Source organism: Ochotona princeps, chromosome 9 (genome assembly GCF_030435755.1).
Source record: "Ochotona princeps isolate mOchPri1 chromosome 9, mOchPri1.hap1, whole genome shotgun sequence".
Classification (NCBI taxonomy): domain Eukaryota; kingdom Metazoa; phylum Chordata; class Mammalia; order Lagomorpha; family Ochotonidae; genus Ochotona; species Ochotona princeps.
In genome coordinates this window covers 78,387,762-78,459,850 of record NC_080840.1, presented here as the reverse complement: position 1 = coordinate 78,459,850, position 72,089 = coordinate 78,387,762, and the positions used below count along the sequence as shown (strand labels likewise).

The 72,089-nt window shown below is 45.5% G+C and overlaps 1 protein-coding gene and 1 long non-coding RNA gene across 2 annotated transcripts; one reads left to right on the top strand and one right to left on the bottom strand.

Annotated features, from left to right (window-relative positions):
- Window positions 1-4,806: 4,806 nt before the first annotated feature.
- Window positions 4,807-8,759, bottom strand: LOC101531944 (short stature homeobox protein 2-like). The gene is made up of 5 exons (XM_004599039.2): window positions 8,480-8,759; window positions 7,529-7,728; window positions 5,886-5,943; window positions 5,560-5,648; window positions 4,807-5,188 (listed from the first exon to the last, which is right to left on the bottom strand). The coding sequence occupies exons 1-5, from the start codon at window positions 8,757-8,759 to the stop codon at window positions 4,937-4,939; spliced, it is 879 nt and encodes a 292-aa protein (XP_004599096.1). The 3' UTR covers window positions 4,807-4,936.
- Window positions 8,760-21,688: 12,929 nt separating this feature from the next.
- Window positions 21,689-66,937, top strand: LOC131481172 (uncharacterized). The gene is made up of 3 exons (XR_009246113.1): window positions 21,689-21,744; window positions 64,887-65,033; window positions 66,585-66,937. It is a non-coding gene; the product is annotated as an uncharacterized LOC131481172 (long non-coding RNA).
- Window positions 66,938-72,089: the final 5,152 nt, after the last annotated feature.

Here is a 72,089-nt window from a genome sequence, read left to right as displayed (position 1 = left end):
TGCACGCGAGGGCTTAGGTCCTTGTGCACCTGCTGAATCCATGGATGTAGCAGGTGCCATTATTCCTGCTGCTGCTGCTGCTTTTCCCAAGGTGCACACATGACCAGGAAACTGGAGGCAGGGCATTCCAGGTACTGAGGGGGCGGGAAAATCAAAGCTGTCAGTCACGCTGCAGACCAGGCAGGCAGGCAGGCAAGCGCACTCACAAGACCCTCCCCATTCCCGCTGAAGAAAGAGGCCTCTCGGGATCCGTTGATGTGCCAACAACCAGACAGGGGAAAAAAAATTTAAATGAGCTGGAAATCACCCCAGGCTCGGTTTAATTGAATCAACAAGAGGCAGCTCCTGTCATTCACATATGCAACCAGGGATTCCCCCAGCCACGCCCCCCCACCCTGCCTGTCATTCAAAATCCAGCCCCTCTGCTTGCAAAAAAATTAGTCTGCAATATTCCCTCCCCCATGGTTAATGGGAAGATGGAGAAGAAGGGAGAGGTAGAGAAAGAGATTGAAATTCTACCCGCTAGGTCCTTGTGCCCAAATACAAGGGAAAACCAGGAACCAGGAACTCCCGCTGGGTCTCCCAAGTGGGTGCAGCAGATGCTAAGAATGCTGCCTCCTCAAGGATCCAACTCCTGGCAGGTAGCAGGGGAGGGGCAGGGCCTTGTGCACTTGCTGCTCCCAACTGGGAAACCCAGTGGGAGCTCCTGGCTGTCCTCTCCACTTGGGCAAGGATATGGCATAAAGAATCTCTCTCTGTGTGTTTCTCTCTCCAGACTAATTAACTTGCTCTCAGCTCATTAGCACTAATGAGTCCTCAAGATGAACAACAAGAAGACATTAACCTGAGCTCTGGTTAATTAACACATGCATGCTCAGTCTAAGTGGCTGGACCCTTCCTTCAAGAAAGTTCACTCGGACAGGCAGGATGGCTCAATTAGCTAATCCCCCCTTTGCAACTGCCGGGATCCCATATAGGTGCCACTTCTTGTCCAAGCTGCTCCACTTCCCCCATCCAGCTACTCACTTACAGCCTGGGAAAGCAGTAAAGGATGACCCAAAGCCTTGGCTGCCTGCACCCACATGGGAGATCTGGAAGAAGCTCCTAGTTCCTGGCTTCAAATCCGCTCAGCTCTCGTTATTGTGGCTCCTGCTATTGTGGCCATTTGGTGAACCAGTAGGTGGAAGATCTTTATGTCTCTCCTTCTCTCTATAAATCTGCCTTCCAATAAAAAGAAATACTCTTTAAAAAAGAAAAAAAAAAGAAAAGTTCTATCTTAGCCAGGCCAGGAAATGAGATTTTCAAGAAGCAAAATTGCAGCAGCAGGGGAGGGCTCAGGGCCTTATGAACCTACCGCATCCACTTGGGAGATCTAGATGGAGCTCCTGGCTCCTGTCCCCAGCTCCCTGCTCATGTACACACCACCAGATTGGATTCTTCCCAATTGCTTGCTCAAGGCACAATCTTGGACTGTGCACAAGTGATTGCCCACAGATCCATATTGGATTCAGTCTGATGGCTGAGAGCAGACTCCTGGGTTCTGAACTCTGCCCATGGTGCAGATTCCACACATCTGCTGGAAAGACTGGGTCAGGGAGACTCAGCAGCATAGAACAGACATGACACACAGAAGTGACCAGGGTAGAAAACAGGGCACCAACATGTAAGCAATGTGTCCTCCTTATTTGCTGAATATTTCTTAAAATCAACTATGTCTGCAGAAGCTGCTTCCATGGGCCTGATTTTGGGCACCCAGATCCCTCATTTCAGCTTACAGTAGCATGAGTAGGGACCTAGCGTCCGAAGGCAGGAGCTTCTTCTGGCACACAAAGACCTCATCCCCTGCGGCTGCAACCACCACCTTGTAGGCCTGCGGACATGAGCCCAGGAAGCTGAATGGCAAAACACAAAACAAAATACAGTTCTTTCTTGTGAGCTTCATGTTTTGCTCTGTCATTCCTGACTGGGAAGTCCTTCCACCTAGGAAGGAATTAGGGAAGGTAGGGGAGCCTATTCAATAGTATTTTGGGTGATTTATTCATTAAATAATTGGGGAGGGTTGGCGCCAACTCTGTGCTTAAAACAAAAAGCTATCAGCATCATAAAGATGCTTCCTGAGACCCACATGGTAGCTTAGGGACTCAAGTTCTCATCTTGCATGTCCCAAGATCTCATATGGGTGTTGGTTTTAATCCCAGCAGCCCTGCTTCTCATTTGACTCCCGGCTCACGGCCTGGAAAAGCAGTGGAGGATGGTCCAAAGCCTTGGGACCCTGCATCCGCTTGGGAGACCCAGGAAAAGCTTCTGGCTCCTGGCTTTGGATCTGCATAGCTCTGGCCATTGTGGCCACCTGGGGAGTGAATCAGCAGATGAAAGATATTCCTCTCTGTCTCTTCTCTTCTCTATATATCTGACTTTCAAGCAAACAAACAAATCTTTTTTTAAAACGTGCTTCCTGCTGCAGCCTTTTATTCTGGCATGTGCTTCTGCTGCCTCGGCCCTCAAAAATTAAACAAATAAATAAATAAATTAGCAACAGCATTCTAGGAATTAGCACCAAGCAACCACTATCAGCTGCAAATAAATAATCAGAATGAAATCTAGCACTCAGGGTTCTGGCTGCTGGGGTGGGGGAAGGACAGGAAAGAGATTTCAGGACTAGCTTGCTAGATACTGCCTCCCTGCTTTCCCTCCCAAGGTAGCTTATCAGGTATTCAGGGGACAGCTACTAAGGAACATAAGCCCACCTGCTGAGCATCAGGGTCACTTGATTTGGGTAAGGTGCAGTGGAGTTTGGTCTGGCCTTCAGGGACCCATTGAGGGGAGTGCATGCTGGCCTTTGCTGTTGGAGGGACACAGGGAAGGCAAGGAGGTGCAGATACTGTTGCCATGGCTGGGATTCCCTGCTCAGGTACACATTTTGTGTACCTGCTGCACTCCTCTGGGAGATACTGGCTGCAACTCTGACTTCCTGCCTCCAGTATGGACCAGCTCTGGCTGCTGAGGCCCTCTGGAGGTAGGAATGACCTCTCTCTCTGACCGTTTCTGGGAAACCCCTGAGAACAGCAAAAAGGACAGGATGTTCTGCTTCCAAGAATCTTCTGCAAATCATGGGACTCTAGAGGCCTGTGCCAGCATCCCATGAATGAATAAACTCATTTTTAAGAAAGGAAGAAGGAAAATAAAGCAAGCAAACAAACAAACAAAAAAATACCACTTAGTGGCTATTAAAAACTCAGGCTCCTGAGTGACAGCACTGTAAAAATTAAATAAAAATAAATCAGGGCTTAAAATGGTGCAAAAAAATTATGCCTGCCAAGGTTTGTGCCCTTAATGAGGCTATTACCATCCATCAGGGATGCATTCCCTGCAGCACTAAATAGATAGATAGATAGATAGATAGATAGATAAATAGATAGATAGATAGAATCTAAAACAAAATCACTCAGCCCAAGCTCCTACTTCTGCATTCCTGGCTGCCCACTCAGAGCTGCTGGAAGTCAATAAAATAAAATAAAGTAAAATAAAATAAGATAAAATGAAATAAAATTTTAAAAGCCACAAAGTTGCAAACATTTGCAAGAACCAGCTGGTTTTGCAAAGGGGCTCCAGCAGGGGCTGTGTGACGGCCAGCAGCCCTTGTCTCTAGGGATTTGGTTTACTGGCCACTTGGCTCCAACACAAAAAATAAATAAATAAAATAAAATTATAGTACTTCTACTGCCTCTTCAGGGTGTGTGCATGAACAGGGAGCTCGAGTCTTTTTTTTTTTGCAAATTTTTGTCTCCTCTTGCATGCAATTTTTTTCATGGCCTTTCTTTGTTGTTTACCTGAAAAATAACTTTCCCTTATTTGTTCACAGTGCAGATACCTGAAAACCTGACCTGTCATTACTCTGGATTGTATCCCCAAAACCTGCATAGTGAAAACAGTCTGCAAGCTATGGGAGGGGAAGTGGAAGCCACATTCTTAATCCTGCTTTCTGGATTCACCTTCTGTTTCCATCCTTCTAGGAGGTTCTAGAAAGTTCTCCATGTGCAGCTGGGAGGAAACAAAGATCCCATCATGGCTTCACTGCAGAGTCCTCCCAGGCAGCACAGAAGAAAGATTTGATCTTAATATTAAAAAGAAAAAAAGAAAAAAACAGAAAGCCAAGTCACACCGACCCTTAATATTCCTGCTTTGATGGATTTTAGTGGGGAAAAAAATAAATCCCTAAACTTCTGCCCAGGTTCATTATAGAAGAGAAGAAAGAGGAGGAGGAGGCCCTAAAAACAAACAAAAATCCCGCAAATTGAAAAGACCCTAAAAAAAAATCTAGACAACGAAATACAAAATAAAATTTAAAAAACAAAACAACATATGAAATAAAACGAAATAAAAATTAAAAGTGAAACAAAATATAATGGAAATAAAACTTAAAATAAGAATTAAATGAATTAAATTTTTTTTAAATGCCACTCACCGGCCCCTGCTCCAGCTCTTCTGCTTGGCCATTCAGGGAGCCCTCCAGGGGGTGGCCAACCCGGGTCCTCTGGGTCCCTGTGCAGCTACAACCTCCAGTGCCTCCTCCGCCCAAAGCCTCCCGCCCTTGCTTCCTTCCAGAGATCCCACCCAACCACTCAGGACCACCATATGGCTCTTCAATTTTTTTTAATGATCCTATGTACAGTATTGCACGTGGCTTCACGACTCTGTGGCATTGGAAGCCCCCTGCCCACACGCTCCCTTCCCACTCCACCAGCTCCCTCCCTCCCACGCCTGGGGGGCCTAACCCTCCCATTTTATTATTATAATTCTTTGTATTATTGCTGCCTTTTTTTTTTTTTAAACCTGGGGCCAGGTACCCAGCAGGTGCACAGTTGCTCCCACCTGAGGCCAGGTTAGAGGCCCAGTGGGGTTCCCAAGGGACGGTGGCGAAGCACCTTGAGCCAGGTCAGAGGCCCAGGGCCTCGGCATGCTTCCGGGCCTTGAGCCTGAGGTCAGCGATGCTGCAGCTCTTGCTGCTGCTCTTGGCGGCGGCAGCAGCCACCACTGCAGCTGCAGAAGCGGACTCAGCGGCTAGCGAGGCGATGGGCAGGCCGAAGGGCGGGGGCGGGAACATCAGGTAGGGCGCGTGGGCCGCCAGGTGCGGATGCAGGTGTGGGTGAGCGTGGGCCACGCCCTCCAGCTGTAGCTGAGCCTGGACCTGCAGCGCCGGAGAAGAAGAGGTCAGCTGAGAAGAGGGTGCCTTGCAGAATGAGGGGGCAGGAGTTCACCAGGGGATCCTAGGGCTCCCGGTGCAGTCTGCAGTCTCAAGGCGTTCCTGTCTCTGCTGCCTCCATTGGCAACACACTTGTCAATCATTCCAGAGCACACTTGCGAAAAAGATACATAGCTGCCTTAGGCGGCGGGTAGCTGATGGTATGGGAGAGGCCACCCTTGATACCTGAGGGGAATTTTATGATGACCAACACCACGTCGCTGCTGCTGCTGCTGGAAGATCTCCCTACCTCCTCGAAGCCCCCCTCCAAGAGGAAAAAAAAAATAAAAGACCCCGGGCACCACCAGGCTGTTTACCTGCTGGAAAGGCATGCGCAGGGCGCTCATGTTGACGTATGGTGCCACTCGGCAGGCATCCAGGGGGTTAGCTGTACCCAGAATCACTCCTGCTGGGACAGAATACACAAACAGCGGCACTGGGTTAGGGTCTCTCTCTCTCTCTCTTTCTCTCTCTCTCTCTGCCCCTTACTCCACCCTTTTCTCCCCCACCCTGAAGGGCACGGTTTCATCAGCTTTCTGGAAACTCTGCTTCTCAGCAGGTCCCCCACTCCAGGTGGTGTGGCCTTGTCAGTACGCGTGTACACACACACACACACACACACACACACTCCACAGAATCTGACCTTTGTGCAGTTGGTTCTCCTGTTTCCGGCACTTGGCTCTGCGGTTCTGGAACCAGACCTGTTTTTGCGCACATTGGGGAGGGACGGGTAAGGAGGAAACAGCCGTGGGTGGGCCGATCCAAGACAGAAATCACCACCCCCAACCCACCAGGGATGCTTCTGGGACTCTGGGTTTCTGGTACCCTGGTCTGTGTGTGTGTATTGGTACAGAGTAACGTCTAGAACTTTATGTAAGTTTCTTTCTGAAACTTCACAAAACTTTCTGGAATTTTCCATGTGCCCTGGGTAGTTTCCCACTTTGCGAGGGCACAGCTAGACTGGGAACACAGAACTGGGACGCCTCCTCCAGTTTCTGACTTGCTTCCCGCTACCAGCATCCTAGACAGAGTGGGGATTTCTGGGATGACACAGGAGGAGGTTTCTCCCTCCCTGTACCTTCTGCCAAAATTCATCCAGGTTGCCTTCTTACACAGCCACAACTCAGTCCAACTCACTGTAGTCTCTCCCCAGGAGCCTGAGCCTGTAGGAGGCACACACACACACTCACACACACACACACAATGTTTGATCCCTTCCAATTAGCCTCCAATGCGGTTAAGTGGATTGGTCTACACTTCGTAGCAGACACTCGTTTGTTCATTAACAGGGCCGCCGGGAGTTAATGCGATTTGCTGCGTGATGTCCATTAGTGAAAGTGAGCAGTGACATTTAATTCCAGCCACAGCAAACTTGTCGGGAAAATTCAATTACCGCCCCGAGGATTTTGGTTTTTTTTCCTCTTCTCATAACTTCCCATTAGCAGGGCCCCGCGGGATCAGGGAGGAGGAGGGAGAACTCCAACAAAATATAAAAACAAGAAACAAAATAAAATAATAATGAAAACCCAGGCAGGCTCGTGAAGGAACAATTCGTGCAGAGAGGGAAAGATAAGGCGGAACTTATTGAGGAGGAGGCATTTTTTTATGGCCCTCTTAAGTACATGAAAAATCTGCGGTATGAATAGCGATTACAGCATTTGCAGGAATGATACAAAGTATCCATTCTCCACCGAAATTGGGTCATCCTCAGCACATGTGAATGATACAAAGTATCCAATCTGTCCATTGCTCTCATTCTCGGGACCCAGGAATGATGCAAAGTATCCCTGCTCCAGGATTGTGTCATGCTGAGCACAGGCATCCGAGACAAGGCATGCTTCCCACCACGGCTGTCTCCTTTCCTCGCCAGAACGGCTGCCTCCTCCTCGCCCATTTCTCCGGAGCTGGGGAAGGGGAAGGGCCGTGAGGGTAGAGAGAAGGAAGCGGACCGCAGCACTTAGCACCGTCCTGCCTGGGTATCTCTTCCCTCCTCTATGGGTCCTGTGTCCTTTAGGGGATGTAGATTGATTTATTGGATTTTTTTTATTGTTGTCCTCTATTCTCCGCCTTCGCCTTTTCCTCATACCCTAGCTTGCTCTAGCGCTGTCAGGTGATAAGGACCCGTACTTCCACTGACTGTTAGCTTCCCCTAGGGGTCTTGAGTTACCTACCTACAGGACTGTGTACTTCCCTCCCCACCTGCCTACCACCTTCCCCGTCTCCCTCCCTCACCTGTTTCACCTTCACGCTTGATGCACCTGTCTCACCCATCCCTGGCTCGCACACCTGTACGCGGGCCTCTGAGAGCCCAAGGCGCTGGCTGAGCTCCTCGCGCATGAAGGCGTCGGGGTAGTGAGTCTCATCAAACAGGCGCTCCAGCTCTCCAAGCTGCTCCAGGGTGAAGTTGGTCCTGCTACGCCGCTGTTTCAGCCGCGCTGGACCCTCCTCAGCCTCCTCTGCCTTCGTCCCAGAGCGCGGCTGCCGGCCTGGGGAGGAAAGGCGGGGGGAGGCTGAACTGCATCTGAAAGACTTGCCATCCGCATACCTAAAGTGCGCTGTTAGGTCGCGGGAAGGAGGACAGGGGTGGGACTTGCTCCGGCCACTTCCAAACCTGTCTATCACATTAACTGATTGATTACTCCCTCCAACCAACCTGGATCGATTGTCTTACTTATGGCAAACGGAAATCCTGGGGAACCCCGCCCCTGCCCTGAGACTGCCCGCACCTCACGAAAATTATTTTTTAAAATAAGATATGATAAATTAAAAAGTTGGAACTCGATCCCGGAGAATGCTCTGGCTCAGGAGGCCGGTTTGACCGACGGCTGAGTGGGGTGTTGGGGGGCGGGCAGGGCTGTCCTGTCCTATCCGACAGGCAAGCGCGTGCGGGCACCTAGCCCACACTTGTCTGATGTTAGAGTTCTCCGACAGCATTACCAGCTGCCCAACACGGTTGAGTGTTTCCACATCCCCCCCCCCTCACCGCGGAACCCCCCTCAAGAGGGGTGGACGAGAGCCAGCAGAGAAGCCTTCGGATCCCCTCTCCTGCTTTTTTCACTTCTCCAGGTTGGTTCCCTAGGTGGTTGGATTGATAGCCTGGGGCAATTGATTGAAGGTTGATTGGGAGGTGGTGCGGTGGGTGAGTGGCTGGTCCCCCTAGGAACAGGCTAGCAGCGATGGGGGGGGCTGGCGACTTGGGCTGGGTCTCCCGGGTGAGGTGGGGAGGGGTACTCCTACCTTCAGCTGCGTCCTCCTCGTCATCGTCAGGGTGGTGATCTCCGGGGTCCTGGGCCGCATGGGGGGCGGGGCCGGAGTCTTCCACCTGTCTGGGGTCGGTGGTCGTAGTGGTTGCTGCGGCGGGCAGAAGAGTGCGGAAACAAGAGCCACTGCCGCCTTGGTGGTGGGTGCGTCCGCCCACGCCAGCTTTGCAACATTGCAGCGAGTTACTCTGGAATTGGCTGCAAGGTTGGGATTTGGCCTCGAAGGACTTAGAGACGAAGGCTCGCAGCTCCTCCATGGCCTCCCACAGCTCTCGGGGTACACAAAAATAGATAGGACACCCCCAAATGGCTCAATACACTCCCAAATTTGGGGGGGCTAAGGAGTCTCCAAGGAGGGGTTCTCAGGCTGCTGCAGCTGCTCCAGCCGTAACTCCTGAAGTTCAGGCTACCCCCAATTTTTTAGGGGCGCGCCGTCTCCCCCAGGAGCTGATGCTGGCGGTGGCTTTTTCAGGCAGTGCACAGGGGTGTTGAGACACGTTGCAGCTCTCGCTCAGCTGCATTTATACCGAGCGCGCCTCTCTCTCTCTCTCTCTCTCTCTCTCTCTCTCTCTCGCTTTCTCTCTCTCTCTCTCTCTCACGCTTACGCTCTGTCTGGAACAATTAAGGCGCTGGGCTCGTGGGCTGCAGGGGGAGGGGAAAGGGGGTCCTAGGAAAAAGGCGGATTTTTTTAAATGGGGGGCGGTTGGATGTGCAACAACTGGATAGGTGGAGGAAGACAGGGAGAAGGAAAAAGGAAGTGAAGAGGATGGCTGTCTTCAGTGGCGTCTACAGGAATTCACCAGAAGCCGCTCCGGGGCACCTGAGCCCTAGCAGAGATTCTCCCAGGCTTTTCTTTCATTTTGTTTGTAAACTTGGCTTTCTAGAGATTCCCTGGTCTCTGCAACAGAGATGGATACTTTATAGCAATTTTGCGTTGAAGAGATTGAAATTTTGTAGCCATTTGCACCAAAAAGAACTGATACTTTCCTTTAAATTGCGCAAAAAATGATACTTTGTAGCAATTTTGTAGAAACTAGATTGTTACTCTATAGCGATTTTACACAAGGAGAATCATAACAATTTCACATGAAAAAAAGCTCATGCCTTGTGATTCTGCTCGAGAGATTGAGACTTCGTAGGGATTTTTCCACGAAAGAGATCGATGTTTTGTGAGGAATTTATGAGAACAGATTGATATTCTGTAGCGATTTTTCATGAGGAGATTGATACTGAGCAACATTTGCACTAAAGAGACTGATGCATTATTGCAATTTTCATGGAAGCTATGGAAAGATTGTAAAAACTTGCCCAAAACGATTGATACGTGGTAGCAAGTTTGCATGCAAGATTGACAGTTTGTAGGGAATTACATGAAAGGGATTAATATTTTGTAGCAATTTTGCACGAGGACATTGACTATTACACTTTGTGTTAGATTGGTAATTTGTAGCCATTTTGCACAAAAAAAAAGATGAACACTGTTGTAATTTGCTCAAAAGAGATTGATACATCGTAGCTGTTCTTTTACCATGAGGAAATTTGTGCTTTGTAGCGGTTTTGCAAAACAGAGAGAGAGAGAGACTGACACCTTGTAGCAATTTTGCATGAAAGAAATTCATACTCTATAGCGAATTTCATGAGGATATTGAGGCTTTGTTACAATTTACAGGAAAAAGATGGAGAGTTTGTAAGACTGCATGAAAGAGATTAGTTCCTTGTAACAGTTTTGCAAAAAGATTTACTTGGAAGCAATCAATTAATTGCAGCAATTTTCATGAGGAGATTGAATGAAATTGATTATTTGCATGAGAGTAACGGACAATTTGCAAGAATTTGCACAAATGCAATTGATACTGTGTAGCAGTTTTACACGAACGAGATCCACCACTTGTAGCAATTTGCATGAAAGAGGTTGATATTTCTAACTATTTTGCATGAGGAGATTGATAGCTTGTACCAATTTTGTATGAAAGAGATTGACACTGTAGTGATTTCGCACAAGGGATTGATGCCTTTTACTGATTTTCTGCAGAAGAGGTTGATATTTTGCACCAATTTGCATGAGATTGATATTTTGTAGCAATTTCAATGCGAAAGAGATGCACAATTTAAAACTACTTGCATGAAAGCCATTGATACTTTGTGTGATTTTGCATAAGATTGAAACTGTGTATCCATTTGTATAAAATTTATTGATGCTTTGTGGCGATTTTGTGCAAAAAACCTGACACTTTGTAGTGATTTGCAGTAAAGACATTCATATATTGAGTTGATTTCCATAGGAGATTGATACTTTGTAGCATTTTACATGAACATGCTGCTTTGCTGCAAATTGCATAAAAGCAATGGACAATTTGTAAGTATTTGCACAAACGTAATTGATACTTTGTAGCAATTTTGCGTGAAAGAGATTGATCGTTTGTACAGATTCTGCACAAGGGGATTGGCACTTTGCTGCAATTTGCATGAGAACAATTGATACTTTGTGATGGTTTAAAAGAAAGAGATTAATACTTGGTAGCTATGTTTAACAGTAAGTTGATGCCTTGTAGCAATTTGCATTAAAGAGACTGATATTTCGTAGTGATTCTGCATAAGGAGACTGACACTTCATTGTATTTTGTATGAAAGCTGTTTGATTCTTTGTGGTGGATTGCATGGAGGAGATTGATACATTGTAGCAATATCCTGAGAGTGATACTTTTTTATTGCCTTCCAGGAAAGAGATTTTGTGCAAGATATTGATACTTTGTAGCGATTTACAAGGAGATTGATATATTGCTGCATTTTGCATGAAAATGATCAGTACTTTGTGGCGATTTGCACGAAAGAGACTGATACATTTTAGTGATACTGCGCTACAGTGATTGATACTTTTAGGCAATTTTGCACAAAAGAGATGGAAGTATTCTGGAGGCTTTTCATGAAAGATTGATTCTTTGTAGCTATTTGCACGACAGAGATTGACACTTTGTTCAATTTGCATGAAATGCATTGATAATTCTGGCAATTTTGCACGAAAGAGATTGACACTTTTTAGCCATTTGCATGAAGAGATTGACACATTGTAGCCATTTGCACCGAGAGAAATTGACAGTCTGTCGCCATTGGCACGAAGGAGATGGATCGTTTTTAGCCAGCGCTGGAGGAGACCCATGCCTCCCAGCCATGGCGGGAAGAGAGTGACACTTTGTAGCAATTTGCACGGGGGAGATTGATACTTTGTAGCAATTTGCACGGGGAGATTGACACTTTGTAGCGATTTGCACGAGAAGATTGATATTTTGTAGCGGTCGCCCCTGGAACCTGCTACTTTGTAGCAATTTGCATGACGAGATTAATGCTTTGTAGCGATCGCTATAAGAAACCTAATACTTTGTAGCGGTTGCTGCAGCTGACTAACACTTTGGAGCCGTTTGCCCTATGAGATTGATATGTTGCTGTGGTCACCAGAGGACACTAACACTTTGTAGCAATTTTCACTGGAGATTGATACTTTGTAGCAATCGCTCTGGGAGCCGGATACTTTGTAACAATCACTCCAGCTGACCAGTGATTTGTATCAGTCCCTCAAGGAGATCAATACTTTGTAGCAACATGCACAAACAACCTGATAGTCCATAGCAATCGCCTCTAAAGCCTGATACTTGGGAAAAAAATTGTTTGAGGAGCCCAACACTTTATAGCAATTGTGGAGCTGAGTGATAATTTGTAGCAATTTCCACAAAAAGCTTCATATTTTGTAGCAATCACTGGAGGACATAAATACTTTGTAGTGGTTTGCACCGGGATATTCTTACACAGCAATCTCTAGAGAACGTTATGTTGTAGCGAACCCCCTGGGAGCCTGATACTTTGTAGCAACTGTTCCAGTTGAATGATACTTTGTAGCAATTTGCACAGAACTGCCGGACGTTTTGTCGCTATCACCTGAATCCTGCTCAGGCCTCCCTCGGTCCAGCCCTGACCTGCCAGAGAGCGCTTGCGGGTCGAACCAAGCCTCCCAGACAGCTGGTGGGCTGGGAAAGGCTAGGGAGGAAACTGTCGTATTTATTTACTTACTTACTAAGTTATTTATCGCGGTTACCCGCGTGTGCCCAGCGCCCAGACACCCACGCTAAGTGAAAGACAAAAACAAAACAAAACAAAACAACAACAAAAATAAAGCGAGCAGGCAGGATCTAAACTCGAAAGGCGCCCGCCCGCCCGCCGGCCCACACACCTGTCAATCCCGGCGGGGATCCAAGTCAGCCGTGGCGGCTCTGCTACCTGGAGCGCAACCGGACAGGTGGACGCAGGCAGTTCGTTCTTGCTGCGTAGCTTGCTCCGCTCGGCCAGCGGCGCCAGCTCATGCATATGCACAAGGCCGCCGCCACAGCAGCTGCCCAATTTGTTTTTGCTGGGTCCCAGGAGGCAGGAAAAAATTTTAAAAATAAAAATAATAAAATAATTGTCTTTCTGGCAGGCCTTATAAAATCAAGTCGCTCCAGCCAAAATTACAGCTATTTTAAAAATAATTGAATAAATAAAATTGTTTTTCAAAAAATAGTGGCATTTCTGACTTCCCTAAAAAAATAACGATCGCTCAGTCCAAAAATAAATAAATAATATTCTGGCTTCCCTAAAATGTAACTCACTTCAGCCAATAAATAAATATATATATTTTTTAAAAATAATTGCATGTCTGGCTTGCCTTAAATACATACACAAAGCAATAAAACTTGTAGCTTTCCCATTTTGTCCGCGGCGCCCCCTCCACCCCGCGGCCGGGATTAGAAAAAAAAAAATGAGATGTTGTTAATGAATTAATTGAAAACACCAGCCAGAGCTCCACCTCCTGCCGGGCGCGCATGCAATATTCATCAGCCCAGAGCAGACATGGGATTTTTATTATTTTTTTTTGTTTGTTTGATCAAAACAGATGTCTCACTGCCGCTGCTGCTTTCAAATTCACAGAATTTCTCCCGAGGATTCCCCAGAGTGGGCACGTCCTCCGCCGTCAGAACATCCTTGCGTCTCTCCCTCCCTCCCCCCTCCAAAGCCCTGGGTTAATTGATTTTTATTATTATTATTTTTTTTTGAAATTTTAATTCACGGCAGCGGCTAATCCGGTCGCAAGAGAGGGCGGCTTCTGGGACGCTGCCAGGCGGATAATTTTTAATGATGGGGAAAGCTTGGGGCTTGAGCTGTCTCAGTTTGCAAACTGCCTGTGTGTCTGTTTTTGTGTGTGTACTTCTCCCTTTCGACCCTACAAGGCAAAAAGCAAAACAAAATAAAAACCAAAGCAAAACAAAACAAAACAAGGCAAGCATTTCTGTTGCGGGTGTGCTGCCCACCCTGCTTTCCATACACTATATTGCAATATCGTCTGGATTTATTTGTTGCAACGTTGTTGTGTTTGGATCCATTTGCTGCAATCCCACCTCTATACTTCTGTTGTAATCTTGAGTCTTGATACACTTGTAATTTTATGTTTGTTACATTTGTTGTAAGTTTGTGCTTGATAGAAATGTTACCATTCTTATCTCAACTGGTTTGTTTCCATTTTCTTATGTTTCATTTATTTTTAGGTTCATTTGTTGGTATTACTAAATACCAACTAGAAATATATAACATATCACAATAGAAAAGTGGGTGCAATTTTCTGTTATGATAATTTATTGATGTGAGTCTGGATACATTTGCTGTGTGTTTTAATACATTTGTTGCAATTTTGAGTTGGGATACATTTCTTGCGATCTTGGATACATTTGTTGCCGGGTGAAGTCTCAATATGTTTGGTGCAATATTGTGGTGGTTGTAGACATCTGTTGCCATTTCGAGCCTGGATACTTTTGTGGTAATTTTGTTTTGTTACACATTTGTTGCCATTTTGAGTTTTGATACATTGTTGCAGTCTTAGATACATTTCTTGCGATTTTAAGTCTAGATGCACATTTTAGTTATATGGGGTCTGGATGCATTTGCTGCCGTGTTTTGTGTATGTGCATGTGTTCTTTGCAAGATTGGATACACTTGTTGCGATGCTGTCTTCGCACTCCTGTCTTCCTAGGCACGTATCAGCCCTCCCTCCAGGAGGTTTCCTGCTGAGGGCAGTACCAGCACAAGAAAAAAAAAGAAAGTTTTATTTTATCTGTTTTGCTTTTTCCGTTTGCTTCTATCCAGCCGTGCCACTTGTCCCAACAGCATCTGGATTTTCTTTCTTTTTTTTTTTTTTTTTTAAGAAAACATTTTTTTCTTCCCGTTGAGTGTGTGGGTGGGTGTGTGCATTAGCACTCCCTAGAGATCTCGCCCGGTGAGTGCCCAGGTGTGGGAGGAGCGCAGGAAGTCAGGGAGAGCTTGGCCTTAATTGGGGTCACGCCTCAGGCAAAGCTCGGGGGCCAAGGAGGGAGAATCCTGCTGCCACCCGCCCGCTGCTGCTGGACTCCAAGGAGCCCGCCCCGCGCGCTGCCGCCGGCCTCCTCAGCTGCAGCGGGGCCGCGTGAGGGGGACTCTCGACAAGCAATTGGGCCACTGGGATTTGATAGACAGTTGGGATGGGCAGCCCTTGGACCTCATTCTCTTACTGTTTTGGGGGTATGTATCTGGAGAAGGTGAATGTAGGTAGAAGGTAGTGGTGTGGAAGGGGGGTGGATAGAAATCTTGCATGGTCCTCCTCTGCAGCAGCCAGAGCTGTAGCAGGTTACAGGCAGGTGCTGCATCTGGGTCTCCCACGTGGGTGCAGCAGGTGCACAGGAGACAAGCCCTACCTCAGATGTGTGCATGAATGGATAGGTAGCTAGATGGATGGATTGGTGGATGGAGGGAAGGATGTATACCTAAGTAGTTATGTAGGTAGGTAGACAATAGGAAGATATATAGATATGAAGATAGATATATGTATAGATATGCATTGAAAGATACAGAAAAATGAATGGATTGATATATATATTAATACATTGGTAAATTGATGATAGGTACATAAAGATGATAGATACACTGATAGGTAGGTGTACAAATACATATAGGCATATAGGTGAATAGTTAGATATGTAGATAGGCAGAAAAGTAGGTAGATAGATTTAGAGGTAGCTGGATATACAGATGTGTAGTTACATAGATAAATAGTAGATAAAGTATATTGATGACTAGCTAGGTGGTAGATGATTTGTGGGATACTATTTGTTTAGTTTTACCTATGTGGTTTGATCTGTTCAGTTTTACCTGATATTTTACGTGAGGGTTTTCCAGGGGTTTTACCTGTGAGGTTTCACCTGGAGGGATTACCCTGTGGGGTTTTACTTGAGGATTTGGAAAATACATACACCCTCTCCAAATTGGAAAAAATACTAAAGGGCAAGGAAAGCTTAATTGCAACTGGAAAAAAAAAAAAAAAAAAACCACAAACTCTGTAGTTGGGACAGAAAACTAAAGGCCAAGAAAGACTCATTGCCACAAAAAGGTAAAACTCATAGACCCTTCAGCTTGCGGAGGAAGAAAACCTAGATGCAAAGGAATGCAAAACAAGATTACACAGCAATGAAACATTAGAACTCACACAGTCTCTCCAATTGTAAAGAACTCAAGGCTAAAAACCTCACTGTACGGAAAAAATAAGACAGTCTCCAGATAGTAAAATAAATTAAATAAATAAATAGCAAAGCAGCATTGCATTCCAATTAAAAGTTAAAACTCACAAACCCACTCCAACTTAAAAATAATTCCATAACTGCAAAGTCAAACTTCCTTGCAAGCAGCCCCCAAAACTTGCTTTTCCATCTGCCCTGTGCTCAGGCTGCAGCTGGTGGGCAGGTTACCAGGGCAACAACTTGGCCTCCCTTCCTCTCTCCTGCTCTCTCTCTGCACCTTGGCCTGACACCTGGGCCGTGTAGGCTGTCAGCGGTCATTAGCCTAGGAAGCAGCAGGAGCAGGCTGGAGGCCAGCTGCCCTGTACTTCTCATGCCTGGGCAAGTAATGAGGCCCTGAGTGACAGATGCAGCTGAAGATGGGAGATGCTGGACATATGAGTTCTGATGGACAGACAAGGGAGAGGAAAGAGGAAGAAGAGCTCCCTGCTCATGCACAAACCCTGGGTGAGGGCTCAGGCCCTGTGCACCTGCTACATCCACCTGGGAGACTCAGATGCAGCCCTTGGCTCCCAACCCCACTGTCCCTGCTCATGCACACACATAGAGGAAGAGATGAGGGCTCAGGGCCTTGCTTACCTGTGCATGCAGATGCTTTCTTGAATGCTACCCATCTGCCCTTAGGAATCCATCCTCCTCCTCCCCTCTCCAAGCCTGTCACAATCCCGTCATCCCAGAGTAACTGAGGATGCCCTGACAGACTGGGGTCACAGTGAGGTCTGCCTGATTTCCTCCTCCACTGGGACCCCAGGGGAAAATCTATTCCAGATGTGCAAGCTTGCCCAGCAGCTCTGGCTGCCATGCCTTCTGCAGCTGTTCAGGCACACAGGCTGTGGAAGTTTCTAGAGCGTGTGTGTGTGTGTGAGAGAGAGAGAGAGAGAGAGAGAGAATGTGTGTGTGTGTGTGTGTGTGTGTGTGTGTGTGTGCACTTTTCCAGGACTGTGGAACTACAAGGTCATGCACAGCACTTGGGGTGGGGGGATGTGAGCTGAGATCAGATTTAAAAAATAAAGAAGTTATTTCAAGATTGCCATCACGTGCAGCATCCAGCGCTAGGGTCAGTGTTGGGGCAGCCATGGGGGACCAACATCTTTCTTTCTCCCCAGAAATACTGACATGGGAAGAGTCAACGTGGAATGGGTGATGGGGAGAGGACAGGTACCCTTATGGAAGGCAAGTGGAGAAAAATGAGTTGAAAAGGAAATACAGAGACCAGAACAAGTTCAGCGAATGGGGAAATGCATCTATGTGTCATGCAGCCATCAAAATAAACATGCATCTATCCACCCATCCATGTAGTCCCCCCACCCACCAATCACCCACCCACATACTCACCCCATCCACCCACCCACTCACTCATCCACTCACTCAACCACCTAACCATACACCCACTTGTCCACTCACCCATTTATCCACGCACTCACACACCCACCAACCCAGGCTTCCATTCATCTTTGCATTCTTTTTTTTTAGTTTTAAAAGTTACTTTTTTCTTTTTTTTTCCCAATTTGATTTTTTAATTTTATTTTTGACAATCTTTACGTAGTTAATTAGGGAAAAAAAGGTTCAAGGGCTATAGGGAAGGGGTAAGACTATTATGTCCATATTGTTTCCTTCATGGATCTGAGGTAAAGGGGGATATTGAGGGAGAAGCCCCACCCAGTTTCCCACCCACCCCAAGTCCTGGATGTGGGGCATGCTCTGAGATACTTGCTCAAGTGGTTTTGATAGTTCACCAGTAATGAATCGCTGCCAATCTCACCACTCCAAGCACGATGAGGTTGTTGAAGAATCCACTAATTGACATAGTCCATCTTAGAGTCTCCATTTGACCAGTATTTCGCTGCCAACATATAGCTGAGGTGGCTGGTTGACTTCTTCTTTCTTCTGTCTTTTCTTGGTTAGGGTTCTGAGTCCGGCAGTTCGATTGGGGAGATCCCCAAAGAAACTTTGAGGTATTCCCAGACCAGACCAGATTGTTGTATGTTCTAGCAAGCACAGGGGCCGGCACAGTCCATCACCCCAATCAGCTGGTGGTTGCAATTGCTGGGTTGGTTCTGTTTTCAGCCCCGACTTCCACTGGAACCAATGGGTGTTGCAGTCCAGCCTGGTTCTGCCCACCACATATTCGGCCTTCACATACGCCAGTGGGAACTGCAGCCTAGTCAGAGCGACCCACAATAACACCCACCAAGCCCGCCCCTACCCTGGTTTGCCAGTATGTGTGACAGACTAGTCCAGTCTGTCCCACATCCCATTTGGCTCTCGTACATGTCAATGGGTATTGAAGCTAAGTTCTATCTAACCAGCTCAACTGTCCAGCCCTCATGGCTGTTGTTGAGTGCCTCTCTGTCTAGCCACCAAAGCGCCCCCGTCCTGGTTTTCATGCCCTCCCATGGGAGTCGTAACCCAAGAGGGAGGAACCCACTATTTCTCTCCCAGGTTGCTCTCACTCCCGGATTGTGCACTCTCCAGGTGGTTCTGTGGTTTGACTTGACAGAATTTGCCCCCAGTGCCAGCTTCTGCCAGCTGATGCTGCAGCTAAGCACAAACAACCCTCACCCACTCTAATTTTTGTTTGCACCAGTAAGAACAATCAGCTCAGCCTGGCTTTTCCCTGATCTGGTCCACATGAGGCTCACAGGTGTTGTAACCGTGCTTAGTCTGGTCTGCCCGCATCCCAGCCCACGCTCTCCAGTGGGAGTAGCTGTCCAGCAAGGGGCCCCCGTCTTTTTCCCCCTGCCGGCTCTGCCCCCTCCCTTCCTGGTTCTCATGCGTGTACTGGTTGGGTGCTGCGGTCACATCCAGTACAGGCAATCTCACCTTGGCATTCCGTACTGTGCACTGGTTTTTGTCACGACCAAACCTGGCATCCCTGCATTCTCTTTCATCCATCCATCCCTTCTTTCATCTATCTATCTATCTATCTATCTATCTATCTATCTATCTATCTATCTACCTATCTATCTATCTATCTATCTTCTATCTAATCCATCCATCCTCTCAGTCGACCATATATCTATCCATATTTTGAACCAGTGGATCCTCTGTGTCTCTGGAGAACCCCAACTCACAGCAACTAAACATTAGAAGAATGTCCCCATGGTGCAGGAGAGATAAGGCATATATGTTTGGTGAAGGTATCCTCACCTGTATCTGACCTTCCTTGCACCATCACCTCACCTGTGTCAGCATTTTACCTGCACCCTCACCTCACCTGTATCCCTCACCTCACCTGTATCCCTCACCTTACCTGTATCCCTCACCTTACCTGTATCCCTCACTTCACCTGTATCCCTCACCTTACCTGCTCCCTCACCTCACCTGTATCCCTCACCTTACCTGCTCCCTCACCTCAGCTGTATCCCTCACCTCACCTGTATCCCTCACCTCACCTGTATCTCTCACCTCACCTGTATCCCTCACCTCACCTGTATCCCTCACCTCACCTGCACTCTGACCACACTCAAATTAATTAACATCACAATGTGCACCTACCCCTCTGCCTCAAGGATGCCCCCATGCACTCAAGATGCCAGTCTCACTCCTGACTGGGCTGGTGCACCACTCACCTCCTCCAATGCTGCCTGGAGTGCCTGTGGGCAATGAAATTATTACTATTTTTGATTCACAAAACAAATGGAGAGGACTGCCTCGAGTGGCAGGGGATGCATGTGTGGCACAACTGTACAATCCAGGTCACAGTGGCTCAGAAGGAAATTTTGGAGAACATGGAGGGGAGGTGCATCTGGGTGTTCCAGGTGGGTACCACAGGTGCACAGGACCTGAGCCTCCCCCAGGGTGTGTGCATGGACAGGATTCAGCATCCAGGAGCTCCACCGTGTGTGGGAGAGCTCTCCTGCATGCACATGCGCACTTGCACATTCAAATAATGTTCTTTGCTTTTCATTCATCAGAGAGGTGTGTACGTGGCCCCTGGGCCATTCACCTGACCCAGCTCTCCCATCTGCTAATCTTCACTCTGTTTCTGGAGCTGACAAGCACCTGCTTCCCCCCCACCCCCAAACCACCTCAAAGTCTTGAGCAAGCTCAGCTGTCAGCTCCCGAATGACAGCGAGCAGAGAGTTGCTTTGATTTCCAGCGACTGACGTCCTGTAGTGTGCCAGCAAGCGCCCACAAGCGTTTCTGTGATGTCTGTGGTTAAGCAAATACATACATGTAGACACAATGTTTCTTTGCAAAGAGGAGCTGACAGCCAGAGCATGGGGGTTGGGGGGAGTAAATCCATGAACGAACACACGTGTCAGAGAACAAAATTTACTCTCAACAGCCAGGGAGACGAGGATAGGATGTCTCCTGTCAGCACTGGGTTTGTGAGGTGGATGCAATGTTTGCGCTTGAGTGCATGAACACGGAGCTGCAGGAAGAAGTCCTGTGAGGTGGAGCAGGTTCAGGAGGATCTAACGGACCTCCGACCCCAGCTACCTGCTCAGGCTCACACCTGGACTTGCACCATCAGATGATGGTCAGGTGCTTGTGCATCTGCCAGCTACATGGGAGACCCAGATGAAGTTACATGACGCCTTACTCCAACTCCCCACAACTCTGGAGGGGAAGCAGCAGCAGCAGGTGTGGGCTTAGATGACTGTACACCTGCTTGCACTGCTAACGCTCTTGGCCTCAGTTTCACTCAGCCCAGTTGTTAGAGTGCATTTGAGGGGACTGAAGCAGAGGATGCAATCTCTCTCTCTGCTGCCTGAACTCATTGAGATAATGAGTCTCAAGCCATGGCCGTTGGGACCTACTGGCAGCTCAGGTGTTGTTTGGGGTTTTGAGGTCGGAGGGGTGGGAATTCCTGGCTACCTAAGCTGTGTAAATTTGGGACTGCAAAAGAAAAAAAAATAATTAGCAAGGGAAGCTTTCAGCTCTTTCATCTGCTTAATGAGCTACAGCTCAGCAGCATCAAACGAAAAAAAAATCCGTGGGGGTGGGAGAAGGGAGGAGGGACTTGAGGCCTCATGCTTGCAAGGTTTCAAAACCGATGAAATGAGGCAAAATGAACTCCAGTTCCTTGCTCACGCACACATCTGGGCAAGACTCAGGTCAGTTCTCGCATTGGAGAATGCGCGTTTTCAGGGCTGGGTACGTGCAGCGCGTGGTCGCCACCCTTTTCCACGCGGGCGCCTTCCCCCCTCCGTCCAGCAGCTTGGGAGGCGCCCCCGACACACATCACTGCGCATGTTCCCCCGCCCGCGCGTCCCTCCGAGCAGCCCACTGCACGTGCCCGCTCCAATCACTCCTCCCGCCCTCCCACTCCTCACGCTTACGAAAGGCCTGGGACCACGCACGCGCCATGGAGTAGCCTGCAAGGTGGACCTGCGCTTGCGCCCTCCCACCCGCGGGGCAGGACGCCCCACCTCCGTCTCCTGTCAGGTGCAAGGAGCTGTGCGGGAAAGTGAAAGGCCCGGTTGCGGACGCTGCGCTGACGCAGCGCGCAAGGATAGGGGGAAGGGGACTGTCGCCACTGTGACGAGGCAAGGCAAACGCTGACAGCTTTCTGCGGCGCCGCCGTCGTTCTGAGTGAGCTGCGGTTGTTGGAAACCGAGCAGCGCGGGCCTCCGCGATGCCTGGGACGCAGCCCGCGGGAACCCCAGGCGTGAGTGCAGGAGTTGCGGGAGGGCCTGGGGGCTCCCACGACCGTGAGGCAGTCATTACCGCACGGAAAAGCTCTGGAACCTCTCGTGTCCGCGCCTGTGCAGCGTGTAGGGAGGAGCTTTGGGAGCGGAGGGCCACAGGCTGGAGGGTGGCAGTTTTAAGGAGACGTGTTTTTTTGTTTGTTTTGTTTTTCCAATGGAGCATTTCTTTTTAAAAAAAAAGGGTTTTTTTTTTATTGTAAAGTCAGGTTAGAGTTATGAACAGAAGGAAAAACCGAAAGATTTTTCATCTGGTCTTTCACATCCCAAATGACAACAGCCGGAGCTGAGCCCCTTTAAAACCAGGAACCTGGGGCCTCTTCCGGGTCTCCAAGGCAGGTGCAGGGTCCCAAGGCTTTGGGCCACCCTCGACTGCTTTCCCAGGCCACAAGCAGGGAGCCGGATGGGGAGTGAAGCAGCCAGGACACGACCCTAGGGGATCCTGGCACTTGCACGGTGAGGATTTAACCATTGAGCAATATTGCGCGGGGACCAAGAGGGGTTGTATTACCGAGTGAATTTCGGGGGATGGGAGTGATCTGTCAGTAAAGAGAGAGGCGGACCCTGAGTTGTGTGACCGGCACAGGCTGTGCACATGCTCCCTGCCCCCTCATTACTACTTAGCTTTTTGGCAGAGAAACAGGAGACAGCTACCTCCTGCTGGTGATTCCTCAAACACACAAATAGTCTGGGAGAGTGGAGGGTGGGAGCTAAGCATGCCACCTGGGTCTTTCACCAGGACCTGAGCCTTCACCTGCTGCTTTGCATGCACGTACATGAGCTGCATCAGGGTCCTTGTGCACCTGTTGCTTCACCCGGAGAGCTGGTAGGAGCTTGCTGATCATGCACACAAGCCTGGTGTGGCAATGCAGGATCTGGCTTCATCCAGCATGGCCTTACCTCAGGACCCCTGCAGAGACCCTCTCTCCCAGGGTTCTAGTGCTGTAGATGTGACTCAGACATTTGCAGTTTATCAGAGGCAGCTTAGAAGCTGGTCAGGGCTGATATCTGTCCATCTAGCAGAGATGAGGGATACCCTGATCACGCCATGAAGTTCAGAGCAAGCTGCTTCTGTCCCAGGATGCTGGACCTGAGGAAGACACTGTCAGGTTTGACAGCTAGAAGAGAAAAAGGCATACACAACAGAAAAAAAAAAAAAAACAAAAACACTCAGCTGTGTGTGTCCAGTGCCCCATAAGGAGCCTGCTGAGTCCACAGACCTGAGCTTCCAGGATGCTGTTGCTTGTCATGTCTGCATGCTGCCTCTCTGGAAGGCCCTGGAAATACCAGAAATTTCAGAAACAAACAAACAAAAGTCTTTAAAGTGTTACCTGTGGTATTCTGTGAAATTTCCAAATGAGCAAGACTAGACCAGGCTGAAGCCGGGTGCAAGACTCATGCACCTGCTTCTGACTTCCCAATCATGAACACGTAGTTGGAGCCAGGGCTCTCATAGATGTGGCAGGTATAAACTACCATTGTACTCTTCCTGTAGAGATTAAAGTGTGAGTGATCGAGGGAATGGGGTGTGATTGGCTGAATGAGAGACTGACTGACTCCTGCCCTCACCCCAGCTGCTTATCCTCCTCCAGCATTCTTCCTCCTCATGCCTGCTGACTGTTCCTTATCTTCTGAACCCACCTGTCTCCCCCACAGTTTCTGTTGAGCTGAGGCCCGGAGGCACATGTTGGCTGAGCATCTGTACCTCACAATGTCCCTGATGGAGCACTTGAGAACTGGCATATCTCCACACCCTGCTTCCTTTCACCCCCCTAAGTCCCTCTTGTCTGTAATGGGACCCAGACATCATGCATGTGGGAGCAACCCATCCCTGCTGGCTGTGTGGATTCTAGATAACGTAGCCCTCCCATGCAGATTTCATACATCTCCTAAAAAACCTGGACACTTGGGGGGATGGACTTGGGGTATAGGAATCTAAACTGCTCCCTCTGGTGCTGGCATCCCCAGTTGGAGAAAGCTGCTTCCAATCTTGGATGCTCTACTTTTGACCCCAGAACCCTGCTCATATGTACACCCTGGGGAGGCAGCAGCAGGGGATGAAGGTTCCAGTCCTGGTGTTCCTGCTGCACAAACATGGAGATCCACATGCAGCTCCTAGCTCGGAAGACACCTTGGTGGACTTAGGATTGAGCTTGCCTCTTCCACTATGTCCAGCCCTCACGTCCTTACTTTGCTCTCTTAGCAGGAGTTGTGGATTGGGAGGTACTGCTGGGTGCCGCCTGCAGTGTCATTGGGGGCCCAGAGCTTCTGAGTGCACTCTGAGGGGGGTTGTCTTTGCTCCTGGGCAAGCTACTTCTCTCTGGCCATGCTTGCCTCCACTGAGCCCATGTGCAGCAGCCATGGTGAGGGAGGCCCCTGGTGCCCAGGGCATGCTGGACAGGAGCTGCTGGTGGTAACCTGGGTCTGTCACTTGGTAATGCCCTCACATTTTGGGAGTCAGCTGCCAGCATGTGCATGCGTACCTATCTGTGTCTTCCTGTCCATCTGTCTCTGCTACCCCTTCCCTCCACCACCCGAGCTGCAGACTAGAAATGCTGACTCGCCCAGTGCAGGTCTTCCTCAACTTCCTGTCTTGTGGGAGGTGGGCATGAATGTATGAATGTACCCAAGTGCATACATGTGTAGGGGGAAATAACCTGGGCTGCATGCTGCCCTCCTGCCTGCCCACCCGTTTGTCTATAGACACCGTCATCACCGCCCTAGGAGCTCTATTCCCAGGGGACAGGGTCTGTGAAAAGTGGGGACAGGATGCATAAGCTGGAGGTCAGGGTCTTGTCATTGAGACCCTGACCCTGCTCCTGGCTCTAGTATCCAGTCTCCTGGGGGACGTTGGTGTGGGATGACCCCGAGTGCTCAGTCATGCTGTGTGCCCTGTCATTGAAACACTGCCCTCTTAAGTGCTGGGTTGTGCTGTCCTGTTACTAATCAATGTGAATGCCAGGGTTAGTGCGGGGAAGGGGGCTTCTAGCTTTGGTTGATTCTTCTGTTGCCTGTCAACTTCCAGGATAGCTAGATAAAAGGAATAGCAAGAACATGCTATACCACCACAATTTGTCATCCATAACTCCACAAGCAGTTTCACTCAAAAGCATAGGACCAGGCTCCTCCCCCACAGTTTCAACAGCCCGGGGTGCACCCACAAGGCCTGGCTTCACTGCCACAGTACCACTCAGGAGTCTGGGCCAGGATCCTCACACAGTGGTGTGTATATTACAGTCATTCTCCCAGCTGGGTCAGCCTTTGGTCAACAGGACAGGGTGGCCATGGTCTCCTATGCTGCCCCAGGTCTAAATGGCCCTGAGCTCTGAGTAATATGTCCTGAGGTAGGGCTTAGAGTAGCGGGCATGGTTTCCTTTGATGTCCTCTGTGGACATGGCCTGGGCTCTGACAGTGTCCTGTGTATGAGTATGGGATGTGGTCTCGCATGACATCCCAGGGACACGTCTTTAGACTATCCTATGGGTGGGGCATAGTGCCAGGGATGCCGTCTTTCAGGTCCTCATGGCTTTGCATTCTGCTGTTTGCTTCCCTCCCCAGGTCTACCCGCAATAGAAACTTCCCCTGCTCCCTGGCCCCTGCCCTGTTTGCTGCATCCTCTCCTCCACTTCCTGGGTGGCCCTGGATGTGGGTGCTGCCATTACCTGCATGTAGATAGGCTTCCTACCTTCCTCCAGGGGCTGCCTGCCTGGCAGCCAGGAGCCACATGGCCAAGGTGGGTGTGACCAGGAGTCTGGTGAGGCATGCACTGATCACTGCCTGGGGGCGGAGCTCCACCTGTGATGGAGGAGGTGAAGCCTTCATCTGTCACAGAGTCCGCACTCTGCTTGCCCCTTGTCTCACTCACAGTGATGAACAGCAGTTGTGTGTGGTTAATGATGGACAGGGTTCCACCCACTAACTGCCCCCCCTCTCCACGCTGAGGCCTTTAAATGCCCCATTTACTGAAAGACCGCATGAGGACTGAGAATCTGGGCTCCTTCATGGTCATGTGGAGGAGAGGGTCTGGGGAGGTGGACAGGGTATGGCCTTGAACACCTCCAGAGGCAACAGACTTCATGCCCTCCCGGAATCTTCCAGACCTGCCTTGATAATGTGGGCAGATTTCTGTACCTGCTTCTGTGCTCTGGCACCAACTGCCTGGAGCAGGAGCACTCTGCTATCTTCCTACAAATCAGCGCCTGGATCCCCACACGGGAACATCATGTCTGACTTGCCAGCCATCTATTTTATCACAGGTTCCCAATTTTCTCAGTCTGTGGCACTCAACATGGCCAAATTTCAGTCTCCCTATTCAGGATTTGGTTGACACCCACCCGGGCCTGTTCTTCCTAAGAGAGATGAATTCCACTGATAATGGTGTTGCCATGGTGAGCCACAGCCTAAAGTCAGCGTTGACCAGTCCAGGGCCCAGTCCTTGACCTCACCATGTGAAGGCATTCTCTGAGTGGTCCTCATGTGACATAACTTCTTGTAGCCATGGGGCTCTTTCCTCAACCAAGAACTTACATCACTTCCTGTGGCCATGGAGCTCTAAGGGCCAACCCCCACCCTTCTGCCCTTGAGACAGAGTAACAGATGGCTGTTTTCCTTGGGCCTGTGTGTGCTTGGGGACCATGTCCTATCTCCCTGTGTGAAGTGGGCATGATGGCCAAGAGCTGGGTTTTCAGATGCGATGAGTTTGGGCTCTCAGTCCATCAGAGCAGGAGTGGTGTGGAGCCTTCCCGGATTGCACAGGTGTCGACTTCCTGCAGAGGCTATTCTGGGTGAGGAAAGTTGAGGCTCTGATGATTGATGTTAGGTGTGCACAGGTGAGATTGCATTAGATGATGTCTTCAGGTGAGATCTCGTCAGGTGATGCAGGTGGGTGAGGACCAGGGAATGCAGTGGAATTTTGCAGAGTGAGGCTTGGCTATGAGGACCTCTTTGCCAACCCTCAGGTGTGCCGTAGCCATAACAGCTAGCAGGTTGAGGGCATGGACCCCTCATCTCCCAACTCCTGCACTGACCACAATTCCCGTCTCCTGCCATGGAGCTGGTATGTGGGGCAGACACACCCACTCCTCCTGTCCCCCGTGCACCCCTTGATTCCTGAGGCACCTCCGCCTTGCAGGTCAATGCTTCTGATCCAGCATACCGCCTGCCTCTCATTCCACAGGAACAGCTTTCTGCAGGTGGGCCTTGCCTGCTCCTATCTGGCCACGCCCCCTCCTGCCCAGTGACATCCGTGCTCCCTGCTCATCCTTGCCTCCCACATAGCTCTTGGCCATGCCTCTGTTCCCACCTGCTTTTCTACCTGCATTCCCTGCCTAACTCCATCCCACTCAGCCCTGCCCACTCTTCCCATCCTGCCAGTTCACCTTCTTGCTCCATCTGCCTTCCCTGCCCCCTTGCTGCTTGGTCTTATCCCTTTATGCCATACCCATTCCTCCCCCTGTCTTGCTTAAACCACCTTTCCAGGACTCCCAGCTCGCAGCCAGGCCTGGCTGATGCCAAGCCAGATCACAGGGCATGTGGCAGCTGAAGGCAGAGCTGGGCAGCTGCTTCACATACGAGCACTTCTCTGTCATCTGCTACCAATTCTGCCATGGCTACCGTGGTTGTGGGTGGTCAGAACCATGGTGTCGTCTGTGCCCACATTTGCCACTACAGCAGCCATCTCGAGATGATTTACAGGAACTGCTCAGGCACTGTGAAACTGGGGTGGGAGTCAGATACAGGCCTGGGACATGACCCTTCTCCCTCTGTGTCAAACATCACAGGGCCTGGAGGCAAGGGGAACAAGGGCTGGATAGGATACACCAAGTCTGAGTGATTCATGCTGTCCCAGGAGGACAAGGCGATTCCTACAAGGTCCCTGCCACTTGGTAAGGCAGGGCTGGGGCTCATGCCTGCATGATGAGTGAGTGGGGCTTACCATCCCAGTCTCCCAGCAGCTTTTGCTACATGGACCTGGGTGGGGGACGAAGTGCTCTTGGCCTGCAAGCTTGAGTTCTATAAAGAGCAGAATTGTCTCTGCCAGATGCTCAACCTCCTGTGGTCCCAGGATGTAGGGAGCACCCACCTCTCCTCTCTGGCCCTGCTCCTTGGGTCTGAGTCAGAGTCCCTGGAGCAGGGGGTTTCACAGGCCACATGACGCTGAGGGACCTGATGCCCTTGTCGCCCTGGACGTATCTGGAGCTCGAGAGCAGGAGCAGGTAGTCTTGCCCTGGGAGTGGTGGCAGGAACAAGGCTGCAGTGGATAAGGTTGGCCACTCCACACCACTGATGCCCAGGTCTGATCACCCGCAGGAGGGTGAAGGAGGGAACCTGTGATTGCCTGAGGAACAGCAGGTGTGTAAGGGACAGCAAGATGCCTGGGAGGGGCTAAGAAAGGTGGAACCAAGGCAGGGGTGTGTGAGCACTTTCGCCCACCCCGTCCTATTGCAGGTCCAAAGCCAATTAAAGCCACTTGGTCCCAGGTGCCCTGGACTTGTTGGAGGAAGAGGAGGAGGACCTGAAGCTGCTGTGAAGGGCAACTGTGTGTGTTTGGGGGGGGGTGCTTGAAGGCATGTGCACACCTGTGTGTCCATGTGACATATTTCTCTTCAAACAGGTCTGGAGGGCCCTACAGTCTCTGGCCCTGCATCCTCTCAAGTGTGTCACTCAGTAGCAAAGGCTCTGCTGGAGGCCCTGCACCTCTGCAGACTTCACCCTTGATGTCTGAAGTCCCTCCCTATATCAGTCACATGGCTCTGCAAGACCAATGAATAGCTCATATAGCAGCCATGAGTGGGACTCGGTCCTTTAAGTCCTGAGGCCACACCTGACCCTGCACAACCAATGAGTGGCCTGCAGAGCAGCCAGAGAGCAGGACTCCGTCACTCAGTCCTTAAGTCCCGCTCTATGGCAGCTATGACTTAGCCTGGGTCACACCCTCATCTACGTTGCCAAACCAACCAGTCAGTGCTGGCACAGCAGCCAGAGACCAGTCCTGCCTGAGTGGACACAGCTCAGTATGTACTAAGCCGCTGGGCCTGTGTGAAGGGTGGGATTACACAGCAAGGGCTGAATTATGCAGAAGAAAGATGTGGCCTCCCCTGCTGTCTCACAGGAGCCTGAGGGCAGAGCTGGCTCTGACTCCCTAGTTGAGGAGGATGGGGTTGTTTTTTGGTGCTGGAGAAAACTCGGACGTGCGACAGAAAGTTAGCCTTATCTATCTAGGTGTTATGAGGCTGGTCTTTCTTCAGATCCTGAAACAGAAAGAGGCCCCACTGCTCAGACTAGGTGAGGCCAGATGAGCTGGGGAGACACACCTGGCAGGTGGCTCAGGCAACAGCTTGGCTCCTCCCTCTTATAGGTAAGGTTTTGCCAGGTGTGAATGAGGTAAATCTGCCCTCCTCCCTTCCCACAGTAGTTATTAAGACTGGTGTCCAAATGGAGACCAATTATGCTGGGATGGTCAGGTGCTTGGGTCTGGGTTCCAGTTAGGATTACTGTTAGGATTAATTTATGATCAGTCTCAGGATTAGGTTTAGGGTTAGAATTGGGGTCAGGGTTAAGGTTAGGACTGGGGTTAGGGTTAGATCTAGGGATAGCGTTATGGTTAGTGTTGAGTTTAGAGCTAGGGTTTAGGATTGGTTTGGAGTTAGGGTGGGGAAGGAACAGAAATGCTTCCAGTTGCCTCCCTCCCGAACACACACACACACAATTTCCTTCTTTCACTGGTAGATCTGTAAATTTCAACATATGCAGTTAGGGCAATATTTAGGGTTAGGTCTAGGGCTATAGTAGGGTTAGTGCTAAGGAGAAAGTTACGGTTATGGCTACTGAGTAACAGAAATGCTTCCATTTGCTCCCTTTTGGCAGATTGTCTATGTGCTGAACTGGAAGATCTATATGTTAGCATTAGTGTAAGGGTTAGGGTCAGGTCTAGAGTTAGGGTTAATGTTTGGGTGAGGTTACCCATAGAGTGAGGGTTGGGCTGTGGTTAAGGTTAGGGATAGGGTTAATGCTGGCTTACTATTAGAGTTAGTGTTAATTGTTCCTCTTGGCAGATTATCTTCCCCTTGAGCCCGTAGATCTGTAAATTGTGTGTAAGTATAATTAGAGTTATGATTATGATTATGATTAGGGCAATGGTTAAGGTTAGGGTTAGTATTAGGATTAAATTTAAGATTAGAGTCCAGCATATTATTGTCCAGTCAAGTTCAACGGCTTCTTAGGTATACCCTTTCTGGTCTGAAGACAGAGCCAGCAGAGTATCATCCCAGTCAATTTAAAGCTCCAACATACCATTAGCAAAAATTTACATCATTATGGAATTAATTGACATAGTAATGAGTCTATGTTTGGTATACGCTTGCAATGGGGGAATCTCAACTGAACTTGAGCTGTGGTTATGCAACAAGGTGGAGGAATCCACCATGGTGGGAGGATTTGGGGAGGGGTGGGGAGAATCCAAGTACCTATGAAACTGTGTCACATAATACAATGTAATTAATGAATTAAAAATAATAAATAATTAAAAAAATAAATTTAAGATTAGGATTTATGTTAAGGCTGAAGGTAGGGTTATTGTTAAGATTACAGTAAATTTGAGTATGAGCTAGGATTTACTTTAAAGGCTAGGACAAGGGTTTGTTCTAGGGTGTGGTCTGGCCTTAACTTTAGGGCTCAAGAGCTGAATGTGATACAGAATGGGCTTGGCTAGGCTGTAAAACATGTTGACACGTGCAAAAACAGAGGAAGAGGGTGGGCCTTGGGATTGTTGGGGCTCATCTCAAGATCATGGCATCCACTGGTATGCATATGGACTGGGCCTGTGGCAAGTTGGGCTGAATTATGCCACAATACCCATGCATGAGAAATGGCTGGGGGTGAAACTGACCAGGCAGGTTCACCCAATATATATATGCATTGGCTGGTGCAGGTGATAGGCTGACTCTGACCTTGCGCTGGCTGGCACACATGAATCAAGTCTGAGATCACTCCAGGTGAGTGTTTTGTGGGAGTTCCCTAACTTGATCTCTGAACTCAAACTCTGGTCACAGGGAAAGACAAGATATGTGTTCCAACCTTTGTGTGCATGTATGAGGACTGGTCTGATGCCTATGCAGTGGACAGCATGCCCAGATGCGCAACATGACAGCCAGCTCATCTAGGATAGCAAAGGACATCAAATGTCTTGTCAGAGGATGGAAAGCAGAACTGTTTGGACAACTCTGCTGGCCAATCTTTTCAGCAAGTTTTTGGGTCTGTGGGTATACTAAAGAGGAACTAAGATCAGCCAATAGACATTGAAAAGATTTTCTCAACCTTGGTGCAATGAAGCTGGCAACAGCTCAGCACTATCAGAACCACTCAAGTAACGTCCTTGGAACAATCTTCCACGCGCCGAGATCCCTAAGTTATCATTGAATGACCATCCCCCATCCTCAGATGCTGATGTAGTTTGATAGTAAGGAGCATCCTCTCCCCTCCCGTCTCTGTGGACACAGAACAAAAGGGAAAAAAGAAATGGAAACATTCGTCCCACCCACCTTCCTCCATACCACACCCTCCCCATCCGAATTAGAGGTTCACATGGGTGTGCCTCGCTCAACTATGTAAACATCAGAAATTTTACAAAAGAACAAACCCTCAGAAGTCAGAAATGGAAATTGTGATAAAATTTTGGCTTTATAAATGGAGGAGATATAGGATAGCATAAAAATAACAAGTTACCTTTTTTTTTTTGTTAGAATAATTTGTTTTTATTGCAAAGTCAGATATACAGAGAGGAAAGACAGAGAGGAAGATCTTCCATCTGATGATTCACTCCCCAAGTGACCACAATGGCCGGTGCTGTGCCAATCCAAAGCCAGGAGCCAGGAACTTCCTCCAAGTCTCCCACGCGGGTGCAGGGTCCCAAGGCATTGAGCCATCCTCAGCTGCTTTCTCAGGCCACAGGCATGGAGCTGGATGGGAAGTGGAGCTGCCAGGATTAGAACCTGCACTCGTATGGGATCCTTGGTGTGTTCAAGGCGAGAACTTTAGCTGCTAGGCCACCACACCGGGTCCTAACAAGTGTTTTTTTTTTTTTAAGAAATTTATATATGTATGGATTGGAAGGTTATAAAAATTGTTTATTTTAAAAATGGAATATATACGTGTATGTTGCAATGCAGAACATCAGAAAAATCACAGGAGGTTTGTCTTGTTCTTTCTGACATATGCCTGACTTATTTTTCTTTTTGTATCATAGTGTAAAGGTAGATTTAATTGGAAGTAGAGACATTTATTATTTCCCAGCATTCAAATCTCTCTTTTACAGTTTGTATGTGTATTAATATATACATACATATATATTTTGCACTTTGTGTACTAGTTATTGCATATCAGAACATGATTTTCATCCTTTGGGGATTGGTTCATTTCACTGAGCATAATGGAGTCCAGCTGGATCCATCTTGTTTCAAATGCTGGATTTAATTCTTTTTATCACGGAGTCATGTTCCCTAGAGTAAATGTAACAGTCTTTTTCCTTTCCTCTTCAGGTATCTGGATGTTTCCATGTCTTAGCTGTTGTGAACTGTATTACTATACACATAGGGCTGCAGGTTGCTCTCTCGGGTGCAGATTTCATTTCCTTTGGATGTATTCCCGGGAGTGGGATGGCTGGATCTTATGGTGCAAATCATATGGTACAGATTTACTAACTTACATTGCTCAGTTGTCTGGGCACTTTCTGTACTGATTTCCATAGTGGCTGTGGTAGTCCCTACTCCTACCCACGGTGGATTAAGGTACCCTTTTCCTCACATCCTCACCAGCTGTTGTTGTTTTGTGATTTTTGTATGTGGGCCGTTCTCACCTGAGTTAGGGGGAAACCTCATTGTAGTTTTTATTTGCAGTTTCCTAATAGGGAACCTGAGCATTTTTTTCATGTCTGTGACCTTATGAATTTCATCTTTTGGAAATGTCTGTTAATGTCCTTTGCCCATTTCTTAACTGGGTTTTGTGTTTTGTTGTTGAGTTTCTGGAGTGTTTTAGAGATGCTGAATGTTTGTCCCTTATCTCCTGTGTAGTGTGCAAAGATTTTCTTACATTCTGTTGATTGCTTCTTCATTTTGTTGATGGAAGTTTTTAGTTTGATGCCGTCCCATCAGTTTATTTTGGCTTTAGCTGCCTGTGCTTTTCATCTTAAGAATTCATCCCTTACACTATGTGTTCCCAGTGTTTGCCTCAAGTATTTTGATGATGCCTAGGCATCAATTTAGATCTTTGATAAATTTAGAGTTCATTTTTGTGTAAGCCAAAAGGTAGCTCTTGTTTATTCGTTTCTATTTTAATCATTCTATTTCATGATACAGTTTTGTAGATCTGGAAATTCCCCCTCCTCTTCCCCCCTACCCATTTATTGGCTCCCACAGTTTTCCCATTTATTATAGCCAGTGCCTGGGGGCGGAGTCCCTGATGTGGGAAAGTATGTTCTGAGGGTGCTGCTTAAGTGTTCTTGTTGGCTTCAGTGCAGCACAGTTGATGAGGTGCTTGATGTCCTCTGCTGGCCTAGAGAAGCTGGACATCATTGTCTTTTGTGTGCATATGGGTAAGTTCTCCACTGCACAGGCATCAACGGTGAAGAAGCCTACTACTCGTGTTCCAAGGTGGGACCACATATCCTAATTTTCCCTGAGGCCAGCAGTCCAGCTGGGGAGTCTCCCAAGAAAACTTACTTGGGGTGACCTGAGACTTGAGTCTTGCACGTGCCAGCCAGTGTAAAGTTATATTCTGTCTGTCACCCACTCCCATCCAGTGTGTGCTGTGGACCAGTCTGGTATGGTCTACCCCAATCTTGGCCTTTGCATGGATCGAGGAGTGCTGCAGCTTAGTCCAGCCAGCCCACATTTATTCTTGCTCTTGTGGTCACCAGCAGATGCTATAGCCATGCCAAACCCAGCCCACCCCTGATCCCAGGCCACTTGTATGCTGATGGGTGCTGCAATCCTGCCTAGGCTAGTCATCTCTGGCCCCAACATTTACATTTTTTTTTGTTATAAACAATGATTGTACAGATTGTAGACTTTATTTTTTGTCTTCATTTATTTATTTGTTTATTATTTTTAATTCATTAATTACATTGTATTATGTGACACAGTTTCATAGGTACTTGGATTCTCCCCACCCTTCCCCAAACCCTCCCACCATGGTGGACTCCTCCACCCCGCTGCACAACCACAGTTCAAGCTCAGCTGAGATTCCCCCATTGCAAGCACACACCAAACATAGAGTCCAGCATCTTATTGTCCAGTCAAGTTCAACGGCCTCCTAGGTATACCCTCTCTGGTCTGAAGACAGAGCCAGCAGAGTATCATCCCAGTCAATTAAAAGCTCCAACATACCATCAGCAAAAATTTACATCATTATGGAATTAATTGACATAGTAATGAGTAACCAATATGTTAAAAGTAAATGCGAGTTCTTAACCTCCTTCTGTGACCACCTCATTGACATTTCAATTTTAGTTTATACACAACATATAACATACATAACATAACATGTTATACATAACATCATATCATCTTAAATTAAGGCAAACATGTGGTATTTAACCTTTTCGGATTGGCTCATTTCCCTTAGCATGATGGTTTCCAGTTTGGCCCATTTGGCCACAAAGAACCAGCATTCACATTTATAAGCGGGGGCAGTGACCCAAGTTCCCCCATCAGGCCCACTTCCAGCCCTGGATCTTGCATGTGCCACCAGATGCTTCAACCCCACCTGGCATGGCCTGCTCAGTCAGGGCTCTCTGTGGCAACAGCTGGCTGGCATAATGAAGCCCAGCCGAGCAGGAGTGCCTCAGGCAGCAAAACATCTATAAGCACACAACAAAAATGTAATATCAACTCCATCACTGATTCACTCCATTTGGAACCCAGCATACCCCAGGCCCAGCCCACAGGCATTCTGATGGGTGCACCCCCAGCCCTGGTTCTTGCTTTCACCAGTGGGAGCTGCAGCCTAGGAGGGGAGTCTTTAAAGTTCCCTACCAGGTCTATTCCCAGCCCCAGATCTTGGGCTTTGCTGATGGGTTCTGCATCCTAGCCCAGCTTGGCCCACACCCTGCAAGCTCACACAGTTTGCTAGCTAAACAAGTAAAGCAAGAGTTATAATGGCGAAAAGAATTGCAGTTAGCAATGAGCCATGCTCACTCCATTTTGGTTTCAACTCTACAATGGACAAGTGAGTGTTTCCAAAGATAATTCTGCAAATTGTTTCACCTTAAGACAGGGCATTATCCATTCTGACGTTGCAGCCAGGAATTCCTCAGTAGACAACACATCTTAATCAGTAATACACTCCTACAACAATTCTTATTCTACAACTTCTCCATTACTTAATGGGAGAAATACATCAAAAGGAAAAAAAAACATAAAGATCTAAGACAAGAAGTTTCAAACATTAAATCCCTCTACAACTGCAGGCTCTACAGCCTCATAAACAATCAAACAATAATCAAAAGTATATGATGTTAGTAAAATCACCTATATTTCCTCTAGTTAAAAAATTATTGAAACAACTACATTTTCTATGTTCTAAAGAGTTGCAAGTACAGGTTAACCTTTAAGGTCACAGTAACTATATTTTTTGCCATAGCAGGATAGCCTTTAGGGTCACAGTAGCTATAACAGGATAGCCTTTGGGGTCATAGTAGCTATATTTTTTGTCATAGCAGTTTCAGCCCATACTCCCATCACTTCCATTAGTTTGTAAAATTCTTGTCAAGCCATTTCCCAGAAGGCATGCTGTATGTCTGGGCCAGATTTCAGGGCAATAGGGAAGGCATGCAATAAGGTGTCCAGAAACAGCATGGGTTTAATTGTACTCCTGTGTGCAGTTAAAGACCCACTCACTCATTATCAATAATATTAACCCTCAAGCTCATGTTGGTTGCAAAAGCCATCTCACAGGGGCAAACAATGCCTCAATAGATTATAAAATTCTTAGTGGGGTGGTTGATTATCCATGCAAAAAGGGGGTGAGATTGTGTCAAGGTGGTCAGAGAAATCCGCCGGGCTCTGCCAAACAGCTGGAAGCTCCCCCAGGCTCTGCCAAGCAGGGGAGCTGTTCTCTTCACCCCTTCATGTTATTCACACCTACTGCATGGACCCCAGCACCGGATGTTCTACCAAGCCATGTAGTTCAACTTCATTTTCTAATTGTTTTCAACATGAGATTCTTCTCTATCCCTAGCATAGCTCTTATATCAACTCTGTGTCTCAGCAAAGCTGCAAACACAGAGTAGGTGAAGTTGTTTGAAATGGTCTTGTGCCTGGATATATTTCTCAGAATGCTGTCAATCTAGAATTAGAACAAGGATGCTTCACCTTCTGGTATTACATGCCCACCAAATGGTTTCATCTCCTATGTGTAAATATACACCCAGCTTCACAAAGGTCAATCTGTGGCCTGACCTCTCTGTCCATGTAGTGGTGATGAATGTGGTGATCAGGAGCATACACACAGTGTTGACTGTGCACCACGCACTATTGAGTACCTCAGTGATACAGTGCATGAAAGTAAGCTGAACAGCGAGTTCCTTGAATCTTCTAGGTGATCCTTGCCCTGGTGTGAAGCCGACAACAGATTTTTTTTTTTAAGATTTATTTTTATTGGGATGTCAGATATACAGAGAAGATGAGAGGCAGAAAGGAAGATCTATCCACTGATTCACTCCCCAAGTGGCTACAACACCTGGAGTTGAGCTGATCTAAAGTCAGAAGCCAGGAGCTTCTTCCAGGTTCCCCACATGGGTGCAAAATCCAAAGACTTTGGGCAACCTGCAACTACTTTCCCAGGCCACAGGCAGGGAGCTGAATGGGAACTGAAGCTGCCAGGACACGAACCAGCATCTATATGGGATCCTGACATGTGCAAGGCGAGGACTTTAGCTACAAGGGTGCTGTGCTGGGCCGCTAAGAACAATTTCATACTGCCTCAGATGAGAGATGCCACAGCAAGATGAAGTTGTCTGCTGGACTTAGCACATGGACTCCTGTGACATAGAGCCCAGGCCTCTACTGGATCTACTTCTAATCGGCCCTATGCCTAGAGCTCCAGGCAGGAAGATTGGCAGGAGTTTACCTGTCTGCATGCTTGGCCACAAACTTCAAAAGTGTGCTGTGATAGCATGTGCTTCTGAGTGGGAACTTTATCCCCAATGCTGTAGTTTTGAAAGTACAACTTTTTTTTTTTGTCATTTGAAGATTTTTTAAATTCTTACTTTTCAATTTTACACTTCTGTAGGTATAAGACTTCCCACTTTCCTTCTCTTTTATCCCACCTCCTCCTCCACTCCATCACGCCCTGCAGCTGTAGTTTGGATGTGCGTCATGACATTTTAGGTACTATAGGTATAAGCACTGGAAGATAGTCTAGTATTATGTTGCCAAGGGGTGTTTAACAGTTTTGTTGGGGGCCTACTTTTATTCAGTTCTTTTTTGGTTCTGAGTGTGCTGATTTACATCATACCATCTAGTTACAAGATTACAAATAGACCCGTTGACTTCTATATCATTTCAGTGTGTATTCTGGACAAAAGTTGTGTTATATCAGAGAGAATATGTGTTGTTTGTCCTTTTTTGTTTGGTTTATTTCACTGAGTATAATGGCCTCATGGATTACATGGGAGCTTTGGAACTTTTTTGGCAATGCTAGAATTTCTTTTTTCTTAAGTAATTTTTTTGTTATGTTTTTATTTTGACTTTTTGAATTTTGTGGTACAATTTCATATAGACTGGGATTCTCCCCCAAACTCCCACCCCCCAACAGATTTTTCCCATGTAGCCACAGTAGTATAGTCTTTCATAAGGAGTCATAATGCCATCAGTCTCTTATTTAAGTCTGCCCCCATATTGCTGGTACAGACGATGTCAGACAGTCCAGCATCCCATTGTCTACGTATTTCTAACAGTTTCACTGGGAATCCATCTTTTGTTTGGAAGCAGGGATGCATATTGCATTGTCCCCCCACATCTGCATATGGTAGACCCCAGTACTCCATCACTCTACATTTCCTTAAATGAGAAGCCATGGTCAACAATTGGTATAAAGTAGAACAACAGCCACAACAAAAACAGCAGCAAATTACAGCACCCTGAAAAAAAACACGCCACTGAGTAATCAACACATTGGGTGACAAAAAGGAAATACGCAAGTCTCTTGGGAAAAGTGATGTCCCCATGTAATCCATGAGCCAGCGATGAATTCAACAAGAGAAAATAAATGGAATAAATAAAAACTGAAACCAAAAACGTCAAAACACATGGGATGCAGAAAAAAAAAAACCAGTATGGGTCAGGTTATTGAAGCTACACTTTCCATGATGATTTCTTTTTTTTTTTTTAAGAGATAAATATATACTCTAGGTGCCAGAAAAGTATTTGAAACTAAAGTAGTATGCCAAAATAATTTTAGCTTCAATTGGCAATGATGTGTATATATGCCAAACAGAATTACCAGAAAAGACCTTAAAACATCCCATTTTAGAGTTCAGAAGGCTGTAACAGATTAAAAACAAAATGATTTCTATTCAAAGAGAAGCCAGAATTAGGAAGCTGCAATACACATTACATTTGAAAAAATATATATAAAAAATGTGAACTAAATTACAATACCAATCATTCATGAAGGAGAGCCGATTCAAGCAATTGATTAATTAATAATGGAAAACAAAATAAGAGTCTAGGCAGAAGATAATTACATTCTACACGTCAAGGAGAAATTATGAATTACAACAGAGGAAATAATTTAGTTACATAAGAAAATTCCCTACATGCCAGCTCATTAGCTCATTAATTCCCATTAATGAAAATGAAAATGAGTAAAACAATGACTGCTCCTTAAGAGTATAAAACAAAGACAATCAAAAATCTCCAAATGTGCAATTTTTTGCTCACATATATTACTTGTTTGCATTCTGTATATTTTTGTCACAAATAGGAAAAACATATTTACCTTTTGTGAACTGGCTTAGTTCACTAAGCATAATTGTCTCCAAATGCAGGCTATTTTTATAAAAGACTGGATTTCACCCTTTTTAATGGCTGTATAATATTCCACTGTATATACACAACACAATTTCTTTATTCAGTCATCAGCTGACACATCTGTGGTGATTTCATATCTTTGCTATTCCGAGTTTTGGTGCTATCAACATGGAGAAACAAGCCTATCATATGCTGATTATATTAGAGTGACTATATGGTATTTGATATTTTGTGATTAACTCATTTCACTGAGCATAATGGTCTCTAGTTGGGACCACCTAGTTGCAAATGTCATAATTTCATTCTTCTTCACAGCTGAATAATATTCTGTGGAGTAGATGAACCACAGTTTCTTTAACCACTCTTCTTTGGACGCACATCTGGATTGTTTCCATGTTTTTGCTATTGTAGATTGTGCTGATGTAAATAGAGGATTGCATATCCCCTTCTCATATGCAGATTTCATTTCTGTTGGGTATATTCCTAGGAGCAGGATAGCTGGGACATATGCAGATTTATTTGCAATTCTCCAAGCACTGTCCATGTTAATTTCCAGAGTGGTTGTACCAGTCTACACTCCCACCAGCAGTGAAGGAGGGTGCCGTTCTCCCAACATCCATGCCAGCAGGTGTTGTGAGTTGAGTTCTGAATGTAGGCCAGTCTCACAGGAGTTAGGTGGTAGGTACCTCAACATGGTTTTCATTTGTATCTCTCTGATGGCTAGGGAGCCTGAGCATCTTTTCATGTATCTTTTCATATAGCCTTTTGAATGTGTTCTTGTGAAAAATGTCCTTTCATTTCCTTTACCCATTTTGTTACAGGTTGTTCTTTGTTTGTTGTTGTTGTTGTTGTTTTTACTGTTCTTGGATTTCTGATGCTCTTTTTAAATCCTGAATATTAGTCCCCTATCACTGTGTAGTGTGCAACAATTTTCTCTCATTCTGTTAGTTGCTTCCTCACATTGTTAATTGTTTCCTTTGCTGTATAGAAGCTTTTTAGTTTGATGTAGTCCCATTTGCTCATTTTGGCTTTGATTGCCTTTGCTTTTGGCGTCTTTTCTAAGAAGTCTTCCTGTTCCTATATCTTGGAATATGCTTCCTATGTTTTCTTTTAATAGTTTGATGGTTTCTGATTGCAGATTTAGGTCCTTGATCCATTTAGAGCTAAGTTTTGTATAATGTGACAGGTGTGGGTCTTACTACTTAATTCTGTGCACTGCCATCCAGTTGTCCCAACAGCATTTGTTGTATAGACCAGTCTTTTGGCCTGGATTATTTTCCGTTTTCTTGTCAAAGATTAGTTGACTATACATGTGTGAGTTCCCTTCTGTGTGGGGTCTCCCTCACAGATTCCTCTAGTACCTCGTTGCCAGAGGTGGTGAGCCTGATGCCCACCACCCAGCCTCCTGACACTAAAGAGGCAGACAAACAGACAGGGGTTCTGTCTAGCAGTTCTAATTTATTTGGGAAGTACAGATTCTTATATAGAGTAACAGATAGCCTCAGGCCAGGAATTTCAGGAATTCCAGGAGGGGAGAAACTAGGAGCCAATTACTAGAAGCAGGACTGCGGAAGCCACCCTACCCCCTCTACCCCCCCCAATAGGCCAGGGGTAGGTGAGTGAAATGGCCCTGGTCAATCAGTCTTTCTTTGAAACAACTTAACCCCTGCCCTGGTTCACGACCAGGGCTCTGTTCTTGGCCGCCATCTTGCTCACCACGTGTAACCCAGTGACCTTGACTGTTAGTCACCATCTTGTTGACTTAGTGACCCCTTGACCCCTGAGCCCCACACTTTTGGTGTTTCTATTCTGTTCCATTGATCTTCTCTGTTTCTGTACCAGTACCAGACTGTTTTGATAACCACTGCTCTGTAGTAAGTCTTGAGACTGGAATTGTGATTCTTCCAGCTTGGCTTTTATTCTTCAGGATAGCTTTGGCTATTCGTGGCCTTTTGTGATTCCAAATGAACCTTTATATCATCTTTTCTATTTTGAGAAGAATGTCATTGGAATTTTGATTGGGATTGCATTGAATCTGTATATTACTTTTGGTAATAATGGTCATTTTGATGATGTTGATCCTGCCAACCCAGGAACATGGTAATTTTCTCCATTTTTCAATGTTTTCCTCTATTTCCTTTTTTAATGTTTTATAGTTTCCATCATAGAGGTCTTCCACACATTTAGTTAGCTTAATTCCTAGGTATTTAAGATTCCTCTTCCCTATTTTTTTTTAAGATTTATTTATTTTATTACAAAGTCAGATATACAGAGAGGCGGAGAGACAGAGAGGAAGATCTTCCATCCAATGATTCACTCCCCAAGTGAGCTGCAATGGCCAGAGCACGCCGATCTGAAGCCAGGAACTTCTCCGGGTCTCCCACGCGGGTGCAGGGTCCCAAGGCTTTGGGCTGTCCACGACTGCTTTCCCAGGCCACAAGCAGGGAGCTGCATGGGAAGTGGAGCTGCTGGGATTAAAACTGGCACCCATATGGGATCCCGGCGTGTTCAAGGTGAGGACTTTAGCTGCTAGGCCACTGCCGGGTCCTCCTCTTCTCTATTTTAAAGGGAACTGCACTTAACAATTTCTTTTTCAGCCATGGAATTATTTGTGTGCACTATTGCCATCAACTTGTTTTCGCTAATTTTGTATCTTGCTACTCTGCCAAAGTCTCTTGTGAGTTCCAATAGACTTTTGACTGTGTTTTTTGGTTCTCCTATACAGAGAATCATGTCATCTGCAAATAGAGATACTTTCAGTGCATCATTTCCAATTTGGATTCCTATAATTCCTTTTTCTTGCCTAATGGTTTTGGCAAGGACTTCCAATACTATATTGAAGAGTAGTTGTGACAGTGGACATCCCTATCTAGTTCCAGGTTTTAGTAGGAAGGCTTCCAACCTTCCTCCGTTTAGTATGATGCTGGCATTGGGTTTTTTTTGTTTGTTTGTTTGTAAATTGCTTTGATTGTGTTGTAGAATGTTCCTTCTGTTCCTGTCTTGCTTAGAGTTTTCAGAATGAAGTGGCGTTGGATTTTATCAAATGTGTTCTCTGCATCTATTGAGATGATCATATGGTTTTTACTTTTTAGTTTTTTGATGTGATGTATCACATTTATTGATTTGCGAATGTTGAACCATCCCTGCACGCCTAGGATGAATCCCACCTGGTCCGGGTGAATGATCTGCCTGATGTGATGTTGGATCCTATTGGCTAGTATTTTATTGAGGATCTTTGCATCTATGTTCATTAAGGATATCAGTCTGTAGTTCTCTTTTTCTGTTGTTTCTCTATCTGCTTTGGTATTATTTTGTTATTTGCTTCATAGAGTTTGGAAGGATTACCTCGCTGTCTATTTTGAAAAGTTTGTGGAGTATTGGGCAAAGCTCCTTTTAAAACATTTGGTAGAATTCAACAGTGAAGCCATCTGGTCCAGGACTTTTCTTGGTTGGGAGGGCTTTAATTACTGGTTCAATCTCAGTGCATGTTATTGGTCTATTTAGATTAATTGCTTCTTGATTCAATTTTGGTGGATTGTATGTGTCCAAAAATCTATCCATCTCTTCTAGGTGTTCTGATGTGTTTGCATATAGTTGCTTGTAATAGTTCCTGATGATTCTGTGTATTTCCAAGGTATCTGTTGTTATATTTCCTTTCTCGTCTTTGATGCTATTGATGTGTATTTTCTCCCTCCTTTTTTGGGATAGTTGGGCTAGTGGGGAGTCTGTTTTGTTGATTTTCTCATAGAACCAGCTCTTTGATTCATTGATCATATGTATAGTTCTTTTGGTCTCAATTTGGTTTATTTTTTACCTTATTTTGATTATTTCTTTTTTCCTACTAATCATAGAATTGCTTTGCTGTTGTTTTTCTAGTTCCTTCAGCTGTAAGGTTAGCGATTTACTTGATACTTTTCTAGTTTCTTAACATAAGCACTGGTTGAAAAGAACTTTCCTCTTAGCACTGCCTGAATTGTATCTCATAAGTTTTGATATGTTGTGTTGTTGCCTTCATTTGTTTCAAGCAATTTTGTAAGTTCCCCTTTGATTTCCTCTCTAATCTGTTTTTTCATTTAACAACGTATTATTTAGTCTCCATGTGTTTTTAAGTCTTAGTGTTTTGACTTTTTGATCTCTAGCTTCATTCACTCCATGATGGTCTGAGAAGGTGCATGGTATAATTTCAATTTTTAAAAATTTGCTGAGGCTTGCTTTGTGGCCTATAGCATGGTCAGTTCTGGAGAAGTTTCATGTAAGGATAAAAAAAAGTGTATTCTCTGTAGGGTGAAAGATTCAATAGATGTCAACTAAGTCATTGCTTCTCGGTATTTTGGCTAAGATCAAGTGTACATGTCAACTAAGGCCATTTCCTCTAGAGTTTTGGTGAATTCTGCTGGTTTTTTTCTTTTTTCTTTTTTTCTTTTTTTTTTTTTTTTGGTGACTTTCTGTCTCTTCAATCTGTTCATTGATGTTAATAGGGTATTAAGGTCCCTCACTATGATCGTATTGGAGTCAGTTTCTCCCTTGCAACCGATTAATATTTGTTTCACGTAGCTACGTGCTTTGGCATTTGGCGTGTATACATCTATTTATGTATTTTTAAATTTTTGTGGCTTTTCTTTAAAATTTATTTTATTTTTTTATTGGAAAGACAGATTTACAGAGAGGGAAAACAAAGATCTTCCATCTGCTGGTTCACTGTCAAAGCAGCTGCAAAAAGCAGAGCTGAACCAATTTGAAGCCAGGAGCCAGGAGCTTCCTCTAGATCTCCCATGCAGGTGCAGGGTCCCAAAACTTTGGGCCATCCTTAACTACTTTCCCAGGCCAGAAGCAGGAAGCTGGATAGGAAGTAGAGCAGCCAGGATACGAATCAGCACCCATAGGGGATTCTGGTGGTTGCAAGGTGAGGATTAAACACTTAGGCTATTATGCTGGACCCTATGTACATGTTTTGGACTCATGCATGTGTATGTATAAATATGTATGTGTAAATATATGTGTGTGTGTGTGTTGTGAGTCATACCTTAGAAGGTCAGTCTTGTGGCATAGCCCAAAAAGCCACTGCCTGTGATGCTGGGATCCCATTATGAGTGCACCACATTTGTATCTTGGCTGCTGCACTTCATTTATTTATTTATTTATCTATTTTTTCCCCTTCCCTCTTCTCCAGCCCACTGCCCGCCCACCAAATTCCCCTATATTATTACTATAGCATAGCTCTTCATAAAGAGTCACATGTTCATCATTGCAGGCATGGACAATGGCAGAGAGTCCAGTGTCCCATTGTCAAGATACCGCTAATAGTTTCATTAGTACTCCATCTTTTATGTGGAAGTCGAAATGCATACTGCACTGCTTGCTGCTATCTGGACATGATAGTCTCCATGACACAGTCACCACACATCCCTCTTAAATGAAAAGCCACAATACAAAACCAACAACAGGAAGAAAAATAGAAATTTACAATGCCATGAATTTCTCAAGAGGATTTGATAGTTCAACAGTCCCGAATTGCTGGCAATCCCACCACTCTAACCACAATGACATCTCTCCAGAATCCACTGGCTGCTATAGTCCACCTTAGAGTCTCTGTATACCCAGATCTTCAGTGCCAACTCTTGGCTGGGGTAGTTGATCAATTTGTTCTGTCCTCTGTCATGGTACCAGGTGTCCTCTGGAGGCTCTGATGTACTGCCATATCCTCTGTGTACATTTGGATATGCTGTCCTCTGCTCTGTCTGAGCCACAGAGGAGGCCCAGTTCTGACACATCCACTCCCACAATCAGCCCATGGAACCTGCAATTCTCTTGATGTTAGGGTTCTGAGTCCAGTGGTTCAGTTGGTAGGGAATCACGTAAGAAGCCTTATCTGAGGCCATCCCAGACCTGATTCTTGTATATGTTTGTGAATAATACAGGGGCCAGCACAGTCTGTCACCCAAATCAGCCTACGCACACACTGATAGTTGCAATTGCTGGGTCAGTTCTGTCTCCAGCTTCGTGTTTTAGAAACCCAATGGGTGTTGGAGCCTAGCCTGATCCTGCCCACCCCGTACTTGGCGTTCACATAAACCCATGGAAGCTGCAGTCTAGTCAGAACAACCCCCAAAACCCCCCACTGGGCCCACCCCTACCATTGTTGCTGTGCTTGCCAATATGTACAGCAAACTGATTTCATCTGTCTCACATCCTATTCAGTTGTTGTACATGTTGATGTGTATTGAAGCCAAGTTCATCTCAACCAGCCTCACTCACCAATCCACACTGCTGCCAGTGGGTGTCACCATCTGTCTAAGCCATGCCTGCACCTGAAAGAATTAGGCCCCTGTGCCAGCATCTGCCAGTTGTTACTCTGGGCAAAGCCCAATCCATCCACACCCACACTGGTTTATACATGGTCCAGAAGGTAGAGTCAGCCCAGCCTGGCTTTTCCCTGATCCAGCTCACATGTAGGCCATTGGATATGGCATGGCCTGGCCTGGTCTGCCCCCATCCCAACTTTCATGCTCACCAGTGGTAGTAGTAGCCCAGCAAGGGGGCCATTGCAGCCCCCTCACTGGGGCCATTTCCCCTCCTCCCTGTGTTTCCAATGTGCTGGTTGGGTGCTGCAGCCCAGTCTGGCACAGCCTGCCTCATCTTGGCATTTGCCAGTGGGTGCTGTAGCCTGGCCAGGCCAGGCCCACCCCCAATTTCAACTCACATTGTTGGGGGCTACAGCCTGGTTCAGCCCTGCCAGCCCCCAATGCCAGTCCTCATGTGGACTGGCTGGTATTGAGCCCTGTACCGGCCTTACCCACAATCCATTCTGTCATCAAGATTCGCCAGTTGGTGATATGGACTGGCCTAGACTGGCCCGTCCCCGATTTGCACCACATGTATGCCAGTGGGTACCATATTTTGGCCTGGTCTAGACAGCACCCCATCTTGGTTCTTGCACTCACCTGCAGGGTGCATGTCCCAGCTGAGGAGTTACCCAGGCTCCTCCATCTGGATCTCTCCCAATTGCAGATCTCACACCAGTAGGTCCATGGGCCCACTCTACTTAGTCTACCTCCTGTCCCAGCAGGAATACTGCCCTTTCCTCACTGGCCTTCATCTATTCCAGTTCGTGTTGTTGGGCACTATTGCCCAGCCAAGCCTGGCCCATACCCAAACACAGCTCATACATGGCTCAGTGGGGGCAGAGACCTGGCCTAGCCCATCCTGTTCCTACCCTGGTTCTCATGAGCACCAGTGGGTGCTGGATTCTAGCCCAGTCTGGCACATCCCAGACCCAGCCCACACACATGCTAAGGAATTCTGCAGCTATATCCAAACCAAACCATGGCCCCCACCCTTGCCCTCTTCCTCTCCAAAGGGGATAACAACCCAGCCACAGGATCCCCTTTGGCTTCCTAACCAGGCCTGCTGCCCTCCACAGATTTCACATGTGCCAGTGGTTGCTCTGACCCAGCCTGCCATAGCCCCCATCCATCTTAGCCTTTGCCTTCAAATGCTGTAGGCTGGCCTGACCTAGCCAGCCCCCAGCCCCAAATCTCACTGGTAGGTGCTGAAACCTGGCCCTGCTCAGTCTGCTCCCATCCCTGGCTCATGTGAACCATAAGAGTGGTACCCTAGCCTGGCATGACCTGCACTCCAGCCTGTTTTCTGCACTTGCCAGTGGGCTAAGATGTGCTCAGCCCTGCCTGATCCACCTCCTTCTGAAACCAACCCACACACTTGCCAACAGGTGGGGCTACCTTACCCAGCTTGCCTGACCCCTAGGTCTGGAACACATGCTCACCAGTGGGAGCTATGGCCCAGTAGGGTAGTCTCCCAGTTTCCCAACTCAGCCCACTCCAGACCCAGATCTCACATGCTCCAGCAGGTGCTAGGCCCTTGCCTGGCATAGCCTGCCCTTCCATCTTGGCCTTTGTATGAGCTGCTGGATGTTGTGGGCCAGCCTGCACTACACCCTGTTTTAGGATTTACATGCAGGTGCTGCAGCTTGAACTTGCCCAGTCTGTTCTCAGCTCTGGTACCCGTGAGTGTTGGTGGATTCCATGTTCACTCCTAGTTCAGCCAGTCACCACCCCAACTCTTGAGCTAACCTTCAGGACTTGTAGTTCCATAAGGTTGGGCCCACTTGTACCCCTCAGAATCTATCCCAGACCTGATTCTCTCATGCGCTGGTTAGTGTCATGGCTCTGACTAATGTGACCTGTCCTCTGTTCTGACACTCGATCAGGTACTTGGATCTAGGTCTGCTAGACAGGCCCGCAGCCATAGCTTTTGTGTGATCTGGTGTGTGGAGGTCAGTGATGCTCTGCGGTCACAAGCCCATCTCAGGATTCCCATGTGGACTGGTGAATCCACCTGACCCATACAGATCTTCCAGTCTCTCCCCTCCATACCACCAGGTCTCAGTCCCCTCACTTACTGTCAAGTACAGTGGCCCTGTTGTTAAGTTGTTGTCCTTCAGGATTCATTCCTCACTTACATGTATGGTGTCCTTATGCATGGATGTCCCTAGGGAATAATTCATCACCCCCAAGTCCCCAGAGCTCATCAGCGGGCGGCCATTGGGCAAAGCCTGTGCACTGGCCACCCGCAGAATAAGGATGGTGCCAGTTGCTTAAAAAGCAGCCAGGGAGTGTGGTGGGCTGCTTCTGCTACTCATCGGCCAAGATTGGCCACTGAGGCGGAGTTCTGCTCTGCATGCCCCACCCGCTACACTGTGTTCTTAATTGCTTACGTATCAGCTTTCTTTTGATTCATTGCTGCCATTTCCTGTGTAACATATTTCTTAAATTCTTTGAAGTCTTGTATGTGCTTCTCATTGTTGATCAGAGGCTTTATATCTAATCTTCTGTGTCCCCCATTTTCTCAATGTCTTCCTCAGTTAACTTTGAGGTTGTTCGAGGCTTTTGCTCCTTTGCTAGAGAGTCTTCAGTAACATTTTTAGTGCCAAAAAAAAAAAAAATTCTTAGTGCCTCTGTCTTTTCTTTTACCCTTTGCCATTGCTATTCTGGTTCGTAGATACTTCTCCTTAATGCAAATATCTAAGGTGTATTACCTGCAGGTCTACAAGTTGATCTTTATGTTCAGAGCCCTGAATTAGAAAAGTGCCAGTTGTCCTGAATAATTACTTTTTCATCAGCACTGATCTTGTTGGCAACACTGATCTTGGCGACACCTGCTGGCTGATACATCTCAGTGCCTCCTGGAGTTATTTTGGGTGGAGTTGGTAGCATGCCTTAATGGGCTGCTTTTTCTGCAGAGCTTGTTCAGTGTTCCAACATGGAAGTGATTGTGTTCCCAGCTTAGCTCTTCGGCAGCTCAGCTGTCTTTCCTTCTGTCTAACAGTGCCTGGTCCCGTGATACTGACATCTGAATGCTACAGATGTAGTGCCTGCACAGTTTACCACTGCTCCTCCTGCAGCTTATCAGTGCTTTGAGCCCTTGCCTGTCTGTGCAAGATTGGACCCATAGGGGCACCAACAGATCTGGGACTGTTGGTCGTCATCTCCAAGAACCACAGAGACCCTGCATGATGTAAGGCTGGTACAGCTTTCTCTGTGGGTTCAGCAGTGCTATTAGCTAGAAACAAACTCACTCTGGGTCTTCACCTGAAATCCGCATTTGCCACCCTGCTATTCAAGCTGGTGCTCAGTGGGGGCACTTCTGGAGAATTAGGGCTGCTGGCTTTCAGCTCCAGGGACCAAACAGACCCTGCAGGGAGTGAAGCCGGTGCTGTCCTTCTTGCTGGATTAGTTCCATGTGATCAGCTAGAAACGAGCCCCCTCTGGACCATTCCACAACTCTGTATTCTGCTTCTCCATGCAAGATTGTGCCTAGAGTTCCTACTGTTTCTCCACTTGTGGCTGGCCCAAGATATTCAGCGAGATTGGCAGGTCTCCGATTGCATTCGCCTCCATAGCTCGCTGTGCAAACCCAGGCTCCCACCTGGCTGCCCCAGGAGCCAAGCGGAGGCCACTGCTGGATGTCTGGCTGGTGCTGAAGGCCAGATCTCTGGAGTCTGGATTGCCACTCACCGATTGCTGGTGGGTTTTTCTGTCCACTGCAACATTGCCCTGCCACTGCCACCTCCTCTTCACATTGTCCAGCGGATCTCCAGGTACACTCCCCGCCTACTTTATGACCCCTATTTTTCCCTGTAACCTTCTGCTTGTGCTTCACCTTGTCTAAAGGTTCTCCATCACACAAAATGTGTCTCCACCCTAAGACAGCATCTTCATCTCAGCTTAACACATTCAGAATTTCATTCTTTTGAATGGCTGAACAGTGCTCCTTAATACTCCAATCCTTTCAATGAGTATCTAGGTAGTTTTCACATCTTCGCAATTGTTTATTGTGCTGCAATGACTATAGGGATATTCTCCCAGGAGTGGGATTGCTGGGTCATAATGGTAGATGCATCTTCAGTGTCTGGGCACTCTCCACACTGATCTTTAGTAGTAGTAACGCTAGTCTACAATCCCACCAGCAGAGAAGTAGAGTACCTTTTAACCCACATTGCTATCAGCAGGTGTTATTAGTAGATTTCTCTGTGTAGGCAGTTCTGACTGGGGTTAAGTGGAACCTCAGTGTGTTTTTTATTTGTATATTCTTGCTAGCTAGAAAGCCTAAAGATTTTTTTTCATGTCTGTTAGCCATTTGAGTTTGTTCCTTTGAGAGATGTCTGCTCATTCTATTTGCCCAATTCTTAACTGTTTTGTTTGTTTTACCATTGTTGTGTGCCTGGAACTCTTCCGTCATTATTGTCGTCGTCGTCATCATCATCATCATCGTCGTCATTGTTGTTTTATAATACAGTTCCATAGGCCCTGGGATTTTCCTTATCTCCTCCACAATTCCCTCCCCTCTCACTGAGTTCCCTTATATAGTTACTATAGTATAATCCTTCATACACAGTCATACGTCCATCATTGCAGGCATAGACAATGGCTGAGAGTCCAGCATCCTGTTGTCAAGATACAGCAAAAAGTTTCGTTAGGATCCATCTTTGTCTGGAAGTAGAGATGCATACTGCATTGTATTCTTACATCTGGATATGATAGTTTCCATTACACAGTTAGTATATACATCCCCCTAAATGAAAAGACACAATACAAAACCAACAATACGAAAAATAAATAGAAATTCACAATGCCATGAAGTTAAATAACATGATACTAGATATTATAGTCTTCATTACACAGTTATTATACATCCCTTAAAAGTCACAAAACAAAATCAACAGCAGGAAGAAAAAAAGAAATTAACACCATAAAGTTAAATAACATGCTACTGAATCACTAACGTATCACTGAAGAAATGAAGAATAAAATCAAGGACCTTTTGAAGAATATGATGCTTCTGGATGTTCTGTGAGTCACTGAATAATTTAATAAGAAGAAAGTGTCTTGAAGAGATGAAACTAACAAAAAACATCAAAATCCATGAGATACAGTTTCTACTGATCTTTGTTGGTGAAATGTGTCTCCAGTAGGCAACAAATAGATGGATTCTATTTTTTTAATCCAGTCTACTAATCTGTGATGTTTGATTGATGAACAAAAAGGTGGTAATTTGGTTCTGTCATTTTAGCAATGTGTTGTTCATTCATTTGGTCTTCTGTTGTTATTTTACTGGGATGTTCTTTGCCTTTGCCTTTGGTTTTGGTAACTGTTATTCCTCTTCTCTGTCAAGAGAACATCTTTAAGTATCCTATATAGGGCAGGTTTAGAAGAGGCATGTTCTTTTAACTTTTCTTTATTATGGAGGAATTTTATTTCATTTTCTTTTTTTTAAAGATTTATTTATTTTATTACAAAGTCAGATATGCAGAGAGGAGGAGAGACAGAGAGGAAGATCTTCTGTCCGATGATTCACTCCCCAAGTGAGCCGCAACGGGCCGATGCGCGCCGATCCGATGCCGGGAACCTGGAAACTCTTCCGGGTCTCCCACACAGGTGCAGGGTCCCAATGCATTGGGCCGTCCTTGACTGCTTTCCCAGGCCACAAGCAGGGAGCTGGATGGGAAGTGGAGCTGCCAGGATTAGAACCGGCGCCCATATGGGATCCCGGGGCTTTCAAGGCGAGGACTTTAGCCACTAGGCCACGCCGCTGGGTCCATTTTATTTCATTTTCAAAGGCAAAGGAAAAGTTTGCTGGGCATGTTATCCTAGGCCGACAATTTTTTGCTTTTAGAATCTGGAATATGTTACTCCATTCTCTTCTTGCCTGTAGAGTTTCCTGTGAGAGATCTCCTGTGAGCTTAATTGGCATTCCTTTACATGTCAGTTGATTTTTTTTAACGTGTACATTGAAGGAACTTTTTCTTATGTTCAATTGAACAAAGCTTGATTATCATGTGTTGTGGTGAAGATCGCTTTTGATCAAGCCTGTTGGGAGTTCTGTGCCCCTCCTGGATCTTGTTTCCCAATTCTTTCTCTAAATTAGGGAAATTTTCCCTTATTATTCCATTAAATACATTTGTAAACCCAGACTCCCATAACTCTTATATTTGGCCTTTTCATAGTGTCTTTCAATTCCTGAATACTTTTTTTGGCCTGATCCATCCCTGCTTCCAGCTTTTCGTTTGTGTCCTCCTGGTGACAGGAAATATCGTCCAATTCTGAGATTCTTTCTTCTGCTTGCTTCATTCTATTTTGGAGACTCTTTACTGTGTTTTGAATTCTGTATCCCCCATTTTATCGATGCCTTCCTCAGTTAACTCTGAAGTTGGCAAAGGGTTTTGCTCCTTTGCAGGGGATTCTTCAGTAATATTTTTATTGCCTTTGTCTCTTGCTCTTGGTCATTGTACTTCTGGTTATCAGATTCTTCTCCTTGCAGCAGGTGTCTAAGTTGTGCCACCCACAGGTTTCTAATTCAATTGTACTTATTGCATTGGTACACAGCTGTATGTTTGCAGTCACTTGTGCCACTTCCTCCAGCAAGTTCCAGATCTGTGTTCTTATGTTAGAATTCTACCATGGTCTCTGTAGCCCCAGCTCCTGGCTCACCACGCTCCATCTCTGGTGCTGACTTTTTTTTTTTTTTTTTTTTTTTTTGGCCGTACTGAGGTTGCACCATTGTATGTACAACCTTTCTCCCACTTCCTGTTGGTGCAGATCCCAGGACTGGTGAGACACCAGGAGTCCTACATTGCTAGGTTGTTTGTGGTAATCTTGCCAGAACCTGTTGGCCATTAGGTCTGAGGGCCACACTGACCTATTTTTACCCCTAGAATGCGAAAGTCATCATTATTTTCCTGTGGGACCAGTGCAAGGCACTGAACTCAGTGAGTTATAGCCAAGCTTAGCACATGCCCAGCTCAATGTTCTCCCCTGCAGTCTTAAATTCTTTGCCACACTGTAAGAAACGGCGCCAAGTGTGCTACTACTACAATTCTTGATCATGCTGGCCCTCTGGTCTGAGAACTGCCTGGACCTGTCTTAGGTGGAATCTGTAGGATGCCATGTTGTTGCAGTTTGCTCAGCCAGAAACGAGCTTATTCCCAGCTCCGTGCATGCGCATTCATGCTCCATGGCCTTTGCCTCCTTAAATAAAATGCCACCTAATTCAGCTCTAGGAGGTGGACTGGGTTGTGGAATCCACCCTGCTCCCACATTGCCTGTCTTGGATCTACTGCTCTGTCTCTGCTGCTGCTCAAATCAAATGGACCAGCAGGACAGGCAATTCTTTGGGTTCACCTCTGCAGCTCCTGGTAAATGTCCCTTCCCACCTGTTGCTGGTGTAGTTCTGGCTGCTAGTGGAGTTCACTGTTCACTGAATGCCACTGGGGTATTAGTCACTTCAACACCTCTATTGTTTTTGCTGCTTTCCTGTGTCTTTTAGTCTCCAGGTACCTCTCTGCTGTTGTTCTGACCTTTGCTGTTTCCTGGAATGTGCCCTCTCTGCTTCACACTGGCTAATATTTCTCTGTCTGTTTAAATGTGTCCTTACCCTATTCTGCCATCTTTATTCCAATCTGGAACTCTTTGTATAATGGGGTTATTAGATGCACCTATTTGTTGCGTAGTGTGCAAAGATTTTCTCCCGTTGTATTATCTGTCTCTTTGCTTTGTTTGCAATTTCCTTTGTTGTTCAGAAGCTTCTTATTTTGATGTAGTGATTTTGTTTGTTTGTTTGTTTTTAAATTTTGGCCCTGATTGTGCTTTTGATGACTTTTCTAGGAATTCTTTGCCTATGCTCATATTTGGTAGAGTGTATCCTACTTCTCTTTTAATAGTTTCATGTTTTCTGGGTGTAGGTTTAGGTGCTTTCTCTTTTAGATATAATCTTTGTTCTAGAAAGCACAGAAAGAGAAGCTCTTTTTTTTTTTTAAAGATTTATTCATTTTATTACAGCCAGATATACACAGAGGAGGAGAGACAGAGAGGAAGATCTTCTGTCCGATGATTCAATCCCCAAGTGAGCTGCAATGGGCCGATGCGCGCCGATCCGAAGCTGGGAACCAGGAACCTCTTCCGGGTCTCCCACGTGGGTGCAGGGTCCCAATACACTGGACCGTCCTCAACTGCTTTCCCAGGCCACAAGCAGGGAGCTGGATGGGAAGTGGAGCTGCCGGGATTAGAACCGGCGCCCATATGGGCTCCCGGGGCTTTCAAGGCGAGTACTTCAACCGCTAGGCCACGCTGCCGGGCCCGAGAAGCTCGGTTTAAAGATATATTCAATGAAATCATAAACAAAAATGTCCCTAACCTGGAGAAAGAACTGGGAAACAACATACAGCAGGGTCACAAAACTTCCAACAGGGTTGACCAAAAGCAATCTTTACCATGACACATAATAATCAAACTCTGTTTAATCAAGCATAAGATCCTTAAATGTGCATGTGACAAAAATCAAGTGACATATAGACAAGCCCCCATCAGACTAACAGGTGACCTCGCAGAAGTAACTCTGCAGGCCAGAAGAGAATGGAGTGACATAATCCAGATTCTAAAAGGAAAAAAAAAATTGTCAGCCCAGAATAACATGCCCAGCAATGCTTTCCTTCATATTTGTAAGTGAAATAATATTCTTCCACAGTAAAGAAAAGCCTCTTCCAGGGCCCGGCGGCGCGGCCTAGCAGCTAAAGTCCTCGCCTTGAAAGCCCCGGGAGCCCATATGGGCGCCGGTTCTAATCCCGGCAGCTCCACTTCCCATCCAGCTCCCTGCTTGTGGCCTGGGAAAGCAGTTGAGGACGGCCCAATGCATTGGGACCCTGCACCCGCGTGGGAGACCTGGAGGAGGTTCCAGGTTCCCGGCTTCGGATCGGTGCGCATCGGCCCGTTGCGGCTCACTTGGGGAGTGAATCATCGGACAGAAGATCTTCCTCTCTGTCTCTCCTCCTCTGTGTATATCTGGCTGTAATAAAATAAATAAATCTTTAAAAAAAAAAAAAAAGAAAGAAAAGCCTCTTCTAGATCTGACCAACAAATGACACTTAAAAATTTTCTTTTGGCAAGAGAAAAGGAATAACACCTACCAAAACCTAAGGCAAATGTGGAAAACATCCCAGTAAAAAGACAACAGAAGGCTAAATGCATGAACAACCTATTGCTAAAGAGACAGGATCAAATTATCACCCATTCATATTAACCCTGAATGTAAATGACTCAAACTCATCAATGAAATGTCATAGATTAATTAGACTGGATCAAACAACAAAACTCATCTATCTGTTGTCTACAGGAGACACATCTCCCAATACAGATCAGCAGAGTAATCAGTGTGGTAGCCTGATGCTTAAAGTCCTCACCTTGCACACGCCAGGATCCTGTATGGATACTGGTTAGTATTCTGGCAGTTCCTTTCCCATCCAGCTCCCTGCCTGTAGCCTGGAAAAGCAGACAAGGTTGGTCCAAAGCCTTGGGACCCTATACCTGCTTGGGAGACCTGGAAGAAGCTCTTGTCTCCTGGCTTAAGATAAACTCAGCTCTGGCAATTGTGGCTACTTGAGGTGTGAATCAGCAGACAGAAGATCTTCCTCTCTGTCTCTCCTCCCCTCTGTATATCTGACTTTGCAATAAAAATAAATAGATCTTTAGACAGAAAGACCAACAGAAACAATATCTTATAGATTTTGGGTGTTTTTAATTTTTATTTATTTTTTAAAGATCTATTTATTTTTATTGGAAAGGCAGATAGAGGAGGAAAGACAGAGAGGAAGATTTTCTGTCCAATGATTCACTCCTCAAGTGACCACAATGGCCAGAGCTGAGCTGATCCAAAACCAAGAGCCAGGAGCTTCTTCCGGGTCTCTGACATGGTTGCAGGGTTCCAAGGCTTTGGGCAGTCTTTGACGGCTTTCCCAGGCTACAAGCAGGGAGCTGGATGGGAAGCAGGGCTGCTGGGATTAGAACTGGTGCCCATATAGAATCCCGGCATGTTCAAGGTGAGGACTTTAGCTGCTAGGCCATGGTGCTGGGCCTTATTTTTATTTCTTCAAAACATTTTTTCCTCATATATAAATTCTTCACTAACTCATAGGTCATTTAGTAGCATCATTTTCTTCAAGAAAGTTCTTTATTTTCATTTTTATTTCTTCAGTGACATTTGGTTGCATGTTATTTAAATTCAAGGCATTGTTCATGGCTCTTGTGTATAGCTGTGCCACAGAGCCTCAGGACTCAACAACATGGGTCAGCTCTCTGTGGCTCATATTACTTTTTGTGCCCTTGATGTACATGAACATCCTCCTCTTATGATGTAATCCTTCTTTATCAGGCCAGAAGAAAGGAGTCCGTTTGAAAATGGAGCAGCCAGGACAAGGACCAATTCCTGTATGGGATGTCCCCTACCCCCCAGAAGTGGCAGTTTAGCACATTATGTAACACTGCCAGCCCCTTCTCCACTTCTGACCCAGCTCCTTGCTAAAATGGTCTGGGAAAACCAGCAAGAGAAGTCCCAAGTGTTTGGATCCTTGACTTATGGCTTCAGCCTGGCTCAGTAATGTGGCCATCTGGGGAGTGAACCAGTGAATAAAAGATCCTTCTGTGTATTTTCCTCAATCTCTGTTACTCTGACATTACAGATACCTAAATAAATCTTTTAAAAGGCACAGCTTTAAGTTGTAGTCTATCATATAACACAAGTGTCTGAGTAATTGGTGAGTGACTTCACCAAGGACCTCACCATTACGCTGTATCCTTTCGGCTTTCCCAGAAGATTAGGGGAATCAGGATGCCAAAAAAGAAAACAAATGAGATCATTTCCAAGATAAGATAGCTTTTCTTTGTCTAAGATAGAAATTTCTTTGTTCTTTATTTTAGATTGATATCAGACAAGCAAAAATTGTATGTTCAATGTAAAACAGCAGAGCCTTAGCAGCTCAGACCTGAATCAAGATAGTGTGAAACTCTGAGCCTTTTTTTATATTTTAAATTGTTTCATTTATATAAAGTGAACCAATGCCATGAAACCCACAATGCCACTTTAGAAGCATAGTAATACTTCCAATCCTCAACTCTCCCCAGCTTGCATTGCTTCACTCCCAGCCTCCCCTTCCTCTTTTTTCGCAAATTTTACAGTGAAATATTTTAATTTACAAGCTAACCACTCCATTAAAATAAACAACCAAAAAAAAAAAAAAAAGCCCTCTGTCCCTCAGGAGTATAGACAAATTCTATATACAAGCATCAACCTCAAAATGTGTCTCTCAGTCATGCGGATTACACTTTTTTGTACTCCAGGTATGAGTTACTACTGATCAGGGAAAACATGACATTTGTCCTTTTGTGAGACCTGAGTATGCCCTAGTTTATTTCAGTAAGCGCAATTCTTTGCAGCTGTATAATTTCATTACAAAACAAATGGCTTCATTCTTTTGTATGGCTGAATAATATTCCATATTATGTTTATGTTATACTTTCATTATGCAGTCATCTATTGATGGACATTTGAGTTGATGCTGTACCTTATGTATTGTGAATTGAGCTGCTAAGTGACGGACCGGTTCGGCTGGGAGCAATCAGTCCGACGGGAACAGGACCCCGGGAACGGTGGGCAAGGATTCGGCGAGTGACAAACAGACACGACAATTCAAGGCAATTGTATCTGAGTGCATTTTGCAAAAGCAAGGCATCAGCTTATACACAATAGATTATTGCAAAGGGACATTTTCTTTGTTTATTCATGTGGTTACGTTTCTACAAACAGTTATTCCAGGGAGGTAAGCGGGTCTGTTGAGAAAAGATTGTTCTCTAACAGCCTGGTGACAGACTGCAGTTGCTATTTCTTGTGGATGCAGTTTGGCACCAGCTGCAGTTTTAATCATTGAGCGGTTAGCTCTCATTGTGTTTTGTGCCTTACATTGGTTTTAATATTAACCTATCTATTTTTTCTTAGTTTTTCCTCCTGTATGGCTTTTTAAGCTATAGATTTCTACTATAATCTTCTTTTTAGGAATCCTCAAAAATAGTCCCAAGTAGGGTTATTAAAGCTAGTGACCTGATAGTTTTTATCTCATACCGTTTGCAATCCTTGTCCAGTACCTGTCAGAAGGCTTCATAGAACTATCAAGGAATATTGAGCCTTTGCCGCACATAAATAGTATTATTCCAACCATAAAGATAAGAGTAAAGAGAGTACAGCCAGGAATGCCAAGACCACTAGAGCTGCAGCCGAATCCAGGAGGCATCCTTCCTTGAAGCTTCCACCTCAGCCTGGTGATTTCTCTTGCAGGCTCCACTGGAGGTGGCGTGACACTGCTACAAACTTGGATGTACAAATAAATCTCATGTGCCAATTTTATTTTGTTTGAGTGAATTCCCAGGAATGGGATGGCTGTGAAAAGCGATAAATCTATGTTCAGATCTCCAAGGACTCTTCATACTGTTCTCCATAATGGGTTTACTAATTTACATCCCACCAAAAGTGGATGGTAACTTTTTCCCACATGCTCGCCAGCATTTAATGCATGTGTGTGTGTGTGTTTAATTTTTGGATGATAGCCACTCTAACTGGGACAAAGTCGAATCTCACTGTAGTTTTTACTTGCGTTTGTTTTCTGTCCATTTGAATTGCATCATTTGGAAAAGGCCAGTTCTTTTCCCTTTCCCATTTCTTAACTGGATTGTTTGTTTCATTGTTCTTGGGTTCTTGATAAAACATAAGTATTAATCCTCTATCAGTTCATAATTTACAAGTATTTTCTTCCATTCTGTCGCTTGCCTCTTCATTTCGTTGATTGTTTCCCTTTCAGTGCGAAAGCTTCTTGGCCTGACATAATCCAATTGGTTTATTTGTGCTTTAAGTGTCTGCGCTTTAGGGGTCTTTCTGAGAACTCTGCCATGCCTAGCTCTTGCAGTTTGTGCCCAATGTTTTGTTTCAGTAATTTGATGGCACTGGATCAGGTATTTAGATCCTTAATCCATTTCAAGTTGATTTCTGTATGAGCTATAAGGTCGGAATCCTGCTTCATTCTTCTGCACACATAAGATCCAATTTCCTAATATCATTTTGTCCAAGAGACTGTCCTTTTTCCCTGAATTGGTTTCCCTGTCATTGGGTAAAATTAGTTCACTGTAGATGTATTGATTAAATTCTGAGATTTCTATTCCTTTGATATGCATGTCTTTTTGTGTCGGTTTCAGGCTGTTTTGATTACCCTCACCTGGTAGTCCATCTTAAATCTAGTATTATGATGCCTCCAGCTTTGTTTTTGTTGTTCAAGATTACTCGAAGTAGTTGCAGTTTCTTGTGATTTCTTAGGAAGTTCAGCATTATTTTTTTCTTCAGTAACTTATCTTCTTCAGCAAGTTTGTAGTCGCATTCCAACATGCTCTTGACCAATAAATCCCTGAAGGAAAATTGTGCCATTCCCAGTGCTGTCCTTTCCTCTAAATTTGTCCTCCTTTGACTTATCTGCTGTTTCCCATTGTGGTTACTTGAAGCTGCCAGAACAACAGACCAGGGAAACCAGAGCTGAGAGTTTCTGGCCTGACCGTGTTTTCTTTATTATAATGACCCCAGGAACAAGAGGAAATGGTATGCATGTATTTTGGATTCGTTCAGTTCCTGAATTCATAATATGTACATAAGAAAATTATTGCTTATTGCTTCTTATCTGGTTTTTATTTGGAAAATAACAAAAATAACAGTTATCCAGTGGGAATGAGGAGAGTAGGAAGGTAGCAAAGTGAAAGTGATCAGGGCTTGCATTGTGGCATAGCAAGTTAAGCCACAACATACAACCTGGGAGTAGTTTGAGTCTTCAAACCTTGCCACCAATGTGGGAGACCAGGAGGAAACTCTTGACTTCAAGGCTTCAGCCTGATATAGCTCTGAAAACTGAGGCCATTTGAGAAGTGAAACAATGGAAGGAAAGTCGTGTGTGTGTGTGTGTGTGTGTGTGTGTGTGTCCTTTCTAACTCTGGCTTTCAAATAAATAAAATAAATCCTTTTTTTTGAAAGAAACATTTCAGGTGGCAAATTCACATCAGGATATCCACATTCCTGCAGTCAGCTGTGTTTTGTCACACAGTGCAGGTTTGTGCTCAACAGCGTTTGGAATGTCTGTGTGCAACTCTGTGCGAGGCAATTATAAGTGTGTATCTGTGTGAATGTTTTCCCTAAACAAGTGCCAAGATCACCCAGCACAGTTCTCAGTAGTAATTTTATCCATTAAAAATAAAGAATATAGTTTATCTACTCTGGTCAATTCAAATCTCATCACATTTGGATTTCTTTACTAAATCTAGCCCAGACAGAAAGCCAGCCACATAACCTCACTAGATACAACCTGGATTAGCCAAGACGTGTTACCTAAATGTGTGAGCCCAATTTTGAGTTCAGAGCTACAACTTCCAGTTACCACCCACCATTACAGGGAATTCTCATACCCGTGCCTATTCCTTGATATTCACAAGCCTAGAATTCCAAACACTGTATCACATAACAGGCACCAAAATCACATATCCCAAGGCACTGTGCGTGTTTTTACACATTTTCAATAGATGTTAGTGGAAACACTCAAAGACAGCCCACATGATTTTTGACAGATTGCCAACATTAAAAATAGAAGAACACCGCCATAGCAGGTTAAGCCACACTTGTGATGCCAGAACCCCACACGAGCACCAATTCACATTCTAGCTACTACACTTCTAGTCCAGCTCCTTCTACAATGCACAAAGGAAGGTTGCACAAGGTGAACTAAGTACTATGTCCCTGCCACCCATGTGTGGGAAACTCAGACTCAGACCAAATCCCTGGCTCTGGCCTTGCCAGCTGTTATAGCCATTTGGAAAGTCAACCAACAAATGGATTAATTTTTTTCTCTATGTCTCCCCCATCCCATCTGTAACTCTGCCTTTCAAATAAGTGAATTTTTAAGAAAATAGAAGATATTAAATAGGACCATATATGGGCAATCATAGTGGGCTCTCTCTTCAACATGTGTCTCAAATTGCAGCAAGAATTAAGGATCTGCCTCAGAGTATAAGACATTATCCCCAGGGGTTCTGTAAGTGAAACACCATATGGAAGTGTTCACTGGGTTTCTTATTACCTCTTAGTACCATGCTGTATGCTCCCCTTCCCAATTTTCTTTTATAACTATCTATACTCAAATGTCATATGCTTTGTCTGATATATAGTGGCTAACACAGAACACAAAAATGTATTTTTGAAATTGATATGATTTGATTATTCAGTACAGTGTTTGTCTATATTGTTGAACAAGACAAGTAGTAGTACATTAAGCCTGTAATTATGAAGTGAAATTGTTATTTACAAAAAGCCAAAGGAACTAAGGAGGGACTAAGGAGGGACAAAGGATGGGAAATATAGTTATTTTCTTAGAATTGGGTTTATGACATATATGGGATCTGGTTTTTTCCGTCATATACATGGTTAAGCCATGGCTATAGAGCCTCAGAGCTCCAACAGCCTCTCTCTCATTCCTGATTGTCTCAGCATTGACAGGTCAGTCTCAGAGTGGGAGCTACCACATCCAGAGACATTACCAGATAGCATTGAAAGACAATATTGTATTTCATTATTTATTAACTTCTAGTAATTAATTGGTTTTATAACATAGGGTTACTGAGGGCATACATAGAATGTTTGCTCACTTTCAAATTTAGGAGTCTTGCTTAAATCTTATGCAAGGCCTTTGTGCTTTGCAGCAGCACCAAGCTGGGCACCTTTGTGTTTGGCAGGCTGGGCAAGCCAGGGGATTTCCCCAAGTGCTCCGTCCCCAGCAGGGTGGTGGGAGGAGAGAGGAAAGCCTAGGTTAACATGTTGGACTGCTGGGGTGGTAGGCAAAGTTGTTGGGAAACTTTGAATGGGCTTGAATCTTGGGTATGTGGAGGGGTAAGTCCCGGGCCATCATACCTGCCAGAAATGTAGGACTCTAATGAGCGGACAGAGATCCAGGCCAACATACCACCCCACTAGAAGACTGCTCAAGCAGGCTGGACTGGGGATCCCATGCATTCCTGCATTTAGGGACTGTGGATTGATCAGGGAAGGGGATAAGGAGATGAGTGGGAAGGCAGGACTGCTGAGGAAGTATGTTTCAGATGACGAATGACTTCTGATGGACTCCCATCAACAAGCCCACTATACTTGCAGATAGGCAAGGGGACTGAGACCAAGCAGTTTGGAGGGGGGAAGTTGGAGGACTTTTCTGGGTGAGACTGAGTCACCAGCCCATGTGGGTGACTCAGGTATGGGTAGTTAGCATGGGTTACCACTGACTGCCACTTACTACTGACACACCAAAACTAGGGCTGGGGACCTGCCTGGCAGGACTAGAACACAGTACCCACCAGTGAGTCAGAACAGGGATGGAGGATGCTAGGTTGGGCCATGACAGTAACCAGCACACATAAAAGCCAGGCCTTGCAGAAAATTATGTAGGGGATATGTGGGCCCACTCCTGTAGAACTGTAATTTCCACTGGTTTGCTTAAGAGCTGGGGGTAATGAAGGGCTGGCTAGGCTTGACCATGGAACCCTGACACTCATGGGTACTAGAATTGGGAACAGGCCAGGTTGATCCAGACTGCAACACCCACAGGTACAACAAAGAATAGGCTGGTTCACAACATCTATCAGCTCATACAAAAGCCGGGATGGAGGGGGCAGACTATGCCAGGTAAGGGTCTAGCACCCACTATCACATGTGAGATCTAGGACTGGGAATGGGTCTTGTTGGGGAGCTTGGGGAACTCCCTTGTTGGACCTGGCTCCCACTGGTAAAAATGTGACTTAGGTCAGGGTTTTGGTCAAGTCAGGGTTGGGAGCAGACTGGCAATGGCTAGGCTGTAAGCAACCACCAGCAAGTGTTGGGACTGGGACAGGCCAGGCTTCAGTATCTTATGGCAAAGGCTAAAACTGGAGATAGGTTATGCCAAGTTGAGTCAAAATAACCACTGGTACACACAATATCTTTGACTGGGAATGGGTCCGATTGGGGAGCTAAGGGACACCCTGGCTGGATTGTGGTTCCCACTGCTAAGGACAAAAGCCAGAATGGGGGATGGAAATCTGGGCTGGGCGTAACTGCGGTGTCCCTCAGCATGGGTGTGGACTGGATCTGGGGTGTGCCAGACTGGGCTAGACTCCAGTACCCACTGGTGGTTATGAGAACCAGGATGGGCGTAGGACAGGCTGAGCTAGTTTTTGACACCTGCTGAACCATGCAAGAACTGTGTCTAGGCATGAGTCAGGTGTGGCTAGACTGTAGCACCAAAGAGTAAGAACTGGAATTGGTCCCTGCAGGTGAGCACAAGAAACAAGGCTGGAGCATCCCAGACCAGGCCAGTTTACAGTACCTGCCAGCACGCATGTGACTCAGGTCAGGTCTTGGGGCAGGCCAGGCTGGCCCAGTTCATAACACCCTCTGGCAGAGAACAAGGACAACGTGTGGGTCAAGCCACAACACTAGCCAGTTCACATTAGGGCCTGGACTGATGGTTGGTTAGGCTGGGCTAGGCTGCAGCACACACCAACATGAGCTGGAACTGGGGGCAGACTATAGCACCCACCAGCAGACGCCGAGGTGAAGCAAGCCATGCAAGACTGGGCTGCAGCATCCACTAGAGGACTGATGTGTATCTTTAGAGGGGTGCAAGCCTGGAAGGGGTACTGTGGGCAGGGGCATCTTCCACTAGGCCATTGCTCCCACTTGTGTGAGAACTGGGATTGCGGGTAGACTAGACTGGGCTGGGATACAACATTTATTGGCCTGCATGTGAACTGGGTTAGGGGGACTGAAGGTGGGCTAAGAGACCATACCCACTGGTACATGCAAGAGGCTTCAACACCCATTGATGTGTATGAGAACTGAAAAGGATGTGGGACAGACCGGACAAGACTGCTGCACTTACTGACAAGCAGGAACCAGGGCTGGGGTCAGGCCTAGTGGTGGCGTCTGGGGGCCATTGCCACTAGGCTGCAGTGAGAGCTGAGTGTGTGGTGCACAGAGTTGGATTGGGTCACAGCATCCATTGGTTTACATAAGAGACAGGGCTGGAGACAGAACTGACACAGCAATTCCAACTACCAGTATGTGTTTAGGCTGATGTGGGTGACAGATAGAGCCAGACCCCATACTAGCAAGCACACACATGAGTCAGATGTGGGATCACCTCCGACAAGGTTTCTTTGAGGATCCCCCCAACTGAACTGCTGGACTCAGAACTCCAATCACAGTGAAAATCACAGGATCTGTGGTCTAACTGTGGAATGCATATGTCAAAACTGGACCACCTCAGTGGCTAAGATGGAGCAGTAGTTGGCATACTCAGATGCACAAGGAGGATAGACAGTCCATTAGGGCCTGTAGAGGATACCCAGTACCATAGTAGAGGAAGGAGGGCAGAACAAATTGGTCAACTACCCCAGCCAAGTGTTGATAGCAAATATGTGGGTGAATGGAGACTCTAAGGTAGACTATATCAACCAATGGACCCGGGGAGGATTTCCTGATCCTTGGACTGGAGAAATCAACAGCATTTCAGAGCTGTCAAAACCATTTGAACAGAACCCTCAGAACGTGCTCCTTATCAGGGACCGTGGGATGGCATCAGGTGGCTGCTTTCCATCCCTGGGCACAGATGCGGTTGAGAGGCTGGGTGAAGCATCTCCTGTTATCTTCCCCCTCCCCAAGATACAGAAGAAGAAAAAGAAGAGTTGGATACAATGGTCTCACCCACTTTCCCGTAATCCTTGACCTTTCCTACCTTCCTACCCTAATCAATTATGTAAACATTGTCAAAAATAAATGAATGAATGAAAAATAAATAAATCATGTGCAATGTTCCATACAATAAGTTTTAAATGATGGATAAACTGTTAAAACATTCAGAAATTTTTATGCTCCAAGTGAAGTCATGACTTCATAAAACAATTTAATGAACAATGTATTGCCCTGCCTTTAAAACAGTTATGTAGGGAGCTATTGGGTAGAATGAACACAATGAAGCACACGAGACCAGATGTTGCTATTAAGTCCGTGTGACTGAGATTGGATTACTGGAAGGCAGTGGCAATTTTTAGATCAAATTTTCGGGGTGGGGGTGCCTGTTATTGCATCCTCTTGTATTAGTTATTGCAAGCATTCTATTCTTCTAAATATGTTGCTCTGGCTAAAACACTTAAAGAGAGCATAGCCTATAATAACAAATAGAATTTGCAAAGCCATGATAGATTTTCTAAACTAGTGTTGATCTAGTCATGTAGTCATGTAACAGCTTCTCTGAAGGCGATTGTAGTTTCAAACAAGGGGACTCTTTGCATCATGTGGAAATTCCTTTAATGAGTGCCATGTATTCTTGCATATCACACTGGAATCTCTGGGAGAGCAATCTAAGTTATCCCCAGATAGAAATATAATTATTCATTCAGGAATTTTTGTACTTTTGTGAAAGAAAGCAAAAATTCAAGGATTCTGTGTCCTTGAAAGGATCCAGCCATGTCTTCACTAGAAATGCCATAAATCCAGCAACCCAAGAAATTAGAGCCTTACTATCTCACCCCTAAGCTCACCAGAACAAACACCCATGTAAAGATCTATTAGGAAGAATTGGTGATGATTGGAGGGTCTGAAAGTATTGTTTTCTTTGTTCATTCTTCCAGCCCCCGTGGTGATGTTTCCCACTGTTCCTAGCAACTCTTTCACCATGGGTGTACAGGACATTGGAATGCTTGTGTCTGCTGGAGACCCTTACAGAATCATGCATTGTACCGTCCGAACTGAGGAAAACAATACAGTGTGTGAAAAAAGTGAATGCAGTGAATTTTTGTGCTATACATTTCAAATGTTCATTATACCATAGCCAATCAATGTAACATACTTTAGCTTTAAACAGTATTGAACATGACACGATGTATTTTATCCTGTGTGCTTTCATTTGCGTGGTTTCAGTATAAACTATCATGGACATAGAATAGTGAAGATACAAAGGGGGTCAGTGATGGGGATGTCAGCACAGAGGTTGCCATGATCCTTCAGATTTATTCATGTTGCTCTCAATCTTGGAAGCACATGTGTACATATTTCGAATAAACTACAAAAATGTGCATTAATTTATGAGATTTATTTTGATTGGAAATTCAAATATACAGAGAGGAAGATCTGTCTGCTGATTCACTCCCCACATGGCCACAGGGCCAGAACTGAACTGATCCGAAGCCAGGAGCCAGGAAACAGGAGCTTCTTTCGGGTCTCCCATGTGAGAGCAGGGTCCCAAGGCTTTGGGCCACCCTCAAATGCTTTCCCAGTCTACAAGCAGGAAGCTGGATGGCAAGCACAGCAGCTGGGACACAAATCAGCACCTATATGGGTTCCTGGTGTGTGCAAGGCAAGGACATTAGCCACTAGGCTACTGCACCAGGCCCTAGGATGTGTGTTTTAAAATATGTAAAATTTAAGTCCACAAAAAAGTTACTCCACTATGCAAATATCAGATCTTGATACTGTCCAATTCTTATCATTTGTGAAAACAGCAATGGTGGCAGTGGTGTGAGTGTGTGCAGAATGAGCACATCCCACTTGTGTTTATCAGAGGAGACGAATCTTGATTGTTCTGCAGTGGCAAATATTGCAGGAAAGGAGAATGAGAGAAATACTCCTCAGAATGTAGAAGCCAAAATTCAAACTCAGACATTAACAGGCTAGAAATAAAGACTTTTTAGAAAAAACAGAATTTTCTTTCAGGATGGGATTTTCTTTTTTTTTTTTTTTTTTTTTTTAAAGATTTATTCATTTTATTACAGCCAGATATACAGAGAGGAGGAGAGACAGAGAGGAAGATCTTCCATCCGATGTTTCACTCCCCAAGTGAGCCGCAACGGGCCGATGCACGCCGATCCGATGCCAGGAACCAGGAACCTCTTCCAGGTCTCCCACAAGGGTGCAGTGTCCCAAAGCTTTGGGCCGTCCTCAACCGCTCTCCCAGGCCACAAGCAGGGAGCTGGATGGGAAGTGGAGCTGCCGGGATTAGAACCGGCGCCCATATGGGATCCCGGGGCCTTCAAGGCGAGGACCTTAGCCGCTAGGCCACGCCGCCGGGCCCAGGATGGGATTTTCATGGAGTTTATGCGGAGTACCTTTTCCTGTTTGGGATCAGGACCTGAAGAGTTGTAGAAAGGATAATGCCATTGGTAACAGAAGGGAATGAGGTCCAAGTGATCCTAAAAGATTCTGCCTCCTGCTATAGCAGGGCCCATAAATGAGAGTCTGTGAGCAGAATCTGAACATTATGAGAAAGAAAGAAACAGAAGATGTGCACGTGTAGCGTCAGTACAGTGCCTGTCCCAATCCGTACTTTGCAGGTCAATGGAGGTTACAGTCATTAACCCCTCACCCCTGATGTGAATGTCCAGTTCAATGTATATGCACATTAACTACTTATCTGTAATTGAACTGAAGTTTATTCTTTGAAGATCTGCCTGTGGCAAATGACTTGAAATGTGCTGGAATTTGAACCATTCCTAGGGATCAGAAGACATTTGTTGTTGAATGCGGTCAGCTAATCATCAAAACTTTCAGTGAGAAGCAACTGATAGCACTAACAAAATGAAAGACGAGGACCACACATTTGCATCCAACAGATATTCTTTGGAAAGAATATCCTATTTGGGATCAGAGAGTAAACATTAAAGCAAGAGAGGTTTGTTGTATATGACCGGCCGTTGTCTCAGCATCTCACTACAGGGCACCAACTGTTTTTCTGACACAAACCATCCTTAGCATCATCTGAACAAGAGTGAAGGGAGCTCCAAAATCAGAGGACTAGACATAATCTAGATATCTCGGTTGTTCAGGGTTCTTTGACCCAAGGGAAACAAATAACTCTTAGTACCAGGTCCTTCTCTCATTGCCGTTTTGATTTTGCAACTCACCAACTGTGAATGCCAATACTCTCAAGTGCATGATGTGAGGTGCAGCCCCTCCTGCACCTAGCCTATTGATCTTATTGGAAAATCATGAAAGTTACCAGCAGGTGCTCTCCACAAGCTCCAAACAATCACACCTATATGGAGTCATCTATGCATACTCTATACTCAGCCAGCTTATTTCTCCTCCCATGTCATTAACACTTCTAAAGCCCATTTTCTGTACCAGTCATCTCCATAGATTTTACCGGAATTGAAACATTTTTGAGTCATAATAAGCAATGCCTAACAAAATTGGAACAATGTGGCCAGAAAAATGGTGGAACTTCCAGGTTCACTGGCTCCACCTGGAACATGACCCCAGGCCCCTGGACATCAGGACACACTCTCTCAATCATACCTATGGAATCTATCCAATAGGTGTCTTGGCGGTATGGTGAATAGCACATTTTGTCTGAAGCCATATCTACATGTAACACAGGAGCAATGAGTTCAAAGTTTAAGCTAAGAATAGATTCACAACTATTGCTCTTTGTTCTACCAGCAACAGGTCAACAGTGCTCTCTGCTGTAAATTTATTTTTCTCAGAAATGTTACTGATGGATTTTTTTTGAGATTTGCAACCCACTCTCAGGGGGGATACAAAACAATTTCACTATCTAACACCTCCAGATGAAACCTATAAATGATTCGTATAGAGGTGCTGTGAACATTCACTAATTGAACTGATTCAAACATAATAATTACAGAAAATTTAGTGTCTCACATATAAGTGAAAATTATGACGGTTAATACTTATTTTTTTCTTTCTAAGGATTTATTTATCTTTATTGGAAAGTCAGATTCACAAAGAGAAGGAGATACAGAAAGGCCCTCCATCTGCTGGTTCACTCCACAAGTGACCACAATAGCCAGAGCTGAGCCAATCTGAAGTCAGAAGCTTCCTCCAGATTCCCAAGTGTATACAGGATCACAAGGCTTTGGGTTGTCCTCTACTACTTTCCCAGGACACAAGCAGGGAGCTGGATGTGAAATGGAGCAAATGGGACATGAGCTGGCACCCATATGGGATCCTGTCACAAGCAAGGCAAGAACTTTATCCAGTAGGCCACCATGCCAAGCCCTGATATTTAGTTTTTAATGAGTAAAATTTTTAATTAATCATAACTATCATAACTATAAAAATGTATTTAAAATCTAAGTACAAATTTGACAAATCAGTTAACATTTTTCAAGATTTCAGCATCACTTATTGGAGTTCCTCGGTTAGCATCTTGGTTCCAGTCTTTCATTGCAGCTTACAGAAAATATAAACCTTTGGATGCAATAAGTAGTGGCCAGATTAGCTGGGCCCCTGACAATCAAATGAAAGCTCTGGCTTTGATCTGCCACATCCTGGCTGTTGTAAGCACATTTGTGAAGACTGTTCAATCAGTGAATGTCCTCTCTGTCCCTGTGTATGTATATCTATTTCCATATCTATGTATCTAACATGCATGTACATATATGTGATGTATACACAAACACATATTTGCCTTTCAAATCAATTAATCAAATAAAACATTAGTAGTCACATTTCATCTGGAAATGCAGATTTGAGCATGTATTTTACTTGCTAGGCATATAATCTTTCGGAGTACCTGGTTTTGAATCCTGACCCTGTTGTCATTTACGATTCTGAGAGATGCCAATGGTGATGATTCCATATATCGAGTCTCCTCTATCCACATGAGAGACCTGAGTGGAGTTCCTAGCTCCCAGTTTTGTCTTGAGCCAGAAAAATCTGTTCTGCAACGAACCAGCAAATAAGTCTCCTGCTCTGTCTCTCCTCTAGCACCTTTCCTAGCCTTGTCCATATTTCTACGCAAATATTCCTACTTGTTAGAGTGGCATTCTAGACACTCAGGACAATGTGGACACACAAAATTTCGATTCGTTCTTTTGCTCAATATATGCCATATCCCCTATCCATCATTTCAGGTAGTCACATGATAAATTGCCACCTGTAATTATTTTTACAACAAATATCAACACAACAACAAAACACCACCAATAACCGACGGATGCTATATGTCCTCTTAGACTGTCCTCAAGACCCTATTGAAAGGAAATTGGAGCAAGCTACCCCTACAAATGGAAACAGAGAATGTGCTGCTAAGATACGAACCCCTTTCTTTTTCTCACAATAGAGCTGTGCTTTCGGGGAATTCTTTTTTAGTTGGGTTTAGAAGTGGAAAATGACAGTATAGTACAGAAACAGATAATGTCTTCTTTGTTGGTTAAGGAACAAACAATTACCAAGTGATTTTTGAGCTAACAGGGGCTTTATAAATTACAAAAGCAGGTGGTAAGTTGTGCACCAGGGTTTTTTTCCTTTGGAAGCCATGACTCACTTTGAATATTTAAGTACTTTACAAACCCCCAGAAATTATATTGCAAGATACATTTTCCATCAACAGCTCACATTTTCTTCAAAGGTACAGTCTCTGTTAGCTTAGAGGATCTCTGACCTGCCCAGTACTCCTCGATGTCTCTCCCTTGATCCTTAAGAGAACCAAATTATGTGCAAAGAATCCACAACAAAATGGACTGTTGATTTTGTTTTTGTAATTGCAGGAGTCCTCCATAAAATTCAGAAATAGTAAATATTCTAGAATCACTCATTTCCTTTGAAAATAAAATTAGACACCCAAACTATTGAAGCATCCTTTTCAAAATCCCTGCTTCTGCACATATGGTGGGAATGAGGATTGTGTGTATAGCAAACAAAACCTGAGGTTACTCAGAGTTAATTGAGAAAGACATTGAAAAACTGCCCAACAAAGAATTTTTTGAAACCATTGTATATCTCCATAAAGACCACAAGAAGCACATCCTGGAGTTCAAGGAATATAAGGAATATGTTACACAGGAAATTACCACACTGAAGCAAAATCAGGTTAAATTATTATAAGTGAAGGACACAAAACAACAGATTAAAAATTCAGTAGAAATCCTCAATAGAATGAGTAAAGCAGAAGAAAAAAAAATCTCAGAATTGAACAACATTCACCTTCTGTAATAATACTAGAAAAGCTAAAACTGGAGGGCCCCGCGGCGTGGCCTAGCAGCTAAAGTCCTCGCCTTGAATGTGCCGGGATCCCATATGGGCGCTGGTTCTAATCCCGGCAGCTCTACTTCCCATCCAGCTCCCTGCTTGTGGCTTGGGAAAGCAGTTGAGGATGGCCCAAAGCTTTGGGACCCTGCACCCGCGTGGGAGACCCAGAAGAGGTTCCTGGTTCCCGGCTTCAGATTGGGGCAGCCGTTGCGGCCTTGGTGGTCACTTGGGGAGTGAAACATCGGATGGAAGATCTTCCTCTCTGACTTTCCTCCTCTCTCTGTATATCTGCCTTTCCAGTACAAATAAATAAATCTTAAAAAAAAAAAAAAAAAAAAAAGATAAAACTGGAAAACAAACTAAATCAAGCTAAGAACAGCATCCAAAAGTTATTGGACACCATTAAAAGACAGAACATAAGAGTTTGGGAGTTCCTGATTGTATAGAAAGAGAAGGTAGGTTTAAATATGTATTCAATGAAATAATTGAGAACTTCCCTAACGTGGAGAGAGAATTGGAAGACAACATGCAAGAGGGGCACAGAAATACAATTAGTGTTGACCAAAAGTGATCCATGCCATGATACACAATAAACAAGCTCTCTATGGCTGAAAATAAAGAAAATTACAGAAACAAGTGAGAAAAGTCAGAGAAGAAATCCAATCAGAATCACAGCTGACTTCTTAAAGGAAACTCTACAGTCCAGAAGAGAATGGACTGACATATTCCAGATCATAAAAGGGGGAAAAAAATCTCAGGCCAGAATAACATACAAAACGTTCCTTTGTTTTTAAAAATGAAAAAAATTCTTCCACAGCAAACAAAAATGGAAAGACTTTGCCTCCACTAGACATTCCTCTCCAATGTTGTTTAAAGATGTCCTGCTGACAATCCAGTGCCAAAATAAAGGACCAAATGACTACCTATCAACATTAACCCTCTATGTAAATGTATTAAACTCATCAATCTAAAGACATAGATTAGCATCCTGGATCAAAAGCAACATTCATCTATCTGTTGCCTACAGAATATACATCTCACCAACAAAAATGCAGAAACAGAAAGTGAAAGAATGGAAAAGAATAGTCCAGGCTAATGGAAAGAAAAAAATTCTGATGTAGCCATTATTCTATCAAATAATATAGGCTTTGGGCCTGGCGGCGTGGCCTAGTGGCTAAAGTCCTCGCCTTGAAAGCCCCGGGATCCCATATGGGCGCCGGTTCTAATCCCGGCAGCTCCACTTCCCATCCAGCTCCCTGCTTGTGGCCTGGGAAAGCAGTTGAGGACGGCCCAAAGCTTTGGGACCCTGCACCCGCATGGGAGACCCGGAAGAGGTTTCAGGTTCCCGGCTTTGGATCGGCGCGCATCGGCCCGTTGCGGCTCACTTGGGGAGTGAATCATCGGACGGAAGATCTTCCTCTCTGTCTCTCCTCCTCTGTGTATATCTGGCTGTAATAAGATGAATAAATCTTTAAAAAAAATAATATAAGCTTCAATTTGAAAAAGCTTTTAAAAGAGATGAAGAAGGATACCACATAATGATCAAGGAATCCATTCAGCAGGAAGAAATATGCTCCAATGCTATGATAGTGGAAGATCCATTAACCTCAATGAAGAGATCAACTAGACAGAAACTCGCTAAAAAAACAACAGAACTCACTAAGATAATAAAACAAATTACTTTATTGATATAGAACCATTCATTTTACAGGTTCAGAGTACATTTTTTCTTCAATACATGGAGCCATTTCCAAAACTGGTTATATCACAAAACAAGCCTCATCATGTTAAAAAAAAAATAAAATAAGAAATCATACCATCCATCTCCTAATTACATAATGGAG

Coding starts and splice junctions, on each gene's coding strand:
- LOC101531944 (XM_004599039.2), bottom strand. CDS start 8,759: ATGGAGGAGCTGCGAGCCTTCGTCTCTAAGTCCTTCGAGGCCAAATCC. Junction 5,649..5,885: donor GGAGAACCAACTGCACAAAG/GTCAGATTCTGT, acceptor CTGTCCCAGCAG/GAGTGATTCTGGGTACAGCT. Junction 5,189..5,559: donor TGCGCATGCCTTTCCAGCAG/GTAAACAGCCTG, acceptor CCGGCGCTGCAG/GTCCAGGCTCAGCTACAGCT.